Here is a 70,411-nt window from a genome sequence, read left to right as displayed (position 1 = left end):
TACAAATAATAATTAGGCAGAACCATGGAATTAAAGATCCTATTTTCAATAAAAACATAAAATATCAGTAACTGGTTTAATGCCTGCTATATAAGGCAGGAGAGATAGTTCAATGAACTGAACTTTGCATGTGGGAGGCTCAGGTTCAATCCCCGACACCACATGGTCCCTCACTGGAAGTGACCCAGAGCACTGGGCCTGGAGTAGCAATACGAGATGTGGTCCCAGAACAAAACAACAAAATAAACCAAAAACAAAGAAAACAAAATACTATTTCTGGGTAAGATGTGGATCCATACCATGGGCGTGATTCGGTGGCATTGCATTGGCCTTGGCTTTGTGAGGCTCTGGGCTTAATTCTGTCCACTACAGTCTCCCTCAGTCACATAGCCAGGGACAGTCCCTAAGCACCAGTTGGTATGACCTGAAAACAAACCAAAGAACGTATAGATGCAACAAAAATCATTTTTAATTATTTATTTGGTGCTTTTGATGCTTGTTCTGGGTGACACCCAGCAGTGCTGGGAGGGGTGGGTGGGTGGGTGGGTGGGTGACTCCAGTGAAGATGTGAGCAGTGCTGAGGACTGAACTGGGCCTCTTGCATGCCGGGCACTCACCCTGCCTGGGAGATATCTCTCCAGCCCAATGTATTTACTCTTTTGGTTTGGGGGGCCACATCTGATGGTGTTCAGCATTTATTCCTGACTCTGCAAGTAAGGGATCACGTCTTCTTTTTTCTTTTAAATTATTTTTCAAATTATTTTATTAATTAATTTTATTAATTTTATTTTATTAATAGCACAGCAGGTAGGGCATTTGCCTTGTATACGACCGACCCAGGTTCGATTTCTCCATCCCTCTCGGAGAGCCCAGCAAGTTACTGAAAGTATCCCACCTGCACAGCAGAGCCTGGCAAGCTGTCTCACAATGTGAGACAACAAGTCTCACAATGGAGATGTTACTGGTGCCCGCTTAAGCAAATCAATGAACAATGGGATGACAGTGATACAGAATTATTTTATTGAACCACCATGAGATACAGTTACAAAGCTTTCATGTTTGAGATTCAGTCATTCTACGATCAGAACACCCATCCTCCACCAGTACACATTTTCCACCACCAATGTCCCCAATATCCACCCCCTGTCCCATCCCAGTCCTCACTCTGCCCCATGGCAGACAATTTCCTCAATACTCTCTCTCTATTTTTGGGCATTGTGTTTTTCCCGAATTTTCCCACCACCATTCAAACTGCCTGCCAGGGACAGATGCTAAATAATTTATTTCCCATTGCTCATTTGGAATATCATGAGCGTGCGTGCGGCTGTGTGCTTTTGGGATGCTAGGTTGGAGATGGTTGGGTTCCAGAGACATCTCTGTAGGGCACTAATCTATTTTGGGATTCAGTTGGGAGTCTCTGGACCAAGGCTGTTGGTGCGCCAAGATGAAGCCCAGCAGAAGCTCATGGGCGTGACAGCCAGGCCCACAGGAGGGAGCAAGCAGGGAGCCGGGGAGGGACCGTCCAGTTCCTCTGCCGCCATGGGGCCCAGAGATTTAGTCCTGGTACCCACATACCAGGGCCTTGCTTGTGGAAGCTCTTAGGTGCGGGGGTTCCATCTGGAGTAGGTGAGGGATCACTTCTGACAGTGTTGGGGGACTGTATAGATGCTGGGAATTGAACTTAAATTGACCATGTGCAAGGCAAGCACCCTGCTCACTCTACCATCTTTCTGGGCCTAATTTATTTACTTTCTGTTTGTTTGCTTCAGGACATACCAGAAGAACTCAGGGCTTACTCCTGGATCTGTGCTCAGGGAACCATATATGGTGTTGGGGATCAAGCGTTGGTCAGATGCATGCAAGATAAGCACCTTCACCTCTGCACTCTCTCTGGCCCTTTTCCTGTTATTTGTGTGTACTTTTTTTTTTTTTAGTTTTTGGGTCACACCTGGCAAAGCTCAAGGGTTACTCCTGGCTCTGCACTCAGGAATCATTCCTGGTGGTACTCAGGGGACCATATGGGATGCTGGGAATTGAACCCCGGTCGGCCGCTTACAAGGCAAACGCCCTACCCACTGTGCTATCCCTCCAGCCCCTATTTGTGTGTATTTTTATTCCCTCCTCCCCTTACCTTGCCTTCGTTGTCCTTTGCTACTGTGATGACTTTGGGTCACATACATGCCTGGCTATGGTGTGGTGCATGCAGTGCTCTCTGGAGTGGTGCAGCAGGAAGTGGCGCTCACACAGTGCTCACAGAGTCTTGTGCTCCCTCAGTTGTGGTGCCTGCGCATGTGCTACTCAGGACTCACATGATTTTTGTTTGTTTGTTTGTTCATTTTGGGGGCCCCACCTAGTGGGGCTCAGGGCTTACTCCTGGCTCTGGGCTCAGGGATTGCTCTAGCAGAACTCAGGGAACCATGTGGGATTCTGGGGATCAAACCAAGGTTGGCCACAAGCAAGACAACTGCCCTGCTGGACCCTCTCTCCAGACCAGGGCTTGCACTCTTAATCAAGGCTCCCAAGTTCTGGCTGTGGTGCTCACCGGGAGGCCACTGCAGTGCTCACACATATGCTTGTCAGGGTCACACTTCCTGGTCGAGACGCTTACACATCTCGCTAGTGCTTGTGCTTGTCTGTGGGTCATACCCAGCCATGTTTGCAGTGCACACACACATCTGGCCGTGGGTCAGCCAAGAATCACTTGTGCTGCCAGGGTGCCAGGGATCACAGACAGAAGAGCGGCCAGGTGGGGGACACTGAAAATTTGAACTCTTCACCACATGCCTGCAAGGTTCTAAGTATCTGCATTATTCCTTGATATCACAACATTTTTTTAAAAGGTGAAGGGTTGCAAAGCAACAGTGTATCTAGTAGGGCATTTGTCTTGCATACAGCCTACTGGGGTTCGACCCCTGGCATCGGATACAGTCCCCCAAGCTCTCCAGGAGTAACCCCTGAGCTCTACCAGATATGCTCCTCCCAAAAAAATGACTTAATGAATGAAGAAGAGGCAAACTTTACTCTTGTATGTGAAGATGCCAGCACTTCCTAAATTAAAATATGAAATTATGGGACTAAAGAGATAGTACATTGGGTAGGGCACTTGCCTTGCATGAGACCAACCCAGATTCAGTCCCCTAAGCCTACAGGAGTGATCCCTGACTATAAAGCCAGGAATAAACCCTGAGTACTGCCAAGTATAGCAGCCCCCAAAACAACAAAAAAGTGAATTTTTGGGTCTGGAGATAATATAGCAGGTAAGACTTGCACACAGTCAACTCAGGTTCTATCTCTGGCACTGCATATGGTCCCCTGAACATCACTAGGAGTGATCCCTAAGCACACAGGACAGAAATACTCCCTGAGCACCACCGCATTTGTTCCTGAGATAAAAATGTGAATTTAGTATCACTCATTATAAACAGAGTGTTGACATTACCCTGTATAAGTAAAATAAAAAACAAGTTATGAACCCCAGGGGAAATGTTTGTAACCAGGTATTTGCAACAGAGGCTACGGCCCAAATATATAAAGAGTATCTACAAGTCAATGTGAAGAAACAACTCACTGGAAAAATGAACACAATATTAAGACAATTCTCAGAAACTGAAATAGAAATGACTTCATTGTATTTTCTTCTTTTAAGTTTCCTACTTGATTTTTGTTTTGGGACCACCTCAGGCGATGCTCAGGGGTTACTCCTGGATCTACACTCAGGAATCACTCCTGGGGGCTGGAGCGTAGTACAGCAGGTAGGGCATTTGCCTTGCATGTGGCTGACCAGGATTTGATTCCCAGCATCCCACATGGTCCCCGGAGCATTGCCAGGAGTAATTCCTGAGTGCAAAGCGAGGAGTTATCCTTGTGCATCGCCCCATGTGACCTAAAAAGCAAAAAAAAAAAAAAAAAAAAAAAAAGGGAATCATTCCTGGTAGTGCTCAGGAGACCATATGGGATGCCAGGGATCGAACCTGGGTTGGCCATGTGCAAAGCAAATACCCTATCCACTGTACTATCGCTTTGGCCCTAGAAATGACTTAAAACATGTGAGAAAATGCTTCAGTTTATTTATAATAAAATTAGTGCAAATTTAAATCAGTGAAATTCCATTTTTAGGGCTAAGGCGAGAACTCAGGGACTGAGTGTGGTTTTGCATCCAGAAGGCCTGGGTTTGATTCCAACTACTGAAAATAGTCCCCCAGTACCACAAGGAGTGACCCCGAGCACCACCAGGTGTGGTCCAATAACAAACAAAAGTCCCAGTCATCATTTGTAATATCTTAGATTGATCTATTGTTTTGTGGAGGGTCATTGGGTCACACATGGAGATGCTCAATGACTTGTCCTGGCTCTGTGCTCAGAAGTGACCCCTGCTGGGACCATATACTGTGCTGGGGATCAAACTGGGCTCAGCTGCCCTGCAAGAAAAGCACCTAGTCCCTGTGCTATTTTTGAGACCCCTATTTTCTTATATTTACAAAGGCCGGTCTTTGAGAACACTGTTCTGGTGAAGCTGTGGTCTTGTTGGTTGGAGTAAATAGAGGAATCCAGAGATAAGGTCGCATGGGTGGAAAGCAACATTTGTACTAGGCTATTTGTTGCAGCTTTTCTTATAATAGGAAACAATGGTTGTAAGAAACAATCTGAACATTCATTGGAAGAAATCTAGTTACATAAATGATGTTACATCTAGACAAATGAATATGTAGCAGTAAAATAAACATTTAAAATAATGCCTATATTATATAGAAGATCTCTCCAGGAGAGATTAAGTGAAAGGACAACATATATAAAGCAGCGTGTGTGATATGGGAGTCTTTGAGTTAAAAAAGAAATCGAGTATGCTGTCGTTTGCACGGAATCTCTTAAGGACCTGAAAAAATCTAGCAGCCTTTTAATTTTTTTAAATTCTTTTTTTTTTTTTTTTTTTTTTTTGCTTTTTGGGTCACACCCAGCGATGCTCAGGGGTTACTCCTGGCTCTGCACTCAGGAATTACTCCTGGCGGCGCTTGGGGGACCATATGGGATGCCGGGGATCGAACCCGGGTCGGCCGCGTGCAAGGCAAACGCCCTACCCACTGTGCTATCACTCCGGCCCCTTAAATTCTTTTTATATTTTTTATTTTGATTTTTTTAATTTGCCACTGGAAATTCCTTCTTGTCACCAGAGCTGAATGCATGTGTCCCCCTTCCCCCAGTCCCTCAGAAGATAACTGCAGAAGAAGATAAGATCTTTGAGTAGGTGACTAGCTTACCTGACAGGGAGTTGGGCTAATGCTGTCTGCTTATGCACAGACAGGGCTGAGATGGTGAGCAGAGGGAATGCTCAGGAGGCCCCCTCTGACTTACCCAGCAGAAAGCCCCGCCCAAGAACCCCCAGCGGCGGTGGGGGGGGGCGGGGGGACACTCTGATCTTGCTCTTCCAGCCCACAGGACTGTGCTTTAGGTCCCTGAGCACATGTTTATTTTTTTTTTTTTGAGTCACACCTGGCGATGCACAGGGGTCACTCCTGGCTCATGCACTCAGGAATTACCCCTGGAGGTGCTCAGGGGACCATATGGGATGCTGGGATTCAAACCCAGGTCAGCCGCATGCAAGGCAAACGCCCTGCCCGCTGTGCTATCGCTCTAGGCCTGAGCACATGTTTATTTTATATGAGGGACAGAGCAGCCAGACAGGACAGGGTGTGTACGTGGGTGTAGCACAAACAAGGGTCCTGGCTGACAGTGTCTGGGAGAGACATTGATTGCTGAGGTGTGGGGTGGGGAGAGACATCTGTTGTACTATTTGAAAAAAATAAAGTAAGGCCCGAGCAATAGGGCAGCATTTGTCTTGCCCGCAGCTAATCCCGGTTTGATCCCAGGCTCTCCATGTGGACCCCCGAGCAGAGCCAGGAGTGATCCCTGAGTGCCGAACCAGGAGAAAGTCCTGAACACCACCAGGTGTGGCACGCAAACCAAAAATATACGTCGATATAAATAAATTAAATGACAAATGTGAGAGCTGGGAGTGTGCTTCAGTGGTAGAGCGCATGCCTTGTCTGTCTGTGTGAGGCCCTGAGATCAATCCCTGGCACTGCAAAAAAAAAAAAAAAAAGTAAAATTTCAAGTTCGAAAAGTGGGTAGAGATCATGTGGGTAGATTAGTAAAATTTGCAGGGGGATATTTATGTGTTTCTTTTTAAACACAAAGAGGTAGAAAATACAGATTCTAGAGGGAGGTAGAATAACGATGAAAGACAAAACAAGGAATTCCAAGGACAGTGATGGAGCTCACAGATAGGCTTTGTAAGAGGCCCTGGGTCCTATCCCTGGCACCCTCCCCAAAAGGGGAGTCTGACATTTTTCATGTTATACCCTCCTGTACCTTTTGTTTTATTTGGACCATTATAAAAATAATTAACTTTTACCTGGCAAAAGTCACTTGGGCTGAAACAAAAAGAACATCATGCTGAATGGGGAAAAAAAATATTTACACACCATACATCAGGTAAAGGGCTAATAGTCAAGCTTCATAAAGCACTCACTAGCCTCAAAAACAGAACAACGTGGAAAACAGTAACCCCGTCAAAAATTGCCGGGAGGAGATGAATGAACACATCCCTGAGAGGACAAGCGGATGGTCAACAGGAATCTGAAAAGTATACTGTCCATTATTATCAAGGAAATGCAAATGAAATGACCATGAAATATCACCTCACACCAGTGAGAATGCTTATATCAAGAAGATGGGACACACGCCCAGGAGGGGAAAGGTATTTCTCTCTCTCGCCTCTTTCTCTCCGGGGATGAGGGGCGCGGTGTCCGCCATATTAAGACGACCACAGATGGGATTGACAACAGAAACTGCAGCAAAAGGACAAGAGGCTGCTCTTAGGAAGGTGGGAGGCACCGGCCCCTCCCACCGCTGAGATGTGATCCCGGGGGCACACGTGTGCGCCTCTCCGCAGCTGCACGAGCGTGAATCCAGACCCAGCAAAACCTCTTTCGGCATGGGCAACTCCTCGCAGAATGTCTCCAGCCTGAGAACAAACCCGTGGCCCCGTGCCTGCCCAGGAGGGGAAAGGTATTTCTCTCTCTTGCCTCTTTCTCTCCGGGGATGAAGGGCGCGGTGCCCGCCATATTAAGACGACCACAGATTGGGTTTTCAAGCCTGCAATGATCCAATATCTGGAAGAAATCTCCCTGGACTTAGTTGTTAAAGTACAGAAATTCAATAGCGGCCGCGAGACTTCATTTTTCTTCACAATAGGTCTGACTCTAGTGGGGTACTCCTAACAACAATAGTGAGGTTTGTGTTGAAATATTGAATGTAACCAAAGTAAACAGAAAGTAAAATGAAACTTATCAGTTACAAGGCGGGGGGTTGGGGGCGGGATGGGAAGTGTACTGTGTGGGTTTTTTTTTTTTTTTGGTGGTATATGGGCACTGGTGAAGGGATGGTTGTTTCAGCATTGTATAACTGAGACCTAAACCTGAAAGCATTGTAATCTTCCACATGGTGATTTAATAAAATAAAACTTTTATTTAAAAAAAAAAAGAAGATGGGACACAACCATTGTTGGCAGCGATGGAGTGAAAAAAAAGAAAAACTTTTATTCATTGTTGGTGAGAACATCATCTGGTTCAACCTCTACGGAAAACAGATTTTTTTAAAAAGAAGGAATAGTGTTTACATAGGACCCAGTGATTTCAGTTGTTGGCATCTATTCCAAGGACACATTTAATTCAAAAGGTCTGTGCACACCTATGGCTAATTACATTAGGCAGAGTATGGAAACAACCCAACTGCCCAACCACAAAAGGATAAAGAAGTGATAGAAACTTGGGCTGCAGCCATAGTACAGTGAGTAGGGGGCTTGCCTTGCATGCCACCAACCTGGGATCGATCCCCCATATTATATACAGTTCCCTGAGCATTGTCAGGAGTAACTCCTGAGTGCAGAGCCAGGAGTAATCCCTGGGCATCACTGGGTATGGCCCATAACTCCTCCTTCCCCACAAGGAAACTGTGGTCTGTATACACAGCAGAATGCAGCTATAAGAAAAGATGAGATCACCAGTTTCCAGCAACTTGGAAGGAACTAGAGAGGATCATGTTAAGCAGAATAAGTCAGAGGTCAAAGGACAAATGTGAGATGTTATTATTCATCTGTGGTACACTGTGAAACAAAACAAAGGAAGAGACAGAAACCAAATAATGACAAAGCCTTGGTCTTGGATTACACAACCAAGACTACTTTGCTAGAAGTAATAGTAGAAGAGAGAGTGGGAGCGGGGAGGAAAGGAACAGTGGGCTTAGGAATGACAGAGAGGGGCTGGAGCGATAGCACAGCAGGTAGGGCGTTTGCCTTGCACACGGCCAACCCAGGTTCGATTCATAGCATTCCATATGGTCCCCCGAGCACTACAAGGAGTAATTCCTGAGTGCATGAGCCAGAAGTAACCCCTGTGCATCGCTGGGTGTGATACAAAAAAAGACAGAGAACAGTGATGAAGTGTCTGGGGTACTTTGAGGGTGGTTAAAGTGTGTTTATTTTCTACGTCAAAACCACAAACATTGAAACTATTGTCATCTAAACTATAACACAATTTTTATTTCTTTTTTTTTCTTTCTGATCACATTTGTTGATGCACAGGGGTTACTCCCGGCTCATGCACTCAGGAATTACTCCTGGTCGTGTTTGACAGACCATATGGGATTCTGGGAATTGAACCCAGGTCGGCCACGTGCAAGGCAAACGCCCTACCTGCTGTACTATCACTCTAGCCCCTACAATTTTTATTTTGGTTATGTATTTACTTGGGGGGCTTGGAGTCACGTCTGGCCGTGCTCAGGGGTTACTCCTGGCTCTATACTCAGGGAACACTCCTGGCAGGTTCAGGGGACCTTATGGGATGCCAAGGATCAAACCCACGTGCAAGGAAAGCACCCTACCCACAGAACTATCTCTCCAGCCCCTACAATAAAAATTTCAAATTAAAAATTTCAAATTACAATAAAAATTTTCAATTAAAAAATAGTTAAGGAACATTGCTAACTTGATTTTTTTTCTTTATGGGTCACACCTGACTCTGCACTCAGGAATTACTCCTGGCGGTGCTCAGGGGACCATATGGGATGCTGGGAATCGAACCCAGGTCGGCTGCATGCAAGGCAAAAGCTCTACCCACTGTACTATCACTCCAGCCCCTGATTTTTTTTTTTTTTAAGTCAAGCACTGTGGGGCCCAGGGAGGCATCTCTGTGCTAGAGCCTCTACCCTGCACTCCATCCCTGGCACCACCACCCACATCACTAAGTGTGTTCCAGCCCTGCCTGGGTGATCTCGAGCACTAGAACCAAGTCTGCCAGCAAGGTGAGTCTGAGTAGTTACTGAGCACCCACTTTGCTGAGAATTGCTACAGAGTGCCTGACGCCCACTGGAGGGGAGAGAGTCGCACTGGTGAGTGCAGGGCCCCCAAGACCCACGCCCGGCTCTGAGGGTGTCGAGGGATCCTCACCCTCTTGTCCCCTCCCAATCCTCCTGGCTTCGGGAGGAGCTGGCCACCTCTGAGCCTTTCAGCTCCATCACCCTTGGGGAAGGCCACTCTCTCCCTCAGATCTACCGCCCCGGGACCCAGGTTCCTTCCTCTGCATGACAAAGGCGGGGGTGCGCTCCCTCCGGACCACTAATCAGCCCATTGTAAAAATTTCCCAATCCACATCCTTTTTCTTCAGGCGATGGCCCGATTATTTCATTTCCCAGGCCCAACTCTTGAACAGGGCGGTGAATCCACATTCTGGAAAGAGCCCATGTTTGCAGAGGGATAATCGGTCTGCGGGGTTTGCCTCTGTCTGCCTCTGCCGCTGCTGGCCCACACACATTTGTTCCCTGCGCAGTGCTGTGTCAGTGTCGTCTCAGCCCACAAAGATGCAAGTCGGGCCATCTGTGGCACACAGCCGGAAGGCCTGGAGAGACCCTGCCCTTGGGGACTAGAGAGATAGCATAGTGGGCAGGGCGCTCGCCTAGCACACAGCTGGCCTGGGTTCAATCTTGACACGTCTATGGTTCACCGAGCCCACCAGGAGTGATCTCTGAGTGCAGAGCCAGGGATAAGCCCTGAGCACCTCCGGCTGTGGCCCCCAAACAAACCAAAACAAAATAGCTGCTTTGGGGTTCTCCTGAGTGACTCCAGATTGCTGTGACAGCTGCCCGTTCACCCATGATGCCCAACTCCCAGCTTTCTCCTGCAGTCTTTCTCCTGGGCACCAGGACCTTCTGCCCAGCTGCCCACACGTGGCCATGCCCCAGTGAGGTCACATGCTCAGTCATTGTTCTCACCTGCAAGGCACCTGGACCGAAAGAAACCTGCAGGAAGCACCCCACTGGCTGGTTCGGCAAGTGCCATTGGTCCCCCCTCCCCTTGTGCCCACCCTTCAACCTCTAGTTAGAAATCTTTGCAAGATGATCATCAGGTGTGTTATTTTTGTTTTATTTTTGTTTGGGGGCCACAGACGGTGGTGCTCAGGGCTTACTCCTCCTTCTGAGTTCTGGGATCACTCCTGGTGGGTTTGGGATCAAACCCTGGTCGGCCATGTGCAAGACAAAAGCCCTTCCCGCTGTACTATCAGTCTGTGTGTTCTGTGTTCATGAAAACCCTCCAAAAAAGGACTCAAAAGGGGTTGGGGGTGGGGACTGGACCCATGGTGCAGTTGCTGGTAGAGCACTTGCTCTGCATGCAGTTGAGCTGGGTTCAATCCCCAGAATCCCACATGGTCCCCTGAACCACCAAGAGTGATCCCTGAGCAGAGAGCCAGGTGTAAGCCCTGAGCACCGTTGGGTGTGGCCTCCCCTCAAAAGAAAGAAAAACCATCTGAGCAGAGTTCTGAGCCCCAGGTTCCTGTGGTCCCCAGCCACTCTACCCCTTCTCCCGTAACCCCCAGAGCAGAACCTCCGCCCTGGATGTTAGCAGGAGCATGGGCTCAGCGCCATTCCCAGAGCTGCTCCCTCTTGCTATAATTTCTGCTCTGGACCAACATGGACGGGCCTATCTTCTGTTAGGGTCTCAGAGTATTTCCAGGCCCCCAGATTTCTCTGGGCACCCCCTCTGCTGAGCTCTGCCTGTGGGAACACTGATGTGCTGTTTCTCTCCATAGCCTGACCTTTTCCAGGCCTTCTCAAATTCCCTTCCACTTAGTGACGCGCCTTTCCGGGTTCTCATGAACTTCCATGCCTGAAAAACTATCCTTCCTTCCTCCCTTTCCTCCTTCCTTCCTTCCTTCCTTCCTTCCTTCCTTCCTTCCTTCCTTCCTTCCTTCCTCCCTCCCTCCCTCCCTCCCTCCCTCCCTCCCTCCCTCCCTCCTTCCATCCTTCCTTCCTTCCTTCCCTCCTTCCTTCCTTCCCTCCATCCTTCCTTCCTTCCTTCCTTCCTTCCTTCCTTCCTTCCCTCCTTCCTTCCTTCCCTCCATCCTTCCTTCCTTCCTTCCTTCCTTCCTTCCTTCCTTCCTTCCTTCCTTCCTTCCTTCCTCCCTCCCTCCTTCCTTCTTTCTTCCTTCCTTCCTTTCTGTTCTTATTCTTCTGGCCCATATCTGGCAGTGCTCAGTGGCTACTTGGATGTTGTTCCCAGCTGTGACCTGTAGACATGGGTGCAGCTCAGAAGTCTGGCCTCCTGCGTGCACAGCCTGTGCTCCAGCCCTCTGCGCCTCCCCCACCCCTACCCCCATGCTCACCATCCTTTTTAGAGTTGACGGTATTCCATTGTCTAGAATACTAGAAAACCACCGTGTTTTTCCAGTCTTCTACTGAAGGATGATCCGTTTGGGCAGTTATGAATAATCACGAACAAAACTGCCATCAGCATCTACAGGCAGGTGTTTGTGTGCACAGACATCTTCAGCTCCTTTGGGTAAACACAAAGGAGTCTTACTGCTGGACTGTGTGTCAGTGTGTTTAACTTTGTGAGAACCTGGCCACGTGTCTTAGGAGTAGCTCGACTGGTCTGAGCTCCGCCAGCAATCAAGGAGAATTCCTGCTGCCCCGTTTGGTCCTGTCAGTCTCACAGATTATTTTGCCTTGGGGGTGGAGGGGGGCAGGGACAGGGCACACCCAGCAGTGCTCAGAGCTTACTCCTGGCTCTGTGCTCAGGGATCACTCCTGGCAGGTTCAGGGGACCATATGAGGTGCCAGGGATCATACCCAGGTGGACTGTGTGCCAGGCAAGCGCCCTGCCCACTGTGCCGTCACCCTGGCCACAGACTCATGGAACCGGGCCGGGCCGTTCTCCTAGGCGTGCTGTTACGGTGCTGTGTTTTCATTGCACTTCCCTGACCATACAGGATGTTGAGCATATTTTCTTTTCTTTTTTTTTGGGGGGGAGGAGGATATGTCACACCTGGCGTCGTTCAAGGTTTACTCCTAGCTCCGTGCTCGAGGTTCACTGTGTCCAAGGTTTACTCCTACCTCTGGCAGGCTGGAGGTACCATATGTGGCACCAGGAATCAAACCCGAGTCGACTGTGTGCAGGCAAGCTCACTACCCATTGGACTGTCTCTCCAGCCCTAATCTTTTCATGAGATTATTTGCCCTCAATATACTTTCTTTGGCAAAATGTCTAGATCTTTGGCCTATTTGTTTTGCTTGGGGGGGCACCCCCGGCAGTGCTCAGAGACTATAGATCAGCATCACGGGGAATCATACCCAGTGATGCTCGGGGGCCCCCCAGGTGCCAGGGACTGAAGCCAGGCTGCTGCCTGCCTGTGACCCTTGTGCTGTGGGAGCCTTTGTACCACCAGGTGAGACGCACTATCTACCAAACCAAAAGAAAATAAATAAAAATCTAAAATTTGAAAGTCTGCCCTGGACTTGGGGGGATGAGGGCAGGGTGGGAAGAGCACCTGCCTTGTCAGGAAAACATTTTGGGCTCACCCTTAGCGCAGCCCCTTTCCCCCTACCAAATTAAAAGTCTTTTCAAACAGATGTCATCTGTGGGGCCGGAGAGATAGTCCAGTGGGTGGGGCATTTGCCTTGCACTCAGCTGATCCAGGTTCAATCTCTGGCATCCCATATGATTCCTGAGCATGCCGGGGTGGAAGGGGGTGAGCACAGAGTCAGGAGTAACCCCTGACCACTGCCAGAAAAACTAAGGCCAGAGAGATAGTACAGGGGGAGGGCACTTGCCTTGTACACAGCCAATCTAGGTTTGATTCCCTGAACCTCATATGGTCCTTCTGAGTGAGCACAGAGCCAGGAGTAACCCCCAGCACCACAAATACAAAAACAAACCTGAATGAAAGGGGAAGCGCTGCAAGGCGCCCCCTCGGTTGCACCGTCTTCCTCTGAGCAGGTCTAACACTTGCACAGATGTTTGTTTCCATTTGAACTCAGAGCCACAGACAGTGGCACTCAGGGGCCACCTCCGGCTCTGCGCCCGGGAGTTACTCCCCTTGGTGCAGTGACCTGGGGATGGAACCAGGTCTCCCACATACAGAGCGAGGCTGTCAGCTCTCGGCTGCCCGCTCCTCCACCCATGGAGGACCCGCCCCGTCAGATCTTCCTCCAGCCACCCTCCTCCCCGCCCTCCCCCCCCACCCCCGAGTTCTGGGCTCAGGAACCCAGCCCGCACCCTCTCTCCGGGGCCATTTGCCCACCTCTGGTCTTCCGCTCACGCTTGCCCTCCCGACAGCCCCTCCTGTCCCCTGGGCTCCTCTCTCTCCTCTTCCCCCCCTCCCCGTGACTCTTGAATCTTCATGGTTCCCCCAAACTCTGCTTGGCCTGAATTGACTTGTGCCCCGGCCCCATTCATTTGTGGAAGCCCTGACCTGTGGTACCTCAGAGCGGGGCTGTGTGAAGGCAAGGCCTGGAGGGGGGGAGGAGGCCCCCGCCACCCCCCACCCCTGCATGGAGGCGACGCCCGGAGGACAAACCTGGTGGGCACTGACAAGCCAAGGAAACTGTCTCAGAGGAAACCAGTCCTGCCTGCCCCAGAGAAGCGCCGCCTCCGAGCTGAGGAGAAATGCACCCTTGGGACTGCGCGCTGTGTCCTTCCTCAGGCCTAGGCATCTCCTGAGGCCCTGCCTGGTCCCCCTCCTCACAGTAGTCTTTGCTTGGGGGGGGTCTTGATGGCAGGTTCTGCCCCCTCCTGAGACTCATCCCAGCCCTCAGCAGAACAGCCGGCCTGGGCCTGCTTTCCCTTTCAAAAGGAGGGATAAGGGCTGGAAGCACTTGCTTTGCACGTGGCTGACCCAGGTTCGATCCCTGGAACCCCAAAGGGTCCCGGTCAGGAATGAGCCCTGAGTGCAGCACCAGGAGTAAGCCCTGAGCACCACCAGGTGTGGCCAGAAAACAAAAACAAATTTTTTATTTTTATTTTTTTGCCTTTTAGGTCACACCTGGTGATGCATCAGGGTTACTCCTGGCTTTGCACTCAGGAATTACCCCTGGTGGTGCTCAGGGGACCATATGACATGCTGGGAATCGAACCCGGGTTGGCTGTGTGCAAGGCAAACGCCCTACCCGCTGTACTATCGCTCCAGCCCCGAAAACAAATTTTTTTTAAAGTGAGGATCAAGACATGCACTCAGTAGGGTTTTGTGGAGACTCAGAGAGCTGGACACAGGGCCTGCCCTGCCCTTGGCACTTCGGCAGCTGTTACTCTTATTATTTCTTTCAGACCTAATCTCCCAGGGGCCTTTCACAAGCAGCTGGCCCCACACCCCCCACGCCCAGACCAGGATCTGGGAATTTGTTTGCCTCATTAGCTCTACAATCCCCAGAGCTCCCTTTATCTGCGTACTTATCAATGAAACTAATTGATTCTTAAACAACCAATTATGATGTGGGGGACTTGTTAGGATAAGGGGAAAGGGGCCTCCTTAAGCCTGAGGCTAACCCTCCCCAGAGGTCCCCTGACCTTCACCCAGATCCTTCAGTCCTCACCACCCCCATCCTCCAATGTTGGATTTCAGAAAAGGCCCCTGAACCCTCTCAGCTTCAACCCCCACAGGCTATCTGCTGTGGGAAGCGCCCCCAGTGTCTGCCTCCCTCACCTTCCCTCCCTCTCTCCCCCCTCTCCCTCTCTCTCACTCTTACCTCTCCTTCCTAGTCAGTGATCCGCCTTTCTAGGTTTCTTCATTGGGGAGGGGGTGTGGGCCACACCTACTGGAATGGGGGGCTTACTCCTGGTTCTGTGTCCTCTCAGCGGTGCTCAGGGGACCATATGCAGTGGCACTGTCCAACCACGGTCAGCTGCGAACCAAACAAGTGCCCGACAACGCTGTATGATCTCTCGGGTTCAGCGGTGCGTGTGGTCTCTGCTGGACACAGTGGACACAGAGGGGGGACTCAGGAGGCCCCATTCCCAGGAAGGGACCCAAGGATGGCAGCCAGGAGGGCAGCTGGTGGGTGGTTGCCAGGAAGCTGATGCTGAGCGAGGAGGGCAAAGGACGCTCAGAGGAAGAAGAGTTCAGTTCAGTGTTTTGCAGAGTGGGCACTACCTGGGGCGCCGGACCAAACAGTGGCAGTGGTAGCATCAGGTGCAACTGTGGGATTGGGGTGTGTGTGTGTGTGTGTGTGTGTGTGTGTGTGTGTGTGTGTGTGTGTGTGTGTGTGTGTGTGTGTGTGTGTGTGTGTGGTCGTTTGTATTTGGCTATCACTAACCTAGTGTTTCCTCTGGAACCAACCCTCAGTTGCTTTGCCTGTAAATACGCGGAGTCACCTGCCACAGCAGACCCAGGAGGGGAGCGGGCTGGGGGCCAGGGACACCGGGCTTGGTTCCTGCTCGGCCGCGGGGTTGCTCAGAGGTTGGCACCTGGCACCCTCTAGCGGCGCCCGACAGCCTCCCCTCGGCTGCGCGGGTCCGGAGCCCGGAGACTTGCGCCTGAAGTACGTTCGAGGACCCTCCAACTGTCCCGAGAGCCCATCGGAGACGAGTTGGGGAGGAAAGAGACTTGGACTCCAAAGACCGCATGGGGGGCTGGGCCCCCCATTTTGCCTTCAGTTCTTTGTGTGTCAAATAGGGATTTCCGCGGCCGCCTCCCAGGATCTTCCCGGGCTCGTGAGCGCCAGCCACTTGTGCTAGCATAGAGCGATGTTCTCTGTTCCCGAGAAACTGTCTCGGGCAAGCCTGAGGGGGGGGCGGGGGGGAAGAGGGGGAGGAGGGAGGGCCGGTTGCAGCCGGAGCCAGGGAGGGGTCGGGAGGGGAGGAGGCGTGCGTGGCGAGGGGCTGGTGCTCACCATACGCGGAGGAGGTGGGGGTAGGGGGAATTCAGCAAACACAAACCTTGGGGGGAGGTGGGCAGTGGCAGTGCGAGAGGAAGTCAGAGAAAGCGCGTTTCTGCTTCTTTTCTCTTTTTTTTTTTTTTTTTTGCTTTTTGGGATACACCTGGCGATGCACAGAGGTTACTCCTGGCTCTGCACTCAGGAGTTACTCCTGGCGGTGCTCAGGGGACCATATGGGATGCTGGGATTTGAACCCGGGTCGGCCGCGTGCAAGGCAAACGCCCTACCCGCTGTGCTATCGCTCCAGCCCCTGCTTCTTTTCTCTTAAAACACAAGATAGGGAGGAGCCTTGGGGAGCAATGAGCAACTGAGACCGGGGCACCTGCCTTGCAAATTCAAATTCCATATGCTGAGCTCGACCCTAGCAGCTCTGTTGTCTGTGATGCCTGGTGCCACAAACGACCTCCAGCTGCATTATCAGGTGTGTGTTAACACCACACACACAAAAAGGGGGGAGCGACCCTGCAGAAGCGCTGAAGCTAAAACAACTTGTAAGCGTCCCGGTCTTCAGAGCGCCCCCTGGCGAGCACGTGTGAGCATTGCAGCCACCCGGGCAGTCCCCGTGATCACAAACTCCTGCCCCGGGGCAGGGAGCAGGATAGAGGAACGTGGCCAGTTCTTTGTAGGGGCAGGAGAGGATGTGCTGTCAGGTCCCTCGGTCACCTGCTGGGGGGCACTGGCTCTACCCAGTGCACGGACCTTCCGGGCGGGGGCAGGACAGTCTACTGTTAGGCTCCCGTCTCAATGAAAGGATAGGAGAGACAGTGCAGGGGTAAGGGGCACTCACGTGCATAGGGCCCACCCCAGTTCCAACCTCCCGCACCACATATGGGCACCACCAGGGTCACTTCTGAGCACGGAGTCAGAAATAGCCCCCAGCACTGATGGATGTGGCTCAAACACCAAGAAAAGGAAAGAAACAAAAAGAATCAATGAATAGGGCCTGAGCAACAGTACAGCAGGTAGGGTGTTTGCCTTGCACGTGACCGACCCGGGTTCAAATCCTGGTATCCCACATGGTCCCCCAAGCACCGCCAGGAATAATTCCTGAGTGCAGAGCCAGAAGTAAGCCTGAGCATCGCTGGGTGTGACCCAAAAAGCAAAATAATAATAATAATAATAATAATAATAATAAATGGACATGAATTAGTGCCCACATCCCTGGTCAGTGAAAGGAGCATCCAGATCTTTGTTCCTATGGCAGAAACATCTGAACTTGACCAGCACAAGGGAGCAATCTTTTTTGCTTTGTTTGGGGTCACTCCTGGCAATGCTGAGAGCTTATTCCTGGCGTTGCTTGGGGGAACCTTATGTGGTGCCAGGGATCGAACCCAGGTCAGCTGCATACAAGGCAAATGTCCTACCTATAGTACTATGGCTCTGGCCCCAGCAAACAATCCTTAGTAAGATTTAACTGAGAAAGACACGAGCAGTGGAGGGCCAGAGAGATAGTACAGGGGCGAAGGACCTTGCATCCCACTGACTCCAGGTACCATCTATGGTGCCCTGAGCATATCAGGGTCAGTCAGGAACACAGAATCAGGAATAACCCCAGAGCACTGCTGGGTGTCGCACACTCCTTCCAATTTTTATATAAATAATGGTGCCTTAACACTGAAAGTCACTCCAGTGGAATTCAGCTTGGTAGCCACATAGTGTAGGAGGTGGATGGACAAGGAACTGAGCAGGTCACATCCACCCACTTGCAGTGATAAATGAATTGGGTTTATTCATTATTTCCTTTGGTTTAGGGGCCACACCTTGTGGTGCTCAGGGGCTATTTCTGACTCAGTACTCATTCACTGACTTGCACAGGGAACTATGTAGTGCCAGGGATGGACCCCGCATTTTGGTGGGTGTAACACATGCTCGGTCTGCTGAGTCTAACAAATGTCTCCTGTTGCTCTGACTTCCCTGGTAGAACTGGAGGAGTCAGGATTGCCAGTCAGCACACTGGCAACTGGCGGGTGAAGGGTTAGATTGTTGCCAAGAGAATCAATGTTTGCACAGCGCACAGGAAGCACTGCTGGGCCAATTGTCCTGGAACACATGAAGGAAAACATCAGAAAAAGAGACCAGGGGCCAGAGCAATAGTACTGTGGGAAGGGCGCTTGCCTGGTACATGACTGACCTGGGTTTGATCCCCGGCATCCCAGATGGTCCCCCAAGCACCACCCAAAGTGCTCCCTGAATTCAGAGCCGGAGTAACCCCTGAGCATAGCCAGGTGTGGCCCACAAACCAAAAAGAAAAAAGAAAGCCAAAGAGAGAGGGACTTAGGTTAGCGGAAGTGCCAGCCTGCTCCCCCCAAGGACAAGGTGTGAGAACCAATGCATTGCTGAAACTTGTCACTGAGGAATTCAAGGCATGAGAGGTATTTAAAAAAAAAACAACAACAACAACCTGTAAGACCTCTGGACTATAAAACTAGAAGAGGACAGGCGAGGAGCCCAGGAGACAGGACAGGGGTTAAGGAGCTTGCCTTGAGGCCAGAGACCTAGTACAGCCGGTAAGGTACTTGTCTTGCACAATGCTGACCTGGGTTCAATCCCAAATATCCCACATGGTCCCCAGAGTCCTCCAGGAGTGATACCTGAGTGCAGTTAGGAGTAACCTCCGAGCATCGCTATGTGTGAGCCCTTCCCATCCAAAAAGAAGCTTGCCTTGCTTGGGGGACAATGCAGGTGACCCCCAGTTCTATCCCTGGACCACAATGTCCACTAAGAACCATTGGAAGAGATGACCCCTGAGCACAGAGCTGGGAGTAGACCCTGAGGTCTGCGAGGTATAGCCCTTGCTAAATGTTCAAAAGACACTTGGGGCTGGAGTGATAGTCGGGTGGGTCAGGTGCTTGCCTTGCATGTGCCGATGTGGATTTGATCCTGAGTGTCTCTAGGAATAATTCCAGAGCCAGGAGTAAGCCTGAGCATCACTGAGTGTAACTCTACTCCCAGAAACTGCCTGACGATAGGAGAGTTGTCATCCGTATCCTATTCAAAAGATGGGGTCTGCTGCCCGTTCCCCTCAGAAGCACCCTCGACAGGCAAGCAGGAGGCCATCATGGAGGTGACATGACCCTGATCCAGCCCAGGGCTGAATCCTGGAGAAGGCAGTGTGCACAAGTGGACATGGGTCCACCTGTGTGTCCTCCTTGGCCTGGTGCTGTCATGCCCAGGGGAGGCCAGGGCTGCTGCTGGCAAATGCTTTATACCCTACTGATTTTTCGCTTGCTTGTATTTGGTTTGGGGGCCACACTTGGCAATGCTCAGGGGTTACTCTAGACTCTGAGCTCAGAAATTACTCCTGGAGGTGCTTGGGGACTATATGTGATGCTGGGAATCAATCCTGGGTGAGCTGTGTCCAAGGCTAGCTGTACTACGCCCCACTGTACTATGGCTCTCCTCCTGTGCCTGTTGATTTTAACTAGCAAAATTTCACTGAGGTAATGGTTCATACACATTCTTATCATTTTTGCAGCTTCCCAATGGTGCTTGGGCCCCTGCCCTAAGACCGACCCTAGAGAGAGCCCAGCACAGCGGCCTGTTGGCTCAGTGCTCAGTCCTACACCGCGGTGCCACTCAGGCCCAGGGCACACAGAGAACAGTTAGTGCAGGAAATGGAACCTGGGGCCTGAACATGTGATCCAGTCCCTCAAGCCACCTTCTGAGCCCTTATGATCTTATTTAAGCCAGTCCCATTGCTCCATGCTCCCTGCCTCAGGTTTGCCTGGCCAGGAGCCGCACGTAAACAGAACCATCAAGGATGTGGCATCCTGTCTGACTCATGCCACTGTGTTACACGTGTGCCTTGCGGTGAGGTGGCGTGGGGGAGAGCTTCCCGGCTGAGTAACACTGTACTGGGAGGACCAGCTCGGGTCCATTTGTTCACCTGCTGACAGACATGGTTGGTTCCGTGGAACGCCACCATGAGCACCGCAGTGCACTCTCCGTGTGTTCCGAGGAGCTGAGGCCGGGCTGCTGGCTGACTCCGTACCTGGGAACTGCCACTGTGAGGCTGATTTCCTCCTGGATGGCGGGAGCTAGTAGGAGGTGCTAGTCCTGCTCCATTCTTCATTTTTTGTTTGATTTTTTTGGCCATCCATGGCTACACTCAGGGCTTACTCCTGGCTCTGCTCTGTGCTCAGGGCTTACTCCTGGCTCTGTGCTCAGGGCTTACTCCTGGCTCTGTGCTCAGGGATCACGCTAGGCAGGGACTGGACGACCATATGGGGTGTTGGTGATTGACTTCAGGCTACCATGTGCTAGGGAAACACCCTATCTGTTGTACTATCTCTCTGGCCTTTTTTTTTTTAAACTAAAAATAATCACACCTGAGTGTGAAGTGGGCTGGAGTGAAAACACAGCAGGTAGGGTGTTTGCCTTGCACATAGCCAACCTGGGTTCAGTTCCTCCGCCCCTCTCAGTGAGCCTGGCAAGCCACTGAGAGTATCCTGTTCATATGGCAGAGCCTGGCAAGCTACCCGTGGCATATTTGATATGCCAAAAAAAACAGTAACAAGTCTCGCAATGGAGACATTACTGGTACCCGCTTGAGAAAATCGATGGATGAGCAATGGGATGACAGTGACAGTGAGTGTGAAGTGATATCTCACTGGGCTGATATTCATTTCCAAGTTACTAATGATACTAAGCATCTTTTGTTTGGGGGCCACAGGGTTTCCTCTTGGTCTTTGGGGGATCCCATGAAGTGCTGGGGATTGAACCAGTGCCGGCCACATGCAAGACAAGAGACTTATCCCGTCATATCTCTCTAGCCCACTAAGCATCTTTTTATGTGCACCTCTACCATTTGTATATCTGCCTTGTGAAGTGTCTATTCAAATATTTGGGGGCAATTGGGGCTGGAGCGATAGCACAGCGGGTAGGGCATTTGCCTTGCACACAGCTCACCCAGGTTCGATTCCGAGCATCCCATATGGTCCCTTGAGCACCGCCAAGGGTGATTCCTGAGTGCAGAGCCAGGAGTGACCCCTGTGCATCACCGGGTGTGACCCAAAAAGCAAAAAAACAAAAACAAATATTTGGGGGCAAATACCTGAGCACTTTACTCTTGATTATGCCCAGCTACAAAGGCCAGAACATTTCGTTTCTGGACCACAACCAGCAGTGCCAGGGCTTACTCCTGGCTCATGAATCACTGCTGGCCGTGCTTGGGGGACCATATGTCATGCCAGGAATCAGGCTGCATGCAAGGGAAGCACCTTACCCCCTGTACTCTCTCCAACCCCAGAATGTGATTTTATATGAAAGGTTTGCCAAGGACCTTCCTTATAATAGGGCTTAAAAAATGGTAATTGTGAGGGTTAGGGATCTGCTCTGTGTTGTTGGGTATGCGGGCATGCGTGAGACCCTCAGTGTGACCCCCTGCACTACATGTCATCCCCCTCCCCCGCGCCCCTGCCAACTCTGCTACATGCAGCCCAGGTTTGGTGTCACCAGCCCCAAGCACCAAAATGCCAGTCTGGTTTGATTTTTTTTTTGGGGGGTCACACCCAGCGATGTACAGGGGTTACTCCTGGCTCTGCACTCAGGAATAAACACTGGCAGTGCTCAGGGGACCAGATGGGATGCTTGGAATCAAACCCAGGCCAGCCACGTGCTAGGCAAACGCCCTACCCACTGTGCTATGTCTCCAGCCCCTAAACTGCCAGGCTGAAGTGTCAAGCCCCACACCACTGACCCCCTCCTCTTAGGGGTGACCTCTAAGGTGGCCCCTTTGAAAAACTGAAAGCTCCTCCCTCTTAGAAAAGAACCAAGTTGAAATGGACGCATTTGGGACAAAATGCTGAGAAGGGTGATGCCAGGAGCTGGGAGATCTATCACGCGCAATGCTGAATTCACTTCAACTCTCCAAAAATGAAGAAAAAAATGCTATTTTATTTTTTCGGTTTTGCGGCCACACCCAGAGATGTTCAGGGGTTACTCCTGGCTCTCACTCAGGAATTTCTTCTGGCAGTGTATGGGGGACCATATGGGATGCTGAGGACTGAACTCAGTCAGGCACACAAAGGCAAGTGATTTATTCGCTGCACTATGGCTCCAGCCCCAAGATGCTATTTATAAAAAAAAAACCATGAACTCCTAGGAGCTAAGGAGGACAGGTATCAACAAGCAGACTGCTGAGAACGATTTCTGAGTCAACGTCCACGACCTCTTGATTTCAGCTCCTCTTACCCAGGACCACAAGTATAAATAGTGATAATAATGGAGAAATCAACTATTTCATATCAGTTCATTTGTTTGGGGGCCACACCTTGTGGTACTCAGGGCTGACCCCTGGCTCTGAGCTCAGGAATCACTTCTGGTGGGACTCGGGACCGTAGACGATGACAGACTCAAACCTGGATCAGCTCCAGCAAATGCCCTACCCGCTGCCCTATCACTCTGGCACCTCACACTGCTTAAAAAAGAAAAAGAATGAGGAGGTACAGAAAATAGCCCCCCAAGCACCACCAGAAGTGGATCCTTGAGCACTAAACCAGCAATAACCCCTGAAATACCGGGTTCAAAAACAAACAAAATGTTTTGTAGCTTTCTTTTGGCAGGGGTCGGGGGTCGGGGGAGGGCCGTGTGCTCAGGGGTCACTCCTGCTGGGAGCGGAATCAGCTGTGGCCCCTGCACTCTCCCAGCCCCGAGGCAGCTGGTTTCCAGCACCAGATGTGTCACCTGGAGTAAGCTGAGGCGCGGGGCCATGGTTTGGGGTCAGAGCCAGGGCTGCCCGGGGGAGATGGGAGGAGGCTCTTGCCCTCAGTGAGGGTGAGAAGAGCTCCCCGGGCAGCGGTTGCCCTGTGCCCTGGAGCCGTGGCTCTACCACCCAGCCGCCAGCACAAGTGTGAGCGTGGAACCAGGATGCAAACGGTCACGTGCAGACCCGCAGAGGCGCGGCTGGCAGCTGGGCCTCAGCCTTCAGGGGACGACACACCTCGGGGCCAGGTTGAAAATGGAAGTGGAGGGGCTGGAGAGATGGGCACAGCGGGTAGGGCACGTGCCAGGAGTGATCCCTGAGCACCCCCACACCAAAAGAAAAGCACAAAAGGAAGTGGGCTTGAACCCACAGCTGAGACTGTTGCCTGTGCCAAAGGCAGGGAGCCTCCTGAGAGGAAGGAAGCCCAGAGCTCGGCGGGGCGAGGGGAGCAGCACCCCTCAGCCTCAGCTTCTGGGAAACAGAGCAGCAGGCCAGCAGCACTGGTGAGCTGCTTATCTCCGCCCCCCAGAGACTGACTGCCATGTGCCTGGGTGGGGACTTCCTCTCCTGGGATCCGACTCGGGCCTATCCTCAGGCCACGACATCCCTCAGGGGCTGGGCCTCATCTCCTCTTCTGTCCACTGCTTGCACCTACAAAGGTATCAAGCCTTCCAGAAGGATGACAAGGACCAGAAAAATAAAACAAGCCAGGTTTGGGGCTGGAGCAATAGCACAGCGGGTAGGGCATTTGCCTTGCATGCGGCCCGACCCGCGTTCGATTCCCAGCATCCCATATGGTCCCCTGAGCACCGCCAGGAATGATTCCTGAGTAACCCCTGTGCATTGCCAGGTGTGACCCAAAAAAAAACAAAAAACAAACAAACAAAAAAAACAAGCCAGGTTCAGGGCTGAAGAGATAGTACAGCAGGGAGGGCATTTGCCTTGCACACAGTTGGCCTGAATTCAATCCCTCATTCAATCTCATGTGGTCCCCCAAGCACCGCCAGAGTCATTTCTGAGTGTAGAGCTAGGAGTAACACCTGAGTGCACTGCCGAGTGTGTCCCTGCCACCCCCCACCCACCCCAAAATACAAAGAACAAACCAGGTTCAATCCCCAGCACCGCATATGGTCTCTCCGAGCCCCAGCAGAAGTGATCTCTGAGCACCACTGGGTATGGCCCCCAAACAAAACAAAAAAACCCACCCCCAAGGGGAAAAAAAACAAATTGATGACAAGAGTCAGCATTAAGACAAGCAGGTTAATGAAAAACCTCTACGAAAGGGCTCAGCTTAGCTGCGCTGAATAATGCACTCTCAGAGGCTGCCTAGATTCGAACGAGGGTTACACAGAAGCAGTTTCGCTTCTTACGCTGCTGATTCACTGGACAGTTCTAAGTTGCTTGCTTGTTCCCCATTTATTCAGGAGGGTAAGCCCTCACACAGGCCTAACCTTCCTGACTGGGTCGCACACGGGCCCTGCCGAGGGCGCTGGGTGAAGGACCCCCACCAACCCTGCTTCTCTCCCAAGAGCTAGAGGTTCGAGGGGCTACACCTGGCCTCTGGTGTCCCCTCTACTCCCGAGCATCTCCCAAAGTGGGACGGGAGATCCCAGTACCGCCTGCCCAGGATGAGTGTCTGGCCCCCTCCCTGGACAGACCCCCAAGACGGCCCTTAGTCCTTCTTGCCTCCCGGCCCCGGGCTTCTCGTGAGGAGCACCCCCGGGCTGGTGGGGGTCAGTGTGGACACGGTAGGGGATTCCAGCTTCACCCTGTCCAGGAGGGTCTTCTTGAGAGCCGCGGGGGAGATCTTCTCTTGGTCAGCCATGGACTGCAGCTCCCTGTGGACAGAGCCCCAGAGGCGTTGAAGGAGGAGTGGGGGGCTTCAGCCTCCCCACTCACAGAACCGCCAAGGCCTGCTGACATGCAACCATCAGAAAAGTAAAGCCCCAGTGACCGGAGTGGTTGGACAGCAGGGAGCGAGCTTGCCCTGCACATGGCCGACCCGGGTTCAATCCCCGGCACCCCATATAGTCTCCCAAGCCTGCCAGAGCTAGGAGTAAGCCCTGAGCACTGCAGGTGTGGCTCCCCCAAAATACAAAAGCAACAGAAAAAGTAAAGCCTTGAACCACTCTCTCCCCCAAGCTTCACCAAGCCCCTTCACTGAGACTGCCCCCCCAACCCGCAGATAAAGGCAGAGGCCCCCCGGCAGCCTCCTGTCACTTAGGACAGGTCTAGGACCCCGGGAAAATGGTCTGAGCCTCAACCTCTCATCGATAAATCCCAGCCACGAGGACTGGGTGAGAAACCAAGCCAGGCGGGCAGGCAGGCTCGGCTAACCAAAGTCAAGTCACTGGCGGTTTCCGCTGGGCAGGCTCCACCAGGGCCAGGCGAACACAGACGGAAAAGTCCTGCGAGCGGCTGCCCGGCCCAGAGGCAGAGGAATCGACCCACCGTGTTCGGATGCAGGACGCCTCAACGGCGTTGATGAGCAGCGAGCGGAAGCCCCCACTCTCCAGGAAATGCAGCGCGTGGATGGTGGCCCCCCCGGGGGAGCACACGTTGTCCTTGAGTTGGCCGGGGTGCTGCTCTGAGTCCAGGAGCATCTTGGCAGCCCCCTAGGGCAGGAGAGGAGCAGCAGTGACCCTCACTCGCGCTTCAGCCCAGGCTGCGGCTCACCCTAACCCCTGGGGTGCTCGTTCCCAATCCCTGTCCCAGCTCAGGGCCCCACCCTCCAACCTTCATATAGCACATGCGGGGGGAAGCTACTGACCAGCAAGGCCTGGGCCCCCAGCCGGACTGCCAGGCGCCTTGGCAGGCCCATCTTCACCCCTCCGTCAGCCAGTGCGTCCAGGGCCATGAATGCCTGCGGAGACACTGTGTAAATCCTGCTGCAGTGGGCACGCCAGGTGCCCAGGGCCAGCAGCTCAGGGGTACAGCTCTTACCTTCAGCTCACAAGGCCCTGGGTTTGATCCCAGGTATATCACATCACACACACACACACACACACACACACACACACACACACACACACACACACACACACACACACACACACTCTCTCTCTCTCACACACACACACTCTCACCCTCTCCCATACACACACTATCTCATACACACACTCTCTCAAGCACACACTCTCTCTCACACACACTCTCATACACAGACTCTCTCAAGCACACACTATCATATACACACTCTCTCTCATACACACAGCATCTCACACACACTCTCTCACACACACTCTCATACATACACTCACACACACGCACACACTCTCATACACACAGCATCTCACAGTCTTTCTCACATACTCTCACACACACTCTCATACACTCTCTCATACATAACACACTCTCTCTCTCACACACACACACACACACACTCTCTCTCTCATACACACAAACACACACACACACACACACACATAACTTACACCCACCAAGGCAGAGGACCCCACTGCCCATGCTGCTCCCCGGGGTGCCGAAAGGGTGCACGTGGGGCTCTCACATAGGCAGGCCCGCTCCCGCTGAGGCCGGTGACAGCGTCGATCAGGTCCTCCTCCACCTCTGTGCAGAAGCCCACGCTGCTCATGAGCTGCTCCAGCAGTTGCCCGTCCTCCACCAGGGCGTGCGTGCCCGTGGCATACACCGTGGCGCCCTCCCGCACCACCACGGGCGTGTTGGTCATACAGCGGATGACCTTGGGGGCCGGCTGGAAGGCCATTAGCTTCTGAGGTGGAAAGAGAGTCGGGGGGAGTTGGCACAGCACCGCCCTGGGCAGCACCCACCCCAGCAGCACCCTACTCCCGACAACCCTCCGCCAGGGCTGTCACTCCCCCACCCCCCAGGGCCCCAGGCAGAAATGGGCACCTTCTCCACAGAGCTGATGGTGACTCCAGCCGCACAGGAGACCACAATGTGCCGGGCCTGGACGTCGGCCCCAATCTCGTCCAGGATGAAGGGGATGATGTGCGGCTTCACGGCCAGGAACAGCACGTCACTCTGCCTCACGGTCTCCTTGTTGCTCCGGGTCAGGTTCACCCCCATTTTCTGTGGGTAGAGATGAGTCTGTGGCCTGCAATGCCCTGCGGGCTGCCCCTCCCCTATGGCACCAAGCTGGCCAGGCTCAGACACACTTCTCCCTGGCCATCCCTCATCTCCAGCAACGCTCTAGCACCCCGCCAGGACAGGCCCAGTGCCCACCCATCCTTGAAGCAGGGTTCTATCCTCCCAGGCACAATCACCACCTCCCACCTCAGCGGTCACCTCCCCTGCAGAATCTCCCTCATCTGTACTGCCCAAAACTGGGGGGACTGTTTGGTTAAGCGCCTTAACTCCTATACTATATCCTGGTCTAAGAAACTTTTTTTAACCCCGTAAGTTTTGGGCTACACTCAGCAGTGCTCAGGGCTTACTTCTGATTCTCTGCCTGAGATCACACCTGACTGGGCTCAGGGTACCATGGCAGTGCCAGGGATGGAAACCAGGTTGGCTGCCTAGAACACAAGTACCCCACTCACTGGGCTGTCTCTCCAGCCCAATGGGAGATAGTTTCGAGAGAAAAACCTTGCCAGGTTTTTTCCTATCCAATTCATTCATGCCTCACTATCAAACCCAGAGTTCTCAGCTTTTATTTCTAAACGAGAAAACTGAGCTTCGGGGTAGCTGAGTAGTTGGCAGCCACAGAGTCAATGAAGAAACCAGTCCAGCCGCTTCTGACCTTGCCACAGTGTGGGTCTACCTTGTTCCAACTTTATGATGGTGCAATATGCAGCAGTGAGCGGTGTGCATCCCACAGAAAACAGTGACTGCAGTTTCATCTTCTCCCAGGCTAGCAATATAGGAACCCACCGGGTCCTGCTATCATGATGCTGAGTAGTCAAAATGCCTAAGATAATCAACACTGTACTATAAGAGACACGCTTGGTGCTACATGACTTTGCAGGTGAATGTAGGTCTTCTAAGCCTGTTACAGACAGGCAGGGCTAAGCCATGATGTCTGAGAGGCCAGATTCATTAAAGACATTTTTCACTTAGGTATTTTCAATTTACTTATTTTTTTGAGTTTTGGGGCCTCTCCCAATGATGCTCAGGGGACTGTATCCTGTGCTGGGAATTGAACCCGGGTCGGCTGCATGTAAGGCAAGCACCCTACCTTCTGTGCTATCCCTCCAGCCAGAGAATATTTTCTATTTGCCAGGGGCTTACTGGAAATAGCGCCACAGGAAGTCAGAAGTCAGGGAAAATCTATTTTCCTGATTCCTCTCTGCAGGACCCCAGTGTGTGGATTTGAACCCAAATGCAGAGTGCTGTCTGGAGCTCGCCTCATCACTAAACTGCCCCAGGAGGGTAGGGGCTACTGCCCAGACCAGCAACCCGGTCTCAGCTTATCTGGGACAACACAACCTCTTGAGTCTCCACCCACTTCCCCACCCCTTTGGCCCCACCTACCCGGAGCGCGGCCACGGTGGGCAAATCCATTTCTGGGGAGCTGGCTATTATCTTGTGTGCCGACAGGATGCCTGCGGAAGACAGGGCTCTTCATTCACTGAGTTACTTTTAATAAGGTCCCCACCCTCACCCCTGTACAGAGAAATGGTGTGTGGGAGTGTGTGGAGTGGGTCTGCAGGTTGTGAGGCTCAGGACAAGGTATTGGGACACCAAGACTACACCTGGAGTTGCCCAGGGGGACACGCAATACCAGGAATCAAACTCAGGGCCTCGCACAGGCTAGGCTCTGCTCTTACACTTAAGTCAGAAAGACCTTTTTTAAAATTTTTGTTTGTTTTGTGCCACACCCAGCTCGGAGCTTACTCCTGTCCCGTACTCAGGGAACACTCCAGGCAATGCTCAGGGGAACCATATGGGATGCTGAGGCTTGATCCCCGGGCCGGCTTGAGCCAAAAAGACCTTTTTGTCTGGAAGTCGCAGATCAGTCTGCTGCCAGCTTTCCTGGCGATGACCGGTCCCCATCTCCTCCCCTCAGCCCTTCCGGGGACAGACATGAGACTCTCATTTCCCCACCAAATGCAAAGTCCGCCTTCATTCACTCATTCATTCCATCTGGGGGTTGGGGGGTTTCACAGACTAGAGTAGGGGCCTCCCTCCCTCTTGCCCCCCTCCTTCCCGCGCTCGCCTGCGGCCGTGAAGCCCCGCGCCAGGGCACAGGCCAGCTGGCCTGCGCCGATGAAGCCCACGCTCATGGTCCACGGACACGTCTGCAGGGCGGCCTCAGGGATGCCGTCGTCTCCGGCCCGCGGATTTCCGGGAGCTTCCGGCGCCGCGGGCCGCGGCCACACTCACTCGCACCCCACGTGGCCCCGCCCCAGAACAACAGCCAATCTGCTGCCGAGGGCTCGAGAAGGACCAATCAGTGTCCAGCCTGGGAAGTGTGCCCGCCTCCTGCGCAGGGGATTTGGCGACGGAACAGCGCACGCCCCGCCCCCGCCCGAGAGCGCACACGTAGCCGTTGGGACCGTCCTGGGGCTCGGTTGGCGGCCCTGGGAACATCTGGCTGTTGTTATTCCGGGCCATCAGCGCCCCTCCCAGGCAAGAGGACGTTTCAGGTCGCCGATTTGAGGGGTTGGATGCGGCCCTGCTGGCGGGTTTTCCATCTGGAAACCCGTGGGGTGTCCCCTCGGTCCCCCCCGCCCCACCCGAGATTAACGGTTGAACGTGGAGGTCCCACCCCCAGCCCGGCGAGGTGCTTCGACGGTTTTCACGCAAACTTGAATGGTTTGCGCGAATTGGTTTAAAGTAGACCGAAGTGGGTCCGTTCTTAGTTTAGAAAAGTTCCTTCGTTGAAATACATTTCTTAGGGTCTGGTTCTCGGGGATGATTCTTCCAACTCCACCGTGTCCCCTGCCGCTTGCTTTCAACGGCACAAAAATTACATTTCCGTTTTCATCACTACCAAATCTAAGGGATCGTGGAGAACAGGTGTCAGAAAAGTAGAGAATAGGGAATTGGCGCTCCTAGACAACACAAGGAGACAGCCGTGAAGAGAGACTTTCCTCCCAACGTCTTAATCAGTTTTTCTAGTTCCTTCAGTGTAAGCCACACCCCTACGCCCTCACCCTCAGAGGCTCTTGCTCTGAGTTTTTCTCTGACCAAGGGACCTAGGTTTCTGCACCTTTAAAAATGAGGTCTATGGGGCTAGAGCCATACAGTGGGTATAATGGGTAGTCGTACAGTGGGTACAGTGGGTAGCCATACAATAGGTAGGGTGTTTGCTTTGCACTTGGACTCATAGGCATCCTACATGCTCCCCTGAGCCCTCCAAGGAGTGATCCCTGAGCACAGAGCAGGAGTGAGCCCTTAGCAATCTTGGAGGTGACCCAAAAACAAGCAAAAAAGAGGCCTATAGGGCTAAGCGAACAGAAGCCAAGGCACGTAGTAGTGCCTTGCACGACTAAGGCACTAATTTGGCTACCCCTCCCTCGGATATTTGTAAAAGGCAGGGCCTATTTATCATAAAAAAAATCTTTTCTGTTTAGAAGGTAACATATATTGGAACGTAATACACATTGGAGGATTGGGGGTAGGGCTTACACCCAGCGGTGCTCAGGACTTACTCCTGGCTCTGCACTCAGAGGTCACTCCTGCAGGGCTCAAGGGACCATATGGGGTGCCAGGGATGAAACCCAGGTGGGCCACATGCAAGGCAAATCCCCTACACACTGTGCTATCACTCTGGCCCCTGGAGGATATTTTGAAACTATAAAAAATGTCCAAGTCAAAAATCACCCAGTGGGAATAGTGCTTAGGAACTTGAACCTGATTACTTCCTTCAATGGAAGAAGGATCACTAGGTCCCATTTGGTGGACAGCTGCCCACTGGAGCACCTATGCTGCGTCCAAAGGAGAGGAATAATGAAATAATTCCCTTACTCATCTTTCTTTCTCAGTTCCCAAATAGAGAAGTTCAGTTTGGGGCCTAAGCTTCGTGGCTATTTTTCTAACAATCAGCATGGAACACCGAAGCCGACCCAGGACCAAAGGCCTGGGGAGAATTCCTGGAACTCAGCCTCGAAACCCCAGGGTCCCATTCCCCCTACTTGTGGAGCAGGAGGCCAGGGAAGGAGAAGAATGGGAGCAGAGAGATGTACATCGTCAGCGGACTCCTGTCTACAGCCCAGTAGAAAGTGAGGAGTTGACCGACAGTGTTGCAGTTTCCAAGCCAGCACCCTATTGGGAAGGAGTAGCTGTGATAAATGGAGAGTTTAAAGAGCTGAAGCTGACCGATTATCGTGGAAAGTACCTGGTTTTTTTCTTCTATCCACTAGATTTCACTTTTGTGTGTCCAACTGAAATCATCGCCTTCAGTGATAGAATTGAAGAGTTCAGATCAATAAACACAGAAGTTGCTGCATGTTCTGTTGATTCGCAGTTTACCCATTTGGCCTGGATTAATACACCTCGGAAACAAGGAGGTCTTGGGCCAATCAGGATTCCCCTTCTTTCAGATTTGACACATCAGATCTCCAAAGACTATGGCGTGTACCTGGAAGATGCTGGCCACACTCTTAGAGGCCTCTTCATTATTGACGACAAAGGAATCCTAAGACAAATGACCCTGAATGATCTTCCTGTGGGTAGGTCAGTGGATGAGACCCTGCGTTTGGTTCAAGCCTTCTTGTACACTGACAAACATGGAGAAGTGTGCCCTGCTGGGTGGAAGCCCGGTAGCGAAACAATCATCCCAGATCCAGCTGGAAAACTGAAGTATTTCGATAAACTCAACTGAAAAGTACTTCCTCAGGTGTCAAGGTTTGAAAAAAACAAACAATAAACAAAGTTCACTGTTCTTTGTTTTTCTTGTTGTTGTTTTCTTCTGGGTTTGGGGTCACATCCAGTGGTGCTCAAGACTTAACTCGTAGCTCTGCACTTAGGAATCACTCCTAGTAGACCTGGGGGACCATATAGTGTGCCAGGGATGGGACCTGGGCTGAACTAGTGCAAGGCAATCTCCCTACCCACTATACTATCCAACCTCCAAAGTTCACTGTTTCAAAAAAAGAAAAAAATCACCCATGAAGTGGTCGAGGATATGACCCAAAGGGCTGGAACACAAGTTTTTCATGTAGGAATTCCTGGTTTCATCCCCAGCACCCAGCATGGCATGGTGCCCCCAGAACCCTGAAACATCTAACCTGGAGTAGCCTCCCCAGCACCACTTGGTATGTCTGTAAAACAAAACTAAAACCATAACCATATTTCTAAGGATAGTGTCTTGTAAATATTTGGGTACGGTTTTCTTATTTTCTGTGCATATGTACTTCTTTTACCACTGGAAATAAATGATGTAGCTCTGAATATTCCACATTATCTACTCAGAACTACTTCATTTATTTTTGGTTTCAGGGCCACACATGGCAGTGCTCAGGGGCTACTCCAATCAGTTTTCTGTTCTTGGAGCACCATGCAGGGTGGGGGATTGAAGCTGGGCCTCCTGCATGCAAAACATACACTCGGCCCAGTGAGGCAACACTCTAGCCGCATTTTACTTAAATGAAAAATTATTTTAGGGGCTGGGGCGATAGCACAGCGGGAAGGGCGTTTGCCTTGCACGCGGCCGACCTGGGTTTGAGTCCCAGCATCCCATATGGTTCCCTGAGCATTGCCAGGAGTAATTCCTGAGTGCAGAACCAGAAGTAACCCCTGTGCATTGCTGGGTGTGACCCCAAAAAAGCAAAAAAAATTTTAAAATTATTTAAAATTAATGAATAATGTTGAATTATATGGATGCACTGTACAATTTAATCATTCTCCCAAAGATCATTAAGTTATCCAATATGTACTTTTTTTTTTTTGCTTTTTAGGTCACACCTGGCAATGCACAGGGGTCACTCCTGGCTCTGCACTCGGGAATTACTCTTGGCGGTGCTCAGGGGACCATATAGGATGCTGGAATTTGAACCCGGGTTGGTTGCATGCAAGGCAAATGCCCTACCCGCTGTGCTATCACTCCAGCCCTCTGTTTTATTTTTATCCCCTTGTTATTTTCTGTTTTTCTTCAATAATCATTGTTCCTTTTCCATTTGCGCCTATTCTCTCTTGTTTTACCTTATAATTTAGCATTAATTTCTGAAATTATTTCTTTTTTTTTGCTTTTTGGGTCACACCTGGCGATGCACAGGGGTCACTCCTGGCTCATGCACTCAGGAATCACCCCTGGCGGTGCTCAGGGGACCATATGGGATGCTGGGATTCGAACCCGGGTCGGCCGCGTGCAAGGCAAACGCCCTACCCGCTGTGCAATCACTCCAGCCCCTCTTTTTTTCCTTCCTGGATTCAATCACCACTTTTCTCTGTTGAGGGGGAGGTATGCCGATTTTTGTATTTTTATTTTTATTATAATAAGGTCTGGAGAAATAGCAAACGGGTAGGGCATCTGCCTTGCATGTGGCTGACCCAGGTTCGATTCCTCTGCCCCTCTTGGAGAGCCTGCCAAACTACTGAGAGTATCTCACCCGCATGGCAGAGCCTGGCAAGCTCCCTGTGGCATATTCAATATGCCAAAAACAGTAACACGTCTCACAATGGAGACGTTACTGGTGCCCGCTCAAACAAATTGATGAGCAACGGGATGACAGTGACAGTGACAATGATTATTATAATAAGGGATCATAAAATGAGGACCCCATGACCATGCCACCGGACTCTGTGCCAGGGGCACCCCAGAAGGGGGCAGGTGAGAGCCCTCCCCGCCCCAAGGGACCCAGCCCCAGCAGCCTACCTTCACTACCCAACTGCTGCCATGCTCCAGGCCACTTTCCACATAATCGGGCCGAGCCTCATACATGAGTGAACATATTCCTGGATCGCGCTGCCGCAAAGCAGCTGCATGACACATCATCATAAAGGAATATATGTATTCCACATATATATATGCCTCTCAGAGAGCCTGGCAAGCTACCAAGAATATCTCGCCCACATGGAAGAGCCTGTCAAGCTTCCTGTGGCATATTCGATATGCCAAATACAGTAACAGTGACAGTCTCATTCCCCTGGCCCTGAAAAGAGCCTCCAATCGTTGAGAAAGATGAAGTAAGGAGAGGCTGCTAAAATCTCAGGGCTGGGATGAATGGAGATGTTACTGGTGCCCGTTCGAGTAAATCAATGAACAAGGGATGGCAGTGATACAGTGAATATTTGGGGATGATATGTGATTCTAGGATCGAACCTGGGTCGGCTGCATCCAAGGCAAGCATCTTATCCACTGTACTGTCTCTCTAACCACAACAATTCACAGGTTTAACAGCTTGAAACAATTTTTCATCTCCTATGATGTAGGTTGGAAGTGTCTGTGGCCCTAACTTGTGTCCTTGCTAGGCCCACCAGGTTTGGTCAAGGCCCAGTTTACCAAATTTTCATGTCACCTGATATGGGCTCTGAGCCAGAGGCGGTGGGGGAGAGAACCAGTTTCCAGACTCATTCAAATTGTCGGAAGAATTCTGTTCCAGGTGGCTGTATTGCTAAGATACCTGTTCCTTACTGGCTGCCATCCACTGGTCCTTTTCTGGTCCTTGAGACCACTCCCGTTTTCCAGCTCATGTCTTCTTCATCTTCAAACCAGCAGTAGGGAGTTGAGTCCTTTATTACTTCCTCTCTTACCTCCTCTCTCTAGCCTCTAGTCAGAGAAGGTCTCTGCTGTGAAGATAGCATTTGATTAGGTTGGGTTCACATGGATAATCCAAGCTACTTTCCCTATTTTCAGGTCTGAATCTTAATGACATTAGCAACATCCTTTTTGTCCTGTAATATAATAGTCTCAGGTGCCAAGTGTTGGGTCCTAGATGTATTTGGCGAAGAACTTTCTATCACATCCTTTTCCTGTGCTCATTAGCCTCTCTTTACATTGTGTTTTAAAGCCACCTGGATTTTTCCTGCTCACAGGGCATGATGCAAAGAGGATCAGCCTCTTGCTGCTTGGGAGTCTACATATCTTTTAAAGCCACAAGTGGAGTCAGTGGGGGAGTGATAGTGCAGGTAAGGTACTTTGTCTTACACCCAGCAGATCCAGGTTTGATCCCAGGTACCCCTTAGGATCCTCAAGCCCCACCAGGAGTGATCCCTGAGCACAGGAGTGGCCCAAAGCAAAAAAAGCCACAGAGGATGGAGTCACAGGATTCCTTCAATGATACTGATGGCCCTCTACGGAGAGAGCAGTGGTGAGTCCTGGTACAACACCTAAGGGGAAAGACACCATTCATTCATTTAATGCCATATGGACATAAGCTAGCCAGTAACAAGAGACAAACCCTCTCTCCCTACCTCCAATAGTATTCTCACCATGGCCACAAAACCTGACAGTTCATTGACCTGTTCCATTAATCCTTTCACTATCCAGTGATTGTTTACAGCATTGGGGGTAAAAATAAAGCATCTATGAGCTTCAGATATAAAGAGATGAAACTGACTGGGAAAGGTAAATGTAAGGGAATGGGGTAACTTCTAAATGATATTTTTTGAGGGGAGGGGAGGGTTGGGGGTCATACCCAGTGGTGCTCAGGGGCTATTCCTGACTCTGTGCTCAGGAGCGAGTCCTGTCAGTTCTCAGGGAATCACATGTGGTGGCTAGTCATTGGACCTGTCCAGCAGCACGTAAAGAATGGGATTTAACCATCTGTACTACCACTCTGCCTCCATCCCCAATGACATTTAACCTAATGCCAGCTTCCGCACAAGCAAGCTTCCTGTGCTGTGGGGTGGAAAGGAGTGAATAACCCATGCAATGGGTCATTGAAATTGCCTCTGCCTTAAATCCTTCCTTTATTGGAGAGGTTCCCCAGAAGTGCCACTGGGGGCCATTTTTGGCAATACTCAGCCCAGCTGCCTGAGTCTGACCATTCAGTGCTCTGGCCTGGCAGTGCTGGGAGCCACCGGATTGCACCGAAAGGTGCTTGAGGGCCATGCAGTGCTAAGGATTAAAGTCAGGACCTCTGTGTGTAAAGCAGGTGCACCAGCCCTTGGGGTAATCGCCCAGCCTCATTTCTATTCTTTAAAAAATGGGACCAGGGTCCAGAGCAATAGTCCAGAGAAGAGGGCATTTGCCTTGCATGTGGCTGACCAGGGTGTGATCCCCAGCACCCCATATGGTCCCCGGAGCACTACCAGGAGTGATTCCTGAGTACAGAGCCTGGATGAACCCCTAAGCATCACCAGGTGTAAAAAAGCTAAAAAAAAGTGGGAAAAATAATAACTCCTTCTAGGAATTGTTGCAAGAATTAAGTGATATGTATGAATGTGTGATATGCCTAGCCCGCTCCCTGTTTTACAGTGAATGCTTGATCAATGGGTCAGCTTAAGAGTTCAACAGGCTGAGTGATCAATAGTTTGGAGTAATAGTTTGACTCCTGGCCCTGCATGGGTCCCCTGAGCAACACTGCAAGCAACCCCTGTGCACTGTTTGTGGGGACAAAGGTCTAAAAAAAAACCTTTTATATAACCCAGTCATAAACAACCTTGTAACTGTGTGTTTCACTGTGATCAAATTAAAATTTTTAATAATAAAGTTTTTTAAATTTTAAAATTTCAATGTTAGTTTGCTTACCTCACTGCTATTGCCTTGACCCTATACTCCCATGTTAATCAAGGATTAAAGTGCTTCTAAGAGGTGGAGTAGAAATGATTGCTTGCAATATTATTTGGGGGATAAAAATTGGGCATAAAATATTATATATGAAGACATAATCAAAACTTGATTGTTGCAGAATTAAACACCTCTAAGAAGTTAGGGTTCCTTGGTCACTCACCCCCTTCAGATCGTTTCCCCAAATCTCTCTCATTCCCCATTGCTACCCACTTCTCTCCTATGTAGAGTACCATGTAAAGGAATTACAGGGACACAGAACGAAGCTGCACTTTATTCCAAGAGGTTGTCTACATTTATTTTCTAATTAAAACAAAAACCATGTTAGTACACATCACTCGTTGTGTTCCATAAATCAGTGGCAAAATAGCTTAAGTTTATGTCGTTGACACTGGTGCTCTGAGAATGAGGATTTGAGAATGTGACCGGCTGGTCCTCAGGAAAATGCAGTTATAGAGCTGAATTCCAGCCCCTGTTTAGGAGGAAAGGGTGACCCACGGGTTTTGGCATTTGTGTGGGGTCAGGATTTGTTCTGTTTTTGTTTGGGGATTGCACCCAAATGTACTCAGGGCTTACTCCTAGCTCAAGGGTTACACCTGGCAGGGCTTGAACGAGTGATTGAAGCATGTTAGCCGTGTTCCCACTGTACTATCTCTCTGGCCCAAGAGGGTCAGGATTTGTGGTCCTCTGAAACCCAAGGTCTCCTATTCCTAAACTCCTTCCTCCTCCCTCAGAGCTCTCTCTCAGAGAAATGGGGACTGGGGATGTTTGTAGAAGTTCAGAACAGACCATTTGGCGGGGGAATTGAGGTTCTTTTTTTCTTTCTTTTTTAAAAAAAAATTTACTATGCTAGTTAGGAGTCTGGTTGCAAGATTCTTTTTTAGGCCTCCTCCCTCACTAAGGGAAACAAGGATGTATGTGTGGTTTGAATTTATGCCATACTCGAGTCAGTCTCTATCCCCAGTTTTTATCACAGGGTAGTGTTATCCAGGACTCTGCAGAGAATTTGCCAGCAAACAGAAACTCCCAGCTGAGAGTCCGGCCTCACTGCAGGCTGGGAGCACTGGCTGGAGCACAGTGCTCCCAGCGGCCTCACTGTAAGTGCTTGAAGGTGGGGGTGGGAGGGGGTAGGGGGAGAACAAAATGAAGCAACACAGTAATGAAGGGAAAGGGCAAGGGACACTCGTCAGGGTGGGCTAACATGCTAGGTAGAAATCTAAGATCTACACTAAGCCTGTTTGGTGTTTGAGTTTAGACAGGGGTGTCAGCTGCCCCCCAAGCCTACGGCTCCAGCTTCCTGGGCACAGGCGCCCCGTCCGAGGCACAGCTGCACTTCTGCACCCTCATGTTGGGCAGGCTGACCACCCGGGGCTGGAGCTGGCCCCCCTCCTTGGTGCTCACGATCATGGGCAGGGAGGTCGTCTCCGAGGCTATACACTGTCGGGGCCCCAGAAATGGCCACTTGAAGGTCAGGGGGTCTGGGGGCTGCAGGCAGGTGCCCACACACTCGTAGGCCAGGAAGCCGGGGGGCTCCAGGACCCAATTCTCGGCCCACTTCAGCCCCTGCAGGTCAATGTACATCTCCTGGCGGCAGCAGCGCTGGGTGCCCCCGCTCACGGGCGCCTCGGGGTCACAGTTGCCCTGGGCCCTGTGAGGACAAAGAGAAGTGGGGTCAGAGGTCAGCTGGGAAGCCTGTGGTCAGGGATGTGTTGAGAGGGACATCTGGAGGGAGATTCAGGATCCATGTCTCCTATATTCTAGAAGCAGATGGGATTGCTGGCACCTCACAGGCTCCGGGCACAGAGCAGTAATAGTCCCTAGCACCACTGGGTGTGGCCCCAAAGCAAAAAAGCTGCATATCTATGACACGTGATGAATGGGGGAAGCCCTGTCTAAATCATAAATAATTAACTAACATTTATTACAGACTTCTATGTGCCAGGTACTTAGGTACTTTGTATATATTATCTCAGGTGAGACCTGCAGTGCATGCCAGGAATTGATTATACATCAAGACCGGGAAACCTAACGGGGTTCCCAGGCTCCTGAGACTGCAGCCAGTGGAAAGCAGAGCGAGAGGGCGCCTACCTGTCGGATTCCAGGGGCCTCAGGGCCACCGTGTCTCCTCCAGGACGCTAACTCATCCCATGAACAAATTGGCCAAAGAAAATGGTTCAATCTTAGCAACAGCTAATGCTGGCAGTCCCATCGTTAGTGGGAAAATAGATGGTGACAGTAATGTATATTGTCAATCACTGTATCACTGTCATCCTGTTGCTCATCGATTTGCTTGAGCGGGCACAGTAACGTCTCCATTGTGAGACTTTTTGTTACTATTTTTGGCATATCGAATACACCAACTGGCGAGATACTCTCGGTAGCTTGCTGGGCTCTCAGAGAGGGGTGGAGGAATCCAACAACCCGGGTGGGCCGCGTGCAAGGCAATAGCAACCAAAAAATTGTGATGTCACACCCCCAGGATATATTCAATAAAATATTGAAGTGACAATGTGTACCAGAAGGAAGGCTGCTGAATCGGGAATTAGTCCCATTTGGGGACCTGTCCACATCCCCAGCTAGTCCCTAGGTCGTGGACTCAAGGACTCGCTTCCCGCCAGGCGGCGCCTACCCGTAGTCCTTGAGGTCCAGCGTGTGCAGCTCCAGCTGCGGCTCGGCCTGGCCCGACGCGCCCTGGCCCTGGGCAGCAAAGCGCACCAACTTGTGCGCGCCCGACGCCTGCGGGCCCAGGTGCTCCCGCTGCACCGACACCTGCAGCAGCAGCGGCGTCCGCGGCCGGCTCAGCTGCTGCCAGAAGTTCACGGCCTCCGTCACGTCGAAGGCCTTCCAGCCGCTCTCGTGGACCGACACCAGCCTGCGGGGCGCGCACACGGAGGGGCGGCTCAGGACCGGGGCGGGCACGGGGCCGCGCTGGCCTCTGGCCGCGCCCCGCGGGACCCAGCCCCCCGCCCGCCCCCGCCGGCCGCAGCCCCGGACCGCCCTGCCCACCTGGAGTCGATGAGGGAGGTGCGGTTGGAGCCGTCTGCGCGGACGTGCAGCCACTCGACGGTGACGCGGGCGCGGGCGCTGCGCGGGGACAGGCGCTCGTGCCTGCGCAGCGCCGCCCTGGCCGCGGGCTCCTGGAAGAGGCGCAGCACGGCCTGCACCAGCTCGTGGTGGGGCGGCAGCCGCTGCTCCATGTCGAACACCAGCAGGTAGCTGGTGGCCTCGGACACCAGGAACCTGCCGGCCACCTCTGGAGGGCGGGGGAGGGGGACACGGGAGGGTCAGGGGGCTCCGAGTGGCAGGGTCAATGAAGGACTGGCAGAGAAACGGCTCCTGTCTTTCTCCCCAATCCCCCCCCCCCCATTAGCTACCCAAATCCTCCTGATCTCTGGGACCCTCGAACGAAATGCTGAGACCGGGGTTCCTCCCCTGGCGGCCAAATAACAAGTCAGGCCAAATAACTCAGTGATGGTCAGGATCTTAGTGTAACCCCAACTTTCTCTGCACAGAAGTGTTCTTTACCAGTCACAGAGAGGAAGGGGAGCAGGCTGTTGGACAGGTAAGGGGCTTGCCTTCCATGCACCTGACCCCGCTTCAATATTGACACCCCCTAGAGGTCCCCAAGCACCACCACAAGCGATCCCTGAACAGAGTCAGGATAAGCATAGCCGGGTGCGGCCTCGGGAATAAAACCAACAAAACCTTTCAGAGTGGGCACTAGGTGAGCGGAGGTTGGGTGGGGGTCAGAGGGGCAGGCAGGTCTGGACAGCACATGAAGCTGTGGGCTCATGACCGGGTAATTAGTGGACCTGTGAAATGGGAAGCCACAAAGCCTGACTCTGGGGTTCTTGCCACCCCAACCGACTGCTGCTTCCCTCCTTCCCTCTCCCTCCCCTCCTCCACTGCTTTGGCATAAGGCAGTGGGTCCAGCCTGGCCCAGCCCCTCCCAGCCTGAGGGGTGGGGGTCTCCATGCAGATGACACAGGGACCCTGGCCGGCCCAGCCCTCCCTGCCACCCCATAAGTGTGACCCCCAAGTGCCCCCCAAGATGGGCAGTCCAGCTCTGCCGCCCCCAGGACCTGCCACAGCGAGGGGGCCTCACCTCGGAAGTGCTGGCTGAACCTTTTCCCGCGGGAGTGGGCCTGGTGGCTGCCCTGCAGCAGCGCCACGTACTGCGCCCGCACGTGGGCCGGGGTCACCAGCCGCTCCACCTCGGCCTGGTCCAGGACGGGCACCTCGCTGAGGTGCAGCTGCTGCAGCAGGCTGCCCAGGATCTGTTCCCCGGTCAGCGGCGCCCCCGGGCTGGCCAGGGCCCAGAGTGCCCAGCAGAGCCCCCACAGCCTCATGGCAGCGCTCTGGGGAGCAGAAGGAGAAGAGCAGAGTCCCCTGGGTGGCTGGCGAGGGTCCCAGCGGGGTGAGGGTGAGCGGAGAGCCAGTCCGGGCCAGCTTTATAGCAGCCCTTGGGGGGAAGGGAGGGAGGACACACCCCTCGGACCTCCTGGGAGTCAGCGGCCAGACAGGGCCCTCTGAGTGAGGAGGGGGCTGTCTGGATGCCACACTGGTTGGGAGACTCTGGCCATTGTCTGGAAGCTCAATTATAACTTTAGAGCCTGCTGGATTTCCCTGCCGTGACTGTCCTTGTCTGTGAAAGGGAGCACTTACAATGCTTTTCCGTGTCGTCTCTAGGTCGGTCCTAGAGACGGGTCTGGGGCTGTGTGTGTGTGTGTGTGTGTGTGTGTGTGTGTGTGTGTGTGTGTATTTGGGGGGGTGCAGGTGTCTGTTCATCTCATGGGGAGAAGGGCATTGTTTTGCGTTACCTGCATGCTGGGCCAGGCTTTTGTTTTCTCCTTCTGTGCTCTGTTCCCCACAGTGCCCATGCCCCATGGCTCATCCCTGCAGTCCCTCCGGACAGAGGCAGTCTGGGCCCCAGGGAAGTCTTTCCCTTGGAAGTCTTTGCCCCATGTAGGAGGCTATTCACAGCCCAGTTAGCTGCCTCCTGCTCACCATCCTGAGCCACATCAGGCCCAGCTCAGGGGACAACTGAAAAGCCTGCAGAACTGTGTCCCTGGGCCCCTGGCAGGCGAGGGAGTCCCTACTGTGTCTTCAAGCGCATGTCATAGGGTGGCTGCGTTCACACCTGCGGCTTATTGGACCTGCCAATTACTTTCCCCTAGTATCTCTTTTTCCTCTTCTTCCAGATGGGGCGATTACAGGAGGTGAGAGGGGGTAGGAATTCTCCCAGTGAACTCTGAGAAGGCTCAGCGAATCAGCGTGAGGATGGAGCGGGCGGGCCGCAAGGCATCCACAGGGACCACCTGTCATCGTTCTCTAGGTTAGGCTTTCCAAAAGTGGCCATCGTGAGAACGGCCATTTCTGGGTCGGTGGGGGGTGGGGGGTGGGGGGTGCCTCTGAGTCAGGCCCTGTTCAAAACACAGAACATTTTCCACAGCAGCCCAAGGAGACCGCATCAGCCTAGCTTCCAGGTGCCAAGTCCAAATGCCGCTTGAGGAAGGAGTCAGGGCTCCAGAGGGCACCGCCATCCCCAGGCTGTGCCTGGCACCCGAGCGTGAGTGTGTAGGGACCCGCCAAGGCCCCCATCCGCAGCAGCCTCATTCCCCAACCAGGGTGGAGAGGATGAGGCGTATGGCTGAAGGTCAAGGGCCCCGTCATTCCCTGCTCCTCCCCAGCAGGGGCCCCCTCTGGGTATGTTTGTCATTGTCAGCTCCTGCCTCATGCCACACATATACATACTCTCTCTCTCTCTCTCTCTCTCTCTCTCTCTCTCTCTCTCTCTCTCTCTCACACGCGAGCACATGCCAGGTGGAGAAAGAGAGGAACAGGGGTGCTCACAGGTGGAATTTCTCCAGGAAGAGAGCAAGGGGCCACACACCACATACCTCACTGAGCAGCTAACAGGGTTGGGGTGAGAGAGGCTGGGAATTTGCCAAAGGAAAGGAATAACTACAGCTTTTTTTTCCTTTTATTGCAGGGGTTGGGCGAACACAACCAGTGATGCTCAGGGCTTACTGCTGGCAATCACTCTTGGTGGTGCTCGGGGAATCGAACCCAGGTTGGCCACATGTAAAACAAGAACCTCTTCAGCCCATGATGCACTAAGAGTGCCGGGGGCTGCCACTGTCCTGAGAGCTTCGTGTCCTCACAACAACTTGCTCTGCTCCAGAGATGAAGAAACAGAGGCGGAAAAGTGTTCGCTGAGCTGTCCCCAGGTGCTAGAAGTGCCAGAGCTGGGGGTACTTGAGGAGGAGGGGCAGGGGTTCAGTTCCAGACCTCAGGCTGGGCAAGAGGGTAGGCGGGAACCCTGACAGGTGGACGGGAAGGGTGGGGACCTCAGCTGCTTCCCGGGAGCCCGCTCCTCTCCTCTCTCGCCTCTGCTGCCACGCAGGTCCCATCTTGGAGGGTGAGTGTCATGTCACTGGGGTACCCTGACGCGTGGGCCCCCTCAGGCCTCCCGCTCCCGCCTTGGGCTCAGCCTTCTCCACAGAAGTAGCTGTTGCCTTTCCCTGCAGGCGATTAGCCAGCAAAGGACTTTCCTGATGCAAACATTTGGGCCTTAAGTCGGGCCAAAAGGTGCCGAAAACCTGTGACCCTTGGTCCCAGAAGTTGTGTGGGGATGGTGTTCCATAAATATGCAATAGCCACCACCCCGTGGCGCGCGACAGGAAGCTCTGTGGCTTATCAAGGCCGAGTGGTGCCAGGATATCACACCCACGCCGCCCCGCCTGCCGCCCCCCTGCCTCCACCGCCGCTCACCCCTGACACCTAGACTGTAGGGGTTGAAGGCACACAATGAGGTCCTTTGCCTTTGCCTTGTGCTGGTTCTGCTGGTTCTGCAAGGACCTGCTGTCATCTGGTGCCACTGTGCCCTGATGTGGCCACATGAGGGGCTCACGGGAGGCTGAGGACCTCTGGGATGGCCTAGGGGGTCAGATCCCCCTTCTACGAATCAAATTAAGATGAAATGAAAACACCACCGTGGAGCAGAATATGGCGGAAACTCCTGCTCTGCTGGCCTGGGCCAGCCCCAAGAGTCTCACTGTTGTTGGGAGTTGAGACCTCGGGGGATACAGCCCAGTTGGCACCCAGCTCTGACCACTCCCTGCCTGCCCGTGGCCTGATGCTCTTGGAATGGGGGCAGGTGGTCTAAGGGTGGGAGGGAGACCGAGAGCCTTGCCTTATCTTGGGGGACCTGCCATCAGTGGGGAGCATTTGGCAAGTCCCTGGGCTTTGTCCAGCTAGGTCCCTGCCTTCCCCAGAGATGAGAGAACCTAGAGCGGAAATAGCTTCTCCTGCCCCCCACATTTTAGAACTAAACAAGAAGCACAGAAGAGTCACCATCTCCCAAGCTCATACCGTTATGAGGGATGCCTGCCTCCAGGCAGAGTTTCCCAGCCTGACTGTCCACTCGATTCTGTGCCCCTCTCCGGCGGGCAGGGGCATCCACTCACCGCCATGAGCTCAGCCCGGGTGAGGGGGTGGGGGTGGGGAAGCAGATGGAGGGCAAATCCCCTAGACAAAGACTTCCCCCACCCAGGTCTCTGGTCTGAAATGTGGATTCCAGAGCAACTGCAGAGTTTTTGCAGGGGTGGGGGGGCAGGCGGGGTGGAGGGGGGAATAAAATAATTGAGCAATTAGTCAGCTGCCCAAAGAAGGTGAATGTGGATTGGGAGGGTTTGGAAGGGACTCATTAGTCAAGAGGGAGGACAGCTGCCCTTTGTCATGTGGAGTGGACAGGCAGGGCTCCCCTGGGACTGTGGATCCTGGGGAGGGGTGGTCAGTCGGCAGAGTGAGTCCAGTCTGGCTGTCTGTGGAGCCAGTTGAGCCTGAGAAGCAGCAAAAATGCCCTCTGCTGACCTGAGAGGGGTCTGCTTACAAGGCGGGTGACCCGCAGAGCACCTTCCATGCGAAAGGTCCATACCAGACTTGTGTTTTGTTTTGGGGATTTGGAGCCACACCTGGCGCTGCTTAGGAGTGGGATAGTGCCATGGGGGGTGGGGGGTACAGGCAGAGGGCAGTCATGCTGTGCTGAGATTCGAACCTGGATTTTCCTAATCAAATCACGCTCTAGTTATGATGTCCATGCAGCGGACGGGCGAGTTTGTTTCAGGTTTTAAAATACTGTAGGGAGGGGCTGGAGCGATAGCACAGCAGGTAGGGCGTTTGCCTTACATGCGGTCGACCCGGGTTCGAATCCCAGCATCCCATATGGTCCCCTGAGCGCTGCCAGGAGTAATTTCTGAGTGTAGAACCAGGAGTAACCCCTGTGCATCGCCGGGTGTGACCCAAAAAGCAAAAAAAAAAAAAATACTGTAGGAAGCCCAGGGCTGGGTGCTACAAACAGCCCAGATGACAGTGGTGGGCGGTAGAAGGGTCAGGAAAGGGGATGGGAGCTGAGTTGGGAAGGCCGCCCCCAAAGTGAGGAGGCAGCTTGTACTGTTGCTCTGTGATGAACAAGCTGTGTGGCATGGTCAGGCCGGATAGCAAGGACAAAACAGGGAGAGGCGCTGCAGAGCCCAGGCCCTGGACAAGGAGAACAGTGGTGAGCAGAAAGTAGGTGCAAAAAGGAGGGACAGTGTGGCTTCCTGGGGGCACAGCGCATGCATGCTAAAGCTGCTCGCAGGCAGGGCTGAGCAGGGGGAAAGCAGAGGGGGCAACAACAGACCAAGGGGGAGAGAATGCCCCATCCTACTCGGGGCTAGACATACTCGCTGTTCCAGATGATTACTTAGCTTCTGCATTGTCGTCTGTGACAAGAGGAAAGAAACAAGGAAAGAAAACAGAAACAAATTTCCCCTGAAAAGTGGCAGAGCTGGAAGGCAGAATGGGTTGTTTTGTTTTGTTTTGTTTTTGGGTCACACCTGGTGATGCACAGGGGTTACTCCTGGCTCTACGCTCAAGAATTACTCCTGGTGGTACTCAGGGGACCATATGGGATGCTGGGAATCGAACCCGGGTCAGCCACAAGGCAAACGCCCTGCCCGCTATGCTATCGCTCCAGCCCCAACTAGGGGCTTGCACATGCCAAGTTAACGTTTCACTAACCGTTTTTCTCTAGATGGCTACTTTGCTCCCCCAGTCCCACCTGCAAAACATTGTCTGGTTTTCGGCACAGCTTAATCTTGCCAAGCATTTTCACTTTTCAGAGACCTGACAGGGAGGAAGGAGGGCCCGGGAGGACCGACCACAGATAGCTGCCTCCTCCTGCCCGTGCAGAGACTCTTCCCCCGCAGACTGCCTGACCTTGAGCCCCCACCCTCCTGCCTGAGAGCCCTCAGCCCACCTGCAAGCGAACCCCACTACTCCCCACCATCTGTTGTCCGGCCTCTCACCAAACAGCCCTGATGGGACTTTTGGCTCATTGCTTCACTCCTCTCCCTCTGAATTGTTTCCTGTGGTAAGCGGCAACATAATTTCACTTGGTTCCTGCAAACCTTTCCCTAATAGTCTGGCCACCCAGTTCTCTCTCTCTATCCCTTTATCACCACGTTCTCTGACTGCTCTCTGTCCCTTGAAAACACAAATGGATGGCACTCTTTCCTACATTCCTTTGTGTGTGTGTGTGGGGAAATACACACAAAGTCTCACATATACACCCTATATACATGTACCCTTTTACACACATACACTTGGCCATACACACTCATTCTCTGTCTCTGTCTCTGTCTCTCTGTCTCTGTTTCTCTGTTTCTGTCTGTCTGTCTGTCTGTCTGTCTGTCTGTCTCTCTCTCTCTCTCTCTCTCTCTCTCTCTCTCTCACACACACACACACACACACACACACACACACACACATTCCAGGACAGCTCCCTCAACTGAACAAGGACTCAGTGTGCGTTGTGTTCTTGGTGACAATCTTGTCCTTGGCTTGTCTGTTGTCAGCAGTAGCCACAGCATGCTGGTGACACGGAGACTCCTCCAGTTCTGCCAAAGGAACATCTGCAGCTTCCTCCTCAAACAGTGCCCCCCCACGACCATGGCATCCCCTGCCCTCCATGCCCACATGTAGGTGCCCAAGAAGCAGAGCTTTGCTTTCTGGAAGGGCTAGAGAAGAGCCGGCAGGTGGCGGGGCCTTTCCTCCTTCCCTTTGGACCATGTTGGGGATTTCCTGAAGAGAGCAATTCTGGCTGACAGGGCAGATAGAATATATTTTTTTTCTTTTTGAGTCACACCAGCGATACTCAGGGGTTACTCCTGGCTCTGCACTCAGGAATTACTCCTGGCGGTGCTTTGGGAACCATATGGGATGCCGGGGATCAAACCTGGGTCGGCGGCATGCAAGGTAAATAAATGCCCTACCCGCTGTGCTATCACTCCAGCCCCCAGATAGAATATTTTTTGTTTTGGGGCCACACCTGCCAGTGCTCAGGGTCTACTCCTCGTTCTGCTCAGGGATCACTCCTGGAGGGGCTCAGGAGACCATATGGGGGGTTGGGGTGGGCCATGTTCAAGACAAGTACTCTGCTCACTGTACTATCTCTGATCCTCAACAGAAAATTCTATTTTGTGTGTTTGTTCCTTTGTTTGGAAATAAAAAGGAAAGAAATAGAAACTTTCCATCTGGGGGTGGGGGGTTAAAATAAGACTAAGTTCCTGGTGGAAATGTTGTTTCTGTTGTTCGTTTTGGGGAACACCAAGCAGTGCTCCTGGGTTACTCCTCACTCTGCACTCAGGAGTCTTTCCTGGTGGTGCTTAGGGGGACCATCGGGGATGCCCAGGATCAAACCTGGCTGCATGCAAGGCAAGGGCCCTTCCCACTGTGCTATGGCTCGGGTCCTGTGCTAGTGGAAAATTCTTCAAGGTCACATTTTCGGTACTGAGTGCAGGTACTGAGTCATCAGTTTGGAGCCAGAGTTTCGAGCAGTGGAGGGGAGCACAGGGCGGAGGGAGGAGTCTTGATGAGGGCCATTACTCTCCCCTCTAATCTCCAGAGCAGGCTGATAAGGCAGGGAGGAGGATTTGCACCTTCTGAGTGGTAATTGGAAAGGTGGGCTGAGTAAACAAAATACATAATAATGAGCATGGAGTCGTTTGGGAATCTGTGGGATTAGCTCCATCCCGCTGGGGCAGACCTTTCCCGCAGGAACCTCAGCCCTTTATCAATGGCTCTGCCCAGCAGCTGTCACGAAAAGGAAACGAGCTTTTGCCATCCACTCTGGTGACAAGCTCCTCCATGCCTCCCAGCTTCCTGCATGTTCATTAGGGATGTGACACTCCAGCCACCATGCAGCCCCCACACCTACCGGAAGAATGTTTACTTCCTCTGCTCTGCAGCTCTGAACTGTCCTCTGAGCTTTTGGCCCGCTGCTGGGCTTGGAGCTTGGAATGGAACCCAGTGGTGTGCTCTGTGTGTGTGTGTGTGTGTGTGTGTGTGTGTGTGTGTGTGTGTGTGTGTACACGTGTATATATACACATAGAAATAGAAATCTATGCTTCTAAGCCGACTAGCTGAGAAGGGTTTATAATAAAAAGCAAGAATCTCCCATGCAGTCCCCATAATTTACATCTCCAAATGAGCATCTGAATTAGGTCTTCTTTGTGGGGGAGGGGACCCCTCCTAACTGTGCTTGGGAGCTGTTCCTGGTGATGCTGTACCTGGAGAGGTGTGTGTGTATTGGGAGGGGGAGGGTGTCAGGTCATTTGCAGCATCAGGGATCAAACCTGGACTTCCTGCACGCTAACTATGAGCTCCAGTCTTCTTCTCTTTGTTTCCTTGACTTGGCAATATTTGCCATGGACAACAAGGGTTGATTGATTTCAGAATTACATTTATTTATTTGTAAATGTAATTTATAAATTTATAAATGTAATTTAAAGCATCTGAGGGCCACACCCAGCTGTGCTCAGGGCTTACTCCTGCCTTTATGCTCAGGGATCACTCCTGGAGGTTCCCTGGGAATCACACGAAGTGCTGGGATCAAGCCAGGCTTTGCATGTGCAAGACAAACACCTTACCGGCTGGCCTCTCTCTGCTGCCCCAAGCAAACAAAGGCTTCAGTGTGTTCTCATAACTCTGTATCCATCATTTTCCCAACTTTTGCAGGCAAATTAATTTTGCTTGCAAAATGGTATTTTTATTTTATTATTACTATTATTGTTCTTCCTATTGTTTGGGGGCCACACGCAGCAATGGTGTGGGCTCAGGGCTTTGCACTAGGGAATTACTCCTAGAGGTGCTCAGGGGACTGTATGGGATGCTGAGCATCATGCCAAAGTTGGCCACATTGGCCGAGTGGAAGGCAAATACCCTACCCACTATAGTACCAGCTCCAGCCCCTAAAAATGCCTTTGTACTTTTTTTTTTCTGTCACTTTGCACAGATAGGGCATTTGCCTTGCATGTGACCTACCCTGGTTAGAATCCCAGCCCCCCATAAGGTCCCCTTAGGACACTAGGAGTTATCCCTGAGTGCAAAGCTAGAAATAAGACCTGAGCCACACCACTGGGTGTGGTATAAAACAAAAACAACATACTCTATTTCGTATTCCTTTTTTGGGGAGGATACACCTGGCAATGCTCAGGGGTTACCCCTGACTCTGCACTCACCATAGGTGTTGCTGGGTTAGAACCAGAGTTGCAGTCACATCCACTTACTAGGCCAGCACCTTACCTCTGTACTACCTCTCCAGCCTTTCTTTTTCTTCTTTACGTGATTGTGGTCAAACTACACATAATGTTCTGCAACATCTTTTTTTCATAGAATCACATATCTTGAAGGTATTTCCATGTTTGCCCGCCCAGATACAGTACATTGTTTTCACTCCTGGTGGTATTCCAGGGACCATAGGGGATGCTGGGGATTGAACCCCGGGTTGACTGCATGCAAGGCAAGCACCTTACCTGCTGTACTATCTCTCCTATCTCTATTTCTTACTCCTTGAACTTCAGGCATCTCAGTATCTCATTAAAAGAAACTATGACCTGGGGCTGGAGCAATAGCACAGCGGGTAGGGTGCTTGCCTTGCATGCAGCCAACCCGTGTTCGATTCTCAGCATCCCATATGGTCCTCTGAGCACTGCCAGGAGTAATTCCTGAGTCTACAGCCAGGAGTAACCCCTATGCATCACTGGGTGTGACCCAAAAAGCAAAAAAAAAAAAAAAAAAAAGGAACTATGACCCAACCATCGCCTGCCCCTGCCTCCCACCCTCATCTCTCCCTGCCCTACCAGCTGTCCCTTTCTATTAAGTTTGGTCACCAGCAACCTTTACATTCTGTTCAATCCTTTGTTCATAAGTTCATTTTTAAAATAAAAACTTTGTCATTGTTGTTAAAGAGTATATGCTAAAAGGAAATACCGAATGCTTCAGTTATATTTATTTATTATGGGCACAATTTAACCCTGGCCACAAAGAAATGGTGTTTCTGCCATGAAAGAGGCAAGGATTTTTATTTTTCCTTCTCCATCCATTATTCTTACCTTACCTCATTTCATTATTTTACTTATCTAGTTTTTATTTTAAGCCACACCCAATGGTACTCACAGCATACTTCTGGCACATTACTTGGGGGTTGTCCCCAGCAGTGCCCCAGGGACAGGAGGTACCTGGGATCGAACCTAGAGCTCCCACATGCAGGGATGCACACCAGCCAAGGAGACCTCATTGTAATTTCCTTCATGTTTGGAACATGATTTTCTCCAGTCTTTCATTTTTTTCTTAGAATTGCTTTTACTTTTCTCTCTCTCTCTTTCTTTTGCTTTCTCTTCTCTCTCTTCCTTCCTTCCTTCCTTCCTTCCTTCCTTCCTTCCTTCCTTCCTTCCTTCCTTCCTTCCTTCCTTCCTTCCTTCCTTCCTTCCTTTCTTTCTTTCTTTCTTTCTTTCTTTCTTTCTTTCTTTCTTTCTTTCTTTCTTTCTTGGTTTTGGGAGCCACACCCATCCTTGCTCAGGGATTAGTCTCCCGATCTGTTACTTTATATTCCATAAATGAGTGCAATCTTTCTATGTCTGTCCCTCTCTTTCTGACTCATTTCACTTAACATGATACTTTTCCTGTTGATCCACCTATATGCAAATTTCACGATTTCATTTCTAAAAGCTGTATAGTACTCCATTGTGTAGATGTACCAAAGTTTCTTTAACCAGTCATCTATTCTCAGGTACTTGAGTTTTTTTCAGATTTTGGCTATTGTAAACGGTACTGCAATGAGCATATAAGTGCAGATGTCATTTCTACTATACTTTTTTGCATTGTGGTCTGAAAAGATAGTTGATATAATGCCCCCTTTTCTTCGTAAAGTCAAAGAAGTGCGTGCTCTACCATATCTTCAACATGTTCCGCCCTTCTTCCATTTGTCAATTAGGGGATTCTGTTTTTGTCCTGGCGAGTCTTTGCTTCTTTGGTTTTTTTTTGTTTTTTTTTCTTTGCTTTTTGGGCTACACCCAGTGGTGCACAGGGGTTACTCCTGGCTCTGCACTCAGGAATTACTCCTGGTGGTGCTCGGGGGACCATATGGGATGCTGGGAATCGAACCGGGTTGGCCACATGCAAGGCTCTACCTGCTGTGGTTATTGCTCCAGCCCCAACCTCTTTGGCTCTTCTCACGTGTCATCGGAGCCTCCCTCTATTGCTGTCTTGGGTCAGAACCACTATTTCCAAGACCTCTTATTCCCATTACCCAGGTTTCCCTTTCATGTGGCCGGGACAAGGGCTGGGGAATTAGCTCAGTGGCTTGGAGCTCATGCTTTGCAGACAGGTCTGATCCCCAGCTTAGTACTGCATAGTCCTCCAAGCACCACTGGGAATGATTCCTGAGCACTAAGCTGGGGGGGTAGTCCCAAGTTCTGCAGGTGTGTGGCCCCAAAACTAAATATTTTGCTGAGATAGGTCTTCAGTTAACATTTTCAGGAAAGGAGCCTAATGTCTGAAAATGTCTCCTGGCTGGGTATAAAATTTGTTTCAAAAATTATGTTAGGCCACAGAGAGAGAGAGAGACAGAGACAGAAACAGAGACAGAGAGACAGAGAGACAGAGACAGAGTTCAACCCGCTGGAGTACATGCATCGGAGTCATAGGTTGGTTTGTTTGCTTGTTTTTTTTTTTTTTCATACCTGGCGATATTCAGCAGTCACTTCTGGCTCTGAATTCAGGAATCACTCCTGATACTGCTCAGGGGACCATATGGGATGCTGGGAATTAAACCTGAATCGGCCACATGTAAGACAAGCACTGTAACCCCTGTGCTATCTTGAAGGTGCCTATTATTATTTTTGTATCTTTTCATTAGTTGAGTTTTGGGATCTTCTTATTCATGGTACTCTGTAACTGCACACGGTTGTACTTAACCCATCTATCTTTTTGCTCATCCACCTCAACACTTGTAACTTGGTGAATTTTCAAATTTTGAAGGAATCAATAATTATAGTTGAATTTTCATTGTATACCCTTTCAAAAATACGGATAAAACAAAAGCTCCCTCTGTCTTCCCTGTTTCTCTGCACACCCTTCCAAGATGACTGGCCATCCCTGTCATTTTGGTGTGGATCCTGCATACAACTGTCCCACAAGTTAAGGTGGGGAAATGTATGGCCTTAGGATCTGGAGAGATAGTACAGCAAGTAGGCTGCTCACTTTGCATGCGGCTGACCTGGGTTCAATCCCCATGTATCCCTATGGTTCCCTGAGCTCACCAAGAGTATTTCCTGAGCATAGAGCTAGGATTAACTCCTGAGCACTACTAGGTGTGACCCAAAAACCTAAAGAAAAGAAAAAAAATATGTCCACATGGAATTATGTATTTTTAACTCCCTTTAATTTTTTTGGAGATGAGACACCAGGCAGTGTTCAGGGGTCACTCCTGACTCTGTGCTCAGGGGTCACTCCTGGCAGATCTCAGGAGACTATATGCATTGCTGGGATAGGAACGAGAGTCACAGTCACAGCCACTTGCCTGGCTGGTGCCTGACCCTCTGTTCTATCTCTCCAGCCTTTCTTTTTCTTTGGTTGTGGTCAAACTGCACGAGATGTTATGCAACATCCTTTTCTAATGGAACCATACAGCTGGAAGACAGCTCCATATCTGCCCACCCAGGTACAGTACACTCATTTCTTTAACTGCTGAATGGGGGTTTCAAACTACAGTAATATTTCCTAATGGACTTTTAGATTTTATCCAGATTACAAATAATATTGTGATGAAAAGTCTCTTGGAGGATATGAATTTTGGGGTCACATCTGTCAGTACTCAGGTGCTAGCTCAATGTTTGTGGGGTCCTCTCCTGGTGGTACCTCGGGAACCACACAGTGCCAAGAATCACATCCAGGATTCCTACCTGCGAAGCAGGTAGTTGTCCACAAGCCCTTAGAAATAGCTCCTTTAGCATAGAATAATAGACTATAAGACTAACACCCAAGATTAGTAGAAATAAGTACCAGGAGGTTGTCTCCATGGCTTGGAGGCTGGTCTCTCATTCTGGGAAACTCAGAGAAGGGAACACCAAGTAAAATGTGGTTGGAGGTCATGCGGGGAAGGGTGATGTGTGCCAAATATAGACTAGAGACTGAACACAATGGCCACTGAACACCTTTATTGCAGACCACAACACCTAGTCAGAGAGAGAGATCAAAAGGGAATACCCTGCCATAGTGGCAGTGTGGGGTGGGGGGAGACGGGACTGGGGAGGGTGGGAGAGATGCTGGGTTTACTGGTGGTAGAGAATGGGCACTGGTGAAGGGATGGGTTCTTGAACTTTGTATGGGGGAAACATGAGCACAAAAATGTATAAATCTGTAACTGTACCCTCATGTTGATTCACTAATTAAAAATAAATAATTTATTTAAAAAATCAAGTTTAACGCTCAGCGCTGAGAGCTATCACAGAATGAAGGCAGTTTTCTTGCATGCAGTTGACTCATTTTGATGCCGACACTGCATCTGGCCCTCTGAGCACTGCCAGGAATGATCACTGGTCACAGAATCGGAGTAAAAAAAAAAAAAAAAGAAATAGCTCCTTGGCCTGACATGCAAATAGTTTTGTTTGTTTGCTTTGGGGCTACTGCTAGCAATGCTCAGGGGTTGCTCCCAACAGTGCTCAGGGGATCATATAGTATCACCTTGGGTTTCCTGCACGCAAAACATACACTTAACCAGATGAGCACTTTCTCTGGTCCCGGCACTGCAAATTCTTGAACATCCCTCCTTGTGCATTTGTGAGTGGCATGTCTCTCTTGATATAATATTATATATGTAGCACTGTAGCGCTGTCATCCCATTGTTCATCCATTTGCTCTAGCAGGCACCAGTAATGTCTCCATTGTGAGACTTGTTGTTACTGTTTTTGGCATATCAAATATGCCCCGGGTAGCTTGCCAGGCTCTGCCGTGTGGGTGGGATACTCTCAATAGCTTGCCGGGCTCTCCGAGAGGGGCAGAGGAATCAAACCCAGGTCAGCCTCGTGCAAGGTCAACGCCCTACCCACTGTGCTATCATTCCAGTCCTATTCAATGAGTAAAAAATAAATAAATAAATTCCAACCTAGAACTCTATTTACAGATTTTAAATTTTAATGAAAATACCCTTTATGTGTATATAAAGCACTGGTTGAACTCTACAAGAAGAAAACATCCAACCCCATCAAAAAATGGGGCGAAGAAATGAACAGAAACTTTACCAAGGAAGAGATACGAATGGCCAAAAGACACATGAAAAAGTGCTCTACATCACTGATCGTCAGAGAGATGCAGATCAAAACAACCATGAGATACCACCTCACACCACAGAGGCTAGCACACATCCAAAAGAACAAAAGCAACCGCTGTTGGAGAGGATGTGGGGAGAAAGGGACCCTTCTACACTGCTGGTGGGAATGCCGGCTAGTTCAGCCCTTTTGGAAAACAGTATGGACGACTCTCAAAAAACTTGAGGTTGAGCTCCCATTTGACCCAGCAATACCACTGCTGGGAATATATCCCAGAAAAGCCAAAAAGTATAGTCGAAGTGACATATGCACTTATATGTTCACCGCAGCACTGTTTACAATAGGCAGAATCTGGAAAAAACCCGAGTGCCCTAGAACAGATGACTGGTTGAAGAAACTCTGGTACATATATACAATGGAATACTATGCAGCTGTTAGAAAAAATGAGGTCATGACGTTTGCATATAAGTGGATCTACATGGAAAGTATCATGCTAAGTGAAATGAGTCAGAAAGAGAGAGACAGACATAGAAAGATTGCACTCATCTGTGGAATATAGAATAATAGACTATAAGACGAACACCCAAGAATAGTAGAAATAAGTACCAGGAGGTTGTCACCATGGCTTGGAGGCTGTTCTCTCATTCTGGGCAACTCAGAGAAGGGAACAGCAAGTAAAATGTGGTTGTTGGTCATGTGGGGGAAAGATGATGTGGGCCAAATATAGACTAGAGACTGAACGCAATGGCCACTCAACACCTTTATTGCAAACCACAACACCTAACCAGAGAGAGAGAACAAAAGGGAATTCCCTGCCATAGTGGCAGGGTGGGGTGGGGGGAGACGGGACTGGGAAGGGGGGGTGGGATGTTGGGTTTACTGGTGGTGGAGAATGGGCACTGGTGAAGGGATGGGTTATCAAACTTTGTAAGGGAGAAACATGAGCACAAAAATGTATAAATCTGTAACTGTACCCTCACGTTGACTCACTAATTAAAAATAAACTATTAATAAAAAAAAAATAAAATAAAAAAAAAAAAGAAAATACCCTTTATGAATGTTAGGCAAAATAAACACTTTTTCACAAAAATAAAAAATTAAAATATATCAGTTGGTGAGCACACATAAGTATGTGGGGTCAATAAATACAGAAACTATTACACAGTCTTCAAAAGGAAACTTTAACATGTACCACAATGTGGATCAGTTTTGCAAAGTGGCCAAAACTGCCCTATAAAGGCAGTTTCATCACTAGAATGATGAAAGTACATATATATGCATATGAAACATAATATATATTTCTACACCGCAGCACTGTTTACAATAGCCAGAATCTGGAAAAAACCCGAGTGCCCTAGAACAGATGACTGGTTGAAGAAACTCTGGTACATATATACAATGGAATACTATGCAGCTGTTAGAAAAAATGAGGTCATGACGTTTGCATATAAGTGGATCTACATGGAAAGTATCATGCTAAGTGAAATGAGTCAGAAAGAGAGAGACAGACATAGAAAGATTGCACTCATCTGTGGAATATAGAATAATAGACTATAAGACGAACAACCAAGAATAGTAGAAATAAGTACCAGGAGGTTGTCACCATGGCTTGGAGGCTGTTCTCTCACTCTGGGCAACTCAGAGAAGGGAACAGCAAGTAAAATGTGGTTGTTGGTCATGTGGGGGAAAGATGATGTGGGCCAAATATAGACTAGAGACTGAACGCAATGGCCACTCAACACCTTTATTGCAAACCACAACACCTAACCAGAGAGAGAGAACAAAAGGGAATTCCCTGCCATAGTGGCAGGGTGGGGTGGGGGGAGACGGGACTGGGAAGGGGGGGTGGGATGTTGGGTTTACTGGTGGTGGAGAATGGGCACTGGTGAAGGGATGGGTCATCAAACTCTGTAAGGGAGAAACATGAGCACAAAAATGTATAAATCTGTAACTGTACCCTCACGTTGACTCACTAATTAAAAATAAACTATAGGGGCTGGAGAGATAGCACAGCGGGTAGGGCGTTTGCCTTGCACGCGGCCGACCCGGGTTCAAATCCCAGCATCCCATATGGTCCCCTGAGCACGGCCAGGGGTAATTCCTGGGTGCAAAGCCAGGAGTAACCCCTGTGCATCGCCAGGTGTGACCCAAAAAGCAAAAAAAAAAAAAAAAAAAAAAAAAAAAAAACTATAAAAAAAAATTAAAAAAAAATATATATTTCTATTGGTATTGCATATAGTCATGCAATATGTACTACATATCATTATAATATTAAGTATATGTCATTATAATAGATAAAATTAAATTTTTATCATATTATAAAATTAGAATCACAGAACAATTCTATAATATGTCAAATATATACAAATGCTTCTGAGATAGATACTGAGAATGGGATGGAAGGTTCCCCCATTTCAGTTTGATCAGATTCCACCTAATTACTGCCATGAACTCAGCCAGTTAACGGACTTGCCCAGCTCCATCTGAGAGAAGCTTTCCTCCCATCCCCACCGTCTCTTAAGCAAGAGCCTACGTCCTGCTATCTGATGCCGAGTGGGAGCAGGAGGGGATGGGACTGTGCTGCCTTTGTTTCGCGTTTCCCTGCTCTCCAGAGAGATGGACCGGCTTCCCAAGGCAGCCACGGAGACTCATTCCCTTTTGCCTGCTCTTTTTTTTTTTTTTTTTACTTTTTTCATACAACTTTTATTTTATCTTTTTTTTTATTTAATTAATTTATTTATTTTTAATTAGTGAATCACCATGAGGGCACATTTTCAGATTTATACACTTTTGTGCTTATGCTTCCCTCATACAAAGTTCGGGAACCCATCCCTTCACCAGTGCCCATTCTCCACCACCAGTAAACCCAGCATCCCTCCCACCCTCCCCAATCCCATCTCCCCCCACCCCACCCTGCCACTGTGGCAGGGCATTCCCTTCTGTTCTCTCTCTCTAATTAGCTGTTGTGGTTTGCAATAAAGGTGTTGAGTGGCCACTGTGCTCAGTCTCTAGCCCTCATTCAGCCCGCAACTCCCTTCCCCCACATGGCCTTCGACTACATTATAGTTGGTGATCCCTTCTCTGAGTTGCCCTTTCCCCAGAATGTGAGGCCAGCCTCCAAGCCATGGAGTCAACCTCCTAGTACTTATTTCTACAATTCTTGGGTGTTAGTCTCCCACTCTGTTATTCTATATACCCTAGATGAGTGCAATCTTTCTATGTCTGTCTCTCTCTTTCTGACTCATTTCACTCAGCATGAAACTTTTCATGCCCACCCACTTAAATAAAAAATTCATGACCTCCTTTTTTCTAACAGCTGCATAGTATTCCATTGTATAGATGTACCAAAGTTTCCTCAACCAGTCATCCGTTCTAGGGCATTCAGGTTTTTTCCAGATTCTGGCTATTGTAAACAGTGCTGCGATGAACATACATGTGCAGATGTTGTTTCGATTATACTTTTTTGCCTCTCTGGGATATATTCCCAGCAGTGGTATTGCTGGGTCAAATGGGAGCTCAACCTCTAATTTTTTGAGAATCGTCCATATTGTTTTCCAGAAGGGCTGAACCAGTCGGCATTCCCACAAGCAGTGTAGAAGGGTCCCTTTCTCCCCACATCCTCTCCAACAGCGGTTGCTTTTGTTCTTTTGGATGTGTGCTAGTCTCTGTGGTGTGAGGTGGTATCTCGTGGTTGTTTTGATCTGCATCTCTCTGATGATTAGTGATGTAGAGCACTTTTTCATGTGCCTTTTTTGCCTGCTCTTCTGTCCTGGCCATTACTGTTCATGAAGCCCCTGTCTCTGTTATCTGGACTCGTCTGGATCACGTGTGTGTGTGTGTACGACTGGTACATTCTCCCAGACGGCGGCCAGGGCTTTCTTGAGTTTCTGATTATTTTTCAAGTCTAAGTACTTTACGACAGCAGATTGTTGTGTCTTATTTAAGAATGCTTTCTTTGGGGGCAGGAGCGGTAGCACAGTGGGTAGGGCATTTACCTTACACGTGGCGAACCCTGGTTCGATCCTCCGCATCACGGGGTATGACCCAAAAAGCAAAAAAAAAAAAAATGCTTTCTTTCCCCCAACGTCTGAGCTCTTTTCAGTTGAAGTACTTTACATTTTGTTTTTTTGGGTCACACCTGGTGATGCTCAGGGGTTACTCTTGGCTCTGCACTTGGGAATTACTGCTGGCAGTGCTCAGGGGATCATATGCAATGCCAGGGATTGAACCCCGGTCGGCCGCGTACAAGGCAAATACTCTACCTGCTCTGGACCCAAGTCACTTATTTTTTTTTACCTAATGTTCATTTTCACTACAGTATACTATTTCAGATGCTACATTATTATACTATAGTAGATACTATATTGCAGTTAATCATCTGGATTCCTCTTATCTGTGAACATTTTTTAAATGTAATAAACTTTAGATTATTATTATTTTTTTTTGGTTTTGGGTCACACCTGGTGATGCACAGGGGTTACTCCTGGCTCTGCACTCAGGAATTACTCCTGGTGGTGCTCAGGGGACCATATGGGATGCTGGGATTTGAACCCGGGTCGGCCGCATGCAAGGCAAACGCCCTTCCCGCTATGCTATCACTCCAGCTCCTAGATTATTATTTTTATATTATTATTTTAAAAGTCTTTTTTCAGATTCTAAAATGACCCAAAGAATATTGATTACCAGGGCCAGAGAGTTAATACAGCAGGTAAGATAGTACAGCTTGCCTTGCATATGGTGACCTGGGTTCGATCTTAGGCACATCATATGGTCCCCCAGCACTGCCAGGAGGAAACCCTGAGCACACTGGCTGTGGACCAAAAACAAGTAAACAAACAAACAAACAAACAAACAAGAATACTGATTACCCAGCAATGCTTAGTTCCCCAAGCACTGCTGGAAGCAATCCCCAGCACTGAGCTAGGAGAAGCCCCACCAAGCACTGTTGGATGTGGCCCACTACCTCCCCAAAAACTAAGGATTAATGTTTAAAGTATTGTATGCTTCCCAATAATATCTTAGGTCAGGTATTATTTTTCTCTCTGTTTTTGGGGTGTGGAGCATGCTCAGTCAGATGCTTCCCTCAGAGGACACTAACCTGTCACTGGGTTCTACATATGTAGGACTATGAGTTTCCACCATCAAAGCTTACCCCTGGGCCAGGGAGAAGGCTCAAAGGGCTTGCGCACATGCTTAGCAAGCAAGAGACTCGCTTCAGCCTCCTGAGCGCCATCAGCTGTGGCCTCAAACTAAAAGTTACATCAAACATTGGAGCCGGAGTGATAGGACAGAGGGTAGGGCATTCGCTTGCATGTAGCCAGTCCAGGTTCAGTTCCCAACACCCCATAGGGTCCCCTGGGCTCTTTCAGGAAAGACTCTTGAGCAAGCACAGAGCCAGAAGTCAGCCCTGAGCACAGCCAAGTGTGGTCCAAAGATAAACAACAACAACAAGAAAATCAAACAAAAATCTCATCCCTAAGCGGAAGCCTGAGGCTGCCTCTCCTGTTGTAGATGTGAGTTTCCTGTTAGAACTGGGGTGAGGTTATGAGCAATAAGGACATCTCCAAGCCCTGCCTACCTGGGACAACTTGGAGCTCCCCAAGTTATCAGCCACAGAGCCTGTGATCCCTGCCCGTGCCCTAATGGAACCCCCTCCGAGTTGAGGGGCCGCCCTCCTGCCCCAGAGCCCTGCCTAGGCTCCGAGGTGTGCCAACAGAGGGCCTGGGATGAAGGTCTGGGCCAAAAGTCTGCAGAAGAAAAGCAACTGGTGCAACCATAGGGTTGGTGGGTGAGACATGCACAGGAAGCAGATGGTTCCTTGGAAAATGAACAGCAGGGGCCCAGAGCTGGCTCAACGGGCTAAGCCCAACTTTGCATGCTGGAGGCCTGGGTTCCATCGTCAGCACTGCATGGTACCCTAAGCACTGCCAGGAGAAACCCCCAGGACTGAGCTGCAAGATGCCCCTGAGCACCAACGGGCATGCCCCCTCTAAAAAAAATAAAAAATAAAAATAAAAATGAAGATCAGAACAGTGTACCCCATTCCCTTCAGGCCATAGACCCACCTCCTGCAGCCTCTCTGGGGGGAACATCGCTGCGTACATTCCCCGGGGGGCATGGGGGAGGGGGAATCATATCCAGTGATTCAAAAAGCCACACATACACAAAAACACCCTACCAGCAAAATTGTGATATTTGGGGCCTGGAGTGATAGTATAGTGGGTAGCGCATTTGTCTCGTGCAGCTGACCTGTGTTTGATCCCTGGCACCCCATTTGGTCCCCCAAGCCCACCAGAAGTGATCCCTTGAGTGCGGATCCAGGAGTAAGCCCTGAGCACTGCCAGGTGTGGCCCTCAAACAAACAACAATTTAAAAAAAAAAAACTGTGATTTTTTGCTCATGATAGATTTGGGGGGGACATTATTTGGGGGGATGAAAGCAGGCTTGGGTGATGCTCAGGGGCTACTCCTGCTCTGTGCTCTCAGCGGTCCTCCCGGTGGTGCTCAGGGGACCATGTGGTGCTGAGGGTTGACTCTGGGCCTCTTTGGATGTGACCCACACTAGCCTCTTGGGTTCTCTCTCTGGCCTTCGCGTTTATGTATTGATTCCTACTGACTTAAGATCATCTTTCCCCTGATTATTGACTGTTTTCTCAGGCGGCTTTGTCAGTGTGGCTTCTAAGATGAGAACCTCACTGGCTCCACTCTGGTAGCGATCAAGGAGAAGCAGAGACTGGGGCTGGGACCTGGGCGAGTGTCAGAAGAGAGAAAACCGGGAAGGTGCCGAGAGGAAGGGGACGGTCACACGGGGAATGCAGGCAGGCCCTGGGTGGGGGCTGAGCACTGCAGCTCCTTGCCCTGTCGGCAAGTGTGTCAGTAGCAGACCCGGCCCCCTCCCTCACTGCCTGGAAGACCCCCCTCTCCACCACCACCCCTAGGAGTGAAGCTGGGAGCAGACCCGTGGCGCCCGGAATCGCCAACCACAATCTCTGTGCCCTCCGTTTTTTCCAGCCAGGCTGTTTCTAGCCTCAACACAACGTCAACTTTGGAGACAAAAGCGAAGACCCGAAGACACAAGCTCATTTCATTCAGGGCCCTGCAGTTGGACCCTCAGAGACTGCTCCCCACACCCTTTCCCTCCGGATTTGAGCCCAAGGCCCTTGACTAGTCCAGGCTGTTACCCCTGCGCCCTCATCTTGAGGGCTAACAAGCTCCTAATCTCAGGAGCCGGGCTCTTCTGGGCAAGCAGCTAATCTCACGCACACTCCAGCCGTCCAATCCACATTCGCTGCTGCTGTCCATCACAGGACACCTTGGAGTGGCAAACAGACAGGCCCTGTAGGAGCTTGACCTCGGCGAGAAGCGGCGCCGGGGCCCTGCTAATGCTAAGGCTAATGTGGATTCCCATCACGGCTCAAGGAGTAACAGGCTCTGCGGCCCTTTCTTTAGGGTTTGGGCACCCTCGGAGCTGACCGGGCAGAGGCAGCCCTGCCCTGAGCATTTGGCAGAGAGAAGGCCCCAGGCAGAGGTACTTGAGCAGAATCCCTTCCGGCCACCAAGCAATGCCTCCTTGGTCACCACAAAGGACACATCTGGGTGTCCTGCAGGTCCTATCATGTGAGCACAGTGCCCACAAACTACTCAGGGTACCTGAAAATTGTAAAATGGCCCAAAAAGACCTGCGGTGTGAGTCTAGGTCACAGGAAGTGGGTGACTGGGACCCAGGTAGCAGGTGCTGGTTCTCCTGTGCTGGCACCTTCCCAGTGCCCTTTCCCAGCAGACCCTTGGCAGGCTCATCCTCGCTGCCCAGGCTGCAGCCCTGCCCTCCCTACAAGGCAAGTGCCTGGGAGCTGAGCCTGAGTCCCGGAGTCTCAGACCTCACAGACAGGAGGACAGCGGGGCCTTCATTACGGAGCTGTTTAAACAGTGTGTAGGGGCCAGAGCCATAGTACAGTGGGGAAGGTGCTAGATAACTAGAAAATTGAGAGTTTTTTGTTTGCTATATTTATTTATTTTTATTTTGGGTTTGGGCCCATACCCAGCAGTGTTCAGGGGTTATTGCTGGCTCTGTGCCAAGAATTACTCCTGACGGTGCTCAGGGGACAATATGGGATATGGGGGATTGAACCTGGGTCGGCGGTGTGCAAGGCAAGTGCCCTTCCCGCTGTATTATTGCACCAGTCCCGGTCTGCTTTATTTTGAAGATGCTCACTCTGGAATTCCAGCAGATAAATCCTACCTCTGAGCTGCTTGCCTAGAATCTTGAACCTTGTTATTGAACCTCTGACACTCAGTTTGACCAGCCAGAAAGAGAAAGACTATCTCCCTTATAAATGGGGGGGGACAAGAAAATGAAGTAATACACTGCACCCGGTGCTCCCTGAGCAGCACCCGCGCCAACAGTGCACCCCCTGCCCCGTCACCACCTGAGCTTTCCCCAGGAGAGGAAACCATAATTTAAGACCCCATTCTGAGTGCTGGAGCAATAGCACAGCGGGTAGGGCATTTGCCTTGCATGCAGCCGACCTGGGTTCTATTCCCAGCATCCCATATGGTCCCCTGAGCACCGCCAGGGGAAATTCCTGAGTGCAGAGCCAGGAGTAACCCCTGTGCATCGCCGGGTGTGACCCAAAAAGCAAAAAAAAAAAAAAAAAAAACATTCTGAGAGGCCAGAAAGATAGAACATTGCATCAGGCACTTGCCTTGCACACGGCTGACCTGAGCCCAATCGCCATCACCCCATATCATCCCCTGAGCACCGCCAGAAGTGATCCCTGAGCACAGAGCCAGGAATAAGCCCTGAGCACTGCAGGATGTAGCCCCCAACCCAAAAAGCAATTAAAAATAATAAAGAAGTGTCCTGTTCTTGGGAATTTATAGATGATTTATCTGCCCTAAAATTGGGAGGCACACCCACAGTGCTCAGGGGTTACTCGTAGCAGAGTGCTCAGGGGTTCACTTTGAGCAGGGCTCAAAGATCCAGGTGGTGCCAGGGATCAAATCTGGGCCTCCCACGTGCAAAGCGTTTGCTCAGTCCCTTGAGGCAGCTCCAGATCCCTCCTGACAATTGAGAAGAGTTGCAGAGGCAGAGCCGCCTGGCTGTGTAATTGCATCCACAGACCCACGCGTGCAAAGACATTTCCTTCTGAGCAGTCAAATGAAAGAACATTCGTGAGAGGGCTTGCAGACATTGTCAAGGGCTGTTCGAGGCAAGAGATTGTTACTGGTAAGAACTATTTGACAGCCTGGAATATTTTTAGCCACAGAGAAGAAATTCTTGCCATTGGGGATCGGGGATCATATGGAAAGCGCTGAAGCCATCAAGTAAACAAGACACACACAGAGAGAAATGCCTCCTGATGTCACTCACATGTGGAAGCTCAGTCAGGCTCACAGGGACAGGGAGAAGGATGGTGCCTGTCTGCGATGGAGGTGGAGAAGGAAGGAGATGGTCATGCACAGTTTCATGGACATGAAATGACCAAGATGGGGAAGCCGGTGGCAAGGTTCCATCATGTTGCAGAATTTCATTATGCTGTGCTGTACATTGAAATCTTCTAAGAGGCTAGATCCTAAATATATACACATGAAAGTCAGAGATAAATTAGTGGGATGTTTGTGATCCTTTCACTGTCTGTATCTACTTAAAGCATAAGTTAAACACCTTGAAAATATGCAATTTTTATATCTCAATGAAATCCCAAAAATTGTTTTAAAAAATATTTGGGGGGGGGGGCTGGAGCGATAGCACAGCGGGTAGGGCGTTTGCCTTGCACGCGGCCGACCCAGGTTCAGATCCCAGCATCCCATATGGTCCCCTGAGCACCACCAGGGGTGATTCCTGAGTGCATGAGCCAGGAGTGACCCCTGTGTATCGCCAGGTTTGACCCAAAAAGCAAAAAAAAAAATTGGGGGGACTGGAGTGATAGCACAGTGGGTAGGGTGTTTGCCTTGCACGCGGCCGACCTGGGTTCTAATCCCAGCATCCCATATGGTCCCCTGAGCACTGCCAGGGGTAATTCCTGAGTGAAGAGCCAGGAGTAACCCCTGTGCATCGCCGGGTGTGACCCAAAAAAACAAAAAAAAATTTTTTTGGGGGGGCAGAGAGGGCTCTTGCTTTGCACACAGCCAACCCGGATTTGATTCCATATGGTCCCCCAAGCACCACCAGGAGTAATTCCTGAGTTTAGAGCTAGGAGTAACCCCTGAGTATCACTGGGTGTGACCCCAAAACAGAAAAGTATCTGTGGAGAGACAGAGTGACACAGTGGGTAGGGCACTTGTCTTGCATGCAACCCCTCTGCTTTGATCCCTGGTACCGCCAGGAGTGACTCCTGAATGCAGAGCCAGGTGTAAGCCCTGAGCACTGCAAAGTGGGGCCTAAAAACTAAAGAGGAAAAAAAAAAGATTTATTGGGGCCAGAGGGTAAAACAAAATAAGGCACATGTCTTGCATGCGGCCAACCCAGGTTCAATTCCCAGAATCCCATATGGTTCCTGGTGTGGTCCCAAAAACAAACAAATAAAAATTTCACAGGAGTGGTGGAAAAAAAACAGAAAAATGTGAAAGATTTTTGTAAAATAATGTTTTATGTTTTTTTTCCCCCTTGGGGAAGGGGTCTTCCCAAGGTGCTAAGGGAATCCAGGGGCCATTCCTGGGGATACTTGTCTGACCAGGCTGGTGGTTCAAGGTGAGGCCCTGAGGGCGCAATGCTGGGGACCAGAGGGCCACTTCACTGGGGCCCGGGGCCTCCAGAACCACACCCAGTGATGTGCAGAAGACATTGGGGTGCTGAGAATCAAACTGGCCTTGCATGTGCTCCAGCCCCTCTTCTATCTCACTAGCCCCCAAAATATTTTTCTCTACTGGGTCCTCTGACTGGATCCTGCTACTAAGGGGGGAGGGAGAGCAGTGTCCCACCTATTGGGTCCAGCCCCAGCTTCCTCTGAAAGACCCTGGGACCCGGACGGTCAGGAAGAAGGGCTGGCCTCTGGGCAAAAGCTTTCAGGAAGTGTGGGGTGAGAGGTGCACAGTGACCCCCTCCCCGCTGTCCCCTAGACTCAGGGTACGGTCAGGGGAACCTTCCCTCTCTTCCCAGATCCACTTCCCCTTCTCTGTCTATTCTCCTCTGTCTCCTGTCTTCTCCTGCACCTGGGGTCCACAGGCACTGGGGAATACCTCTGACATCTTTTGTTCTTGTTTGGGGGCCACACCCAGCGATACTCAGGGCTTCCTCATGGCTCTGCGCTCAGGGATCACTCCTGGTGGTGCTCAATCCCTGAGGACTAAACCGGTTGGCTCGTGCAAGGCAAACGCACTACCTGCTGTATTATCTCTCTGGCCCCTGTGGAAGTTTTAAAAGGCATAAGGAGGGATCGGAGTTATATTGGCATCCATCTGTATGGTGAATGACAAGAACAACCAAGAGTGGGGCTGGAGCAATAGCACAGCGGGTAGGGTGTTTGCCTTGCACGCGGACGACCCGGGTTCGAATCCCAGCATCCCATATGGTCCCCTGAGCACCGCCAGGGGTAATTCCTGAGTGCATGAGCCAGGAATGACCCTTGTGCATTGCCGGGTGTGACCCAAAAAGCAAAAAAAAAAAAAAAAAAAAAGAACAACCAAGAGTGAGTCCTGAGCACAGAACCAGAAGTAACCCCTGGACATTGCTGGATATGCCTCCCCTCAAAAAATTAAAATAAAAAATATATGTATATGTAACGATTCCTCTGCAGAAGCTGCAGCTACAATTGTGAATGAACAGACCTAGAAGAGCTGCCCACAGCATCTGAGCATGTGGAGACATTTTCTTGTCATAACTGCCTATATATCTGGTGGAACAACTGTTTTCGTAGCATTTGCATTTTACCAGGTATTAAAGGTGATCTGGAGATTTATCATGTCACTAGAGGAAGGATGGGGGTTCTATGCTGTGACTATATCGCATCCTCTGCCATATTTGCTCAGTTGAGGGCTTAGGGAAAAAATCCCCAGCAGATACAGAAGCATGACCATAGAAATGAAAGTTCAGCGATCCACGAAATAGCCCCAGCTCCAACCCTATTACTGGTAGACTCTCCTCCGTCCTGTTTCAGAATTCAAGGGGATGGCATTGAGGGATTGATATCCCATTTTCCACTTATTATATTGTGAAATGGAATAGGCTTAAAAACACAGCTCTTTTTGTTTATTTTTGTTAGGGTGAGGGTCACACCTGGAGATGCTCAGGGCTTACTTATGGCTCTGCACTCAGGAATCATTCCTGCCAGTGCTTGGGGGACCATATTAAGATCGAACCCGGGTCAGCTGTGTGCAAGGCAAATGCCCTCCCCACTGTACTATCACTCTGTCCCCCCCAAACTGCTGTTTAACCCTCTGCTTGTTGTTATTTCTGGGATGACCAGGTGTTCTGTTGGTTGTAATGTGCCTTCAATTTCTCATTGCAGTGCTCGCCAGGGCTTGCCAGGTGACTCCCCTGCACAGTAGATCTTACATTTTGTTGCCCAAACTGAGCTGTGGGGCTCGAGTTGTGAGGAGGTACTGGGGATCAAACTTAGTCCTCAGGCCTCACACTTGTAAGACATGCTCGACCATGGGGCTAGCCCCAGACCCTTTAAACTGTTCCAAATCGATAAGTGAAACTTTTGCTATTTCCCTGGGGAAAATAAATCAGGGCAAGCGGGTTCAGAGAGATAGTACAGTGGGGAAGGTGCATACCTTGCACCTGGGTTTGAGTCCCACTACCCCATATGGTCCCCTGAGCCTGCCAAGAGTGATCCCTGAGCACAGAGCCAGGGTTGAGCCCCAAAACAAAACAAAACTCAGGGCAGAGATAGAGCCACACCCTGCAGATTTCAGAGTTTCCTCCTGGATCTGTGCTCAGGGGTGACTCCTGGAAGTTTCCGGGAAACTAGATGTGGTGCTGAGGAGCAAAATGGGGTCAGCACCATGCCAGGCAAGGCCCTCGCCTGCTCTATTAGCTCTCTGGCCTGTCTCTGGGAAATACTTCCAACTACTTTTCACTGCCCTTGGTTTGTTTGTTTGTTTTGCTTTTTGGGTCACACCCAGTGATGCAAAGGGGTTACTCCTGACTCAGCACTCAGGAATTACCCCTGGTGGGCTCAGGGGACCATATGGGACGCTAGGAATCGAACGTGGGAAAGCTGTGAGCAAGGCAAATGCTCTACCCGCTGTGCTATTGCTCCAGCCTCTGTCCTTGGTTTTTGATTCTTGCTTCAGATTTGACACATTTCTTGGAAGCTATTTTTCATCCAATAATCTGAGTTACTCTGCCTCCTCATGTCACCAGGTTGCTAGGAAGGAAGAAGGTGGCTGTGATCAGCATCACCCTTGGGTTCCATGGCAGGAGAAATGGAGACGTTCAGTCCATTTAAAAGAACAGCAGGGAGTGGTCAGGAGAGAGAGAGGAAAGTGGATTCCTTACACGCTGGCCCCTTCCCTGGCCAGGCAGCAGCCGCTGTAGGGGTATTTTCATCCCTGAGCACCAAGCACCAGTGAGTGGTGACAATAAATCAGGCCTGGCTGCACCCCTCCCCCAGTCTGATGGGACCCCCTACCCCCAGCCAGACATGCCTGTAGGGATTCCGCCCTGCCAGCCAGCCCTGCACCTTACCCTGCCCTTCTGGGGCGAGGAGACAAACGAGGAACCAACCAGATAACCAGATAACGGGAAGGAGGCCGGAAACCAGCTGACAGCAGAGAGGACCAGGGAGGCCTCCCAGGGAGCTGGTGCAAAGTCTGGACCCCAGGAAAGGGGTGTCCCATGGGGTGCCATGTGGTCAGAACACAGAGGCCAAGGGAGGAATCCCCCCAGAACAACATTCTACATAAACAAAATGGCCTAGACTTCCAAGAAATCTTCCTCAGTGTCTACTTTTTAAAATTACTATTATTATTATTATTATTATTATTTTGGCCACACCTAGCAATGTTCAGGGGTTACTCTGGGTTCTGAACTCAGGGGTTACTCCGGGCAAGCTCTGCGCTCCAAAATGATTCCTGGCAGTATTCAGGAACCATATGGGATGCTGGGAATCGAACCCGAGTTGGCAGCCTGCAAGGGAAGTGCCTACCTGCTGTCCTATTGTTCCAGCCCAGAGACAGACACTCTGATGCTGGCTGTACCCTGGGTGGGGCCTGCAGGTGAAGGAAGAGACCCCCATGTCACACACACAGCGCCTCCTCAGAGCTGAGGCGGCTGCAGGGGGCCTGGTCCCCGGGAGAGAGTAGCAGGCTGGTGGCCAGGCGCTGGCAGAGGACCATGGGAGTTGGCGTCGAGTGGGCACCAAGCATGTGTTTGAGAAGATGAGAAGGTTCTCGAGACAGATGGTGTGGTGGTGGGCAACATCGTAAAGAGACTTGGTGCTACTGAACAGCCCGAAAAAGGGGCTGGAGAAACAGTAGAGTAGGGAAAGCATTTCCCTGGCATGAAGCTGCCCCCAGTTCAATCCCTGGCACTACGAGAGATCCCCGAGCACAGAGCCAGGAGTCAGCCCTGAGTGCTACAGGATGTGGTCCAAACGCTGCCCTCCAAAAAATCGAAACAGTCAAAATAGGACATTCTTGAGGCCAGAGCGATGGAATTGCATGTAGGGTGCTTGCCTTGCACACAGCCGACTCGGTCCACTCCCCAGCAGCATACATGATTCCTCGAGCACTGTCAGGAGTAATTTTGGAGCGCAGAGCCAGGGGTAGCCCCAGAGCATTGCTGGGTAGGTCCCCCCTCCCAAAACAAACCAGCCATTCTTAAATTGCTGTGGATGCCATCCCAGGAGTACTCTGGGCCACGTGGTGCCAGAGAGCGTGCCCAGGGCCTGGCACATGCCACGCACATCCTCAGCCCCTGGAGCCCAGTCCAACCCTTCAATAGCACATTTTATGTCATGCACGTTGTACTAAACAAAAGAAAGAGTGAAAATAATCCTTCCTCTGCGTGGGGGAAGGGCAGCAGAGAGGAAGCTGCATCGGGACGAAGAGGCTCTCAGAGGCCAGGTGGGGAACCAGCCTTGGGTGTGGGCAGATCAGCATCCAGGCCAGTCAGATGCAGGTCACTTGACTATTGTCATGGAGAAGGAGAGGAAGGGGATGTCAGTGCTGTGGACAGCAGCAGACTGCGGGCCGCGAGGACGCTTTGCAGGGGACGCCGTGCTCATGTGGGCTCTCGGCTGGCTTTATTTAGAGCTGGCTTACTGCTCACCAGGTCCCCTCCTTGCAGCTATACGCTTTAAGTCTCCATGGAGAGGACTCTGCTGCCTTCTCCCCACCTGGTACACCAGGGCAGGAGCCTGGCCCGGCTGCAGTGGTTCTCGCTCAGGGGGTGGGGAGGGCTGGTTCAGTGAGCGCCCCACTCACCTCACAGCAGAAGGTAATAATCCTCCCCGGCGCTAGAACCCACAGGCTCTTGAGGGATGCTTTGGGGCACATCTGGGGACCTATTGTCCATCTAACGGGCAGGACAATGGCCTATTTTATAAATCTGGGCTGTGAGGTTGAATAATAATAAGCTGCAGAATTGGGCCTGAGAGGGAGCACTGGAGGAGACAGACTTGCCTTGCAGACAGCCTCCAGCTACAACCTCGGTTCGAATCCCCAGAACTCCGTATGGATTTCCGAGCAGTGCCGGGAGTAACCCCTGAGCACAGAGTCACAAATAAACCCTGAGCATCACCGGGTATGTCCCCTCTCCCCTAAAAAAATGGGGGAAAACCCAAAACCTAATAAAATAAGCTGCAGAATGGGTCCTTCCGCTAGGCCGAAAAAACTCTCTGTGCCCAGGTAGGGCCCACGTGGGTGCAGACCGGTTGTGGAAAGACAGAGTCATCTCACAGAACAAGATTCTCTCATTTCCACATGCTGAAAGAGGCCCTCGGGGCCCAAAGGGGCCGAGTCCTGAGGGCCAGGCCTTTCTGGCGTCACAGGGAGCTGGTGCAAAGTCTGGACCCCAGGAAAGGGGGAAGGGAGGAGGAAGAGGAGAAAAAAGATAGAGTGGGGAGGAGGAAAAGGAGGAAAAGGGAATGGGGGGAGGAGAGGAGGGAGAGGGGAGAGTGCAGGCGGCAAGGGGGAGGGGTAACCACCCTCATATTCTAGCTCTGTTTTGTTGGGGGTGAGAGACTGTCTCCTATAACCCAGGGCCCCAGTCACCTCCGCAGGGACCCCCTCACTCGGCCCTGCAGAAGGAATGAGTCCT

At 51.0% G+C, this 70,411-nt stretch overlaps 3 protein-coding genes across 4 annotated transcripts; 1 reads left to right on the top strand and 2 right to left on the bottom strand.

Annotated features, from left to right (window-relative positions):
- Window positions 1-22,132: 22,132 nt before the first annotated feature.
- PYCR2 (pyrroline-5-carboxylate reductase 2) lies at window positions 22,133-29,265 on the bottom strand. The gene is made up of 7 exons (XM_004605423.2): window positions 29,097-29,265; window positions 28,412-28,482; window positions 26,831-27,010; window positions 26,469-26,690; window positions 25,731-25,823; window positions 25,412-25,575; window positions 22,133-24,798 (listed from the first exon to the last, which is right to left on the bottom strand). The coding sequence occupies exons 1-7, from the start codon at window positions 29,161-29,163 to the stop codon at window positions 24,633-24,635; spliced, it is 963 nt and encodes a 320-aa protein (XP_004605480.1). The 5' UTR covers window positions 29,164-29,265; the 3' UTR covers window positions 22,133-24,632.
- A 1,664-nt stretch (window positions 29,266-30,929) lies between these two features.
- On the top strand, window positions 30,930-31,706 carry LOC101545208 (peroxiredoxin-4-like). Its single transcript, XM_012931993.1, has one exon. It carries the CDS (start codon window positions 30,930-30,932, stop codon window positions 31,704-31,706), a length of 777 nt encoding a protein of 258 aa, XP_012787447.1.
- Window positions 31,707-37,835: 6,129 nt separating this feature from the next.
- Window positions 37,836-46,554, bottom strand: LOC101545473 (left-right determination factor 1-like). Of its 2 annotated transcripts, XM_055147482.1 has the most exons (5): window positions 46,547-46,554; window positions 40,660-40,898; window positions 39,561-39,807; window positions 39,184-39,426; window positions 37,836-38,202 (listed from the first exon to the last, which is right to left on the bottom strand). In XM_055147482.1, the coding sequence occupies exons 1-5, from the start codon at window positions 46,552-46,554 to the stop codon at window positions 37,836-37,838; spliced, it is 1,104 nt and encodes a 367-aa protein (XP_055003457.1). The 2 variants fall into 2 exon arrangements, with proteins under 2 accessions (XP_055003457.1, XP_055003458.1); XM_055147483.1 differs by lacking the exon at window positions 46,547-46,554 and having other exon boundaries at window positions 40,660-40,903.
- Between the last annotated feature and the right edge of the window lie 23,857 nt (window positions 46,555-70,411).

Source organism: Sorex araneus, chromosome 9 (genome assembly GCF_027595985.1).
Source record: "Sorex araneus isolate mSorAra2 chromosome 9, mSorAra2.pri, whole genome shotgun sequence".
Lineage (NCBI taxonomy): Eukaryota > Metazoa > Chordata > Mammalia > Eulipotyphla > Soricidae > Sorex > Sorex araneus.
The sequence above is the reverse complement of the archived record's forward strand: the minus strand, read 5'-3'. Positions and strand labels throughout refer to the sequence as shown.

Bases quoted from the DNA above. Each gene is read 5' to 3' on its own strand.
- LOC101545208 (XM_012931993.1), top strand. From the start codon at position 30,930: ATGGAACACCGAAGCCGACCCAGGACCAAAGGCCTGGGGAGAATTCCT.
- PYCR2 (XM_004605423.2), bottom strand. From the start codon at position 29,163: ATGAGCGTGGGCTTCATCGGCGCAGGCCAGCTGGCCTGTGCCCTGGCG. The intron at 28,483-29,096 runs GCGAGCGCGGGA...TGTCTTCCGCAG, and splicing joins GCGGGGCTTCACGGCCGCAG to GCATCCTGTCGGCACACAAG. The intron at 24,799-25,411 runs GTGGGTCGATTC...CTCTGTCCACAG, and splicing joins GCGTCCTGCATCCGAACACG to GGAGCTGCAGTCCATGGCTG.
- LOC101545473 (XM_055147482.1), bottom strand. The intron at 39,808-40,659 runs GTGAGGCCCCCT...CCCGCCCTCCAG, and splicing joins GTTCAGCCAGCACTTCCGAG to AGGTGGCCGGCAGGTTCCTG. The intron at 39,427-39,560 runs GTGGGCAGGGCG...CGCGCCCCGCAG, and splicing joins ACCTCCCTCATCGACTCCAG to GCTGGTGTCGGTCCACGAGA.